The sequence below is a fragment of the Chenopodium quinoa genome, unplaced genomic scaffold (assembly GCF_001683475.1).
Source record: "Chenopodium quinoa cultivar QQ74 unplaced genomic scaffold, ASM168347v1, whole genome shotgun sequence".
Lineage (NCBI taxonomy): Eukaryota > Viridiplantae > Streptophyta > Magnoliopsida > Caryophyllales > Amaranthaceae > Chenopodium > Chenopodium quinoa.
The window spans coordinates 3,916,325-3,988,413 of record NW_018743979.1 but is presented as its reverse complement, the minus strand read 5'-3'; the positions used below and the strand labels follow the sequence as shown (position 1 = coordinate 3,988,413).

Here is a 72,089-nt window from a genome sequence, read left to right as displayed (position 1 = left end):
TAATTCATCCCCTCATATTAATTATGGATCCCCCAAGAACCCTAGAAATTAATTACTCACACATATTTAAATCTAAACTAATCAAAGCATATAAAGAAAACATGATGGAAAACGAAGCACAATAATAGCAAAGCAATTAAAATCAAAGCGAAAGACATAGTAAATAAAGAGACGAGAAATAATACCGAATGAAGGAAATATGAAATTGCACTAAAAGGGGAAAACTTGAGTTCAACAATAATCTCTCACTAAAATCTCTCTAAAAGTTTAAGAATGAAAATTGTAATCTAAAAACGTAGCTAATAAAGCTTACAAAAGGGTTTTTATACTAAACCCCAAATTAACCAAAACGACAAATCCTAAAGGACTCGGGAAAAACTCGAACCACAACTTCGATATCCCGTAGTGGCCGGAAAACCATAGAAATAACCAACAAATCGGAGAAATTCCTATAAAACAAATGCTTGAAGGATTTGCGTCTTCGTCAAGTGCAATTACTTGATATATTAGTTCATTCTTTTGGGTCGTCATTGTCTGTTGCTAGATATGATAAATGATTTTTGGGTTAGTTAAATAGTCCCAAAACCCAATAGAATGGATCCTATGAGGTCACACACAAGGGTATTGGATTGAACAACTGTGAGGCCCATTAATGGGCCTCATGAGGTTATGACAAGCCATGTGAGTAGGAAGGCTAGTGTAGATTGGATTAGATTAGAAGTTTAGGCTTCACTTGGACTCTAGTTATGTGTGGGATATATAAATAGAGTCCTTGCCTGGGTTTTGAAAGAAAGTCACAATTATCATACAGAAAATTGTGAAGCAAGGCATCCAAACTCCCTAACCCTAATCTCTCTCTCACGCACGCCCTCCTCTCTCCCCTCCTCCCTCCTATCTGTACGGTATAGACGCAACAAGGTGGTGGCCGGTGGTGGTGTGGTGGTTCGTGGCTCACTCATTCCTCTCCTCTCCGTAGAAGGTTGATTGTAGATCTCAATAACGACTAACTAGCATTAGTGGAGGTTCAATTTGTGCCCGTGGACCAAGTAGCGGAATCACGTTTAGGGTTCTAGTTCTCCTATTATTCTTGCTCAATCACATGTGGAATCACGCTTCGAAGGTATAATTATGTGTTCTTTATGTGTTGTGCATTGATCTTGGTTATTAGATGCTTATGAATATGATTCATGCAATTCCGCTTATAGTATCTAAAGTCCTACAATGCCAACTCTACAAAACACTCGAAACCATACATTAGTACTAAAAATTACCCTGAAGAGCTCAAATATGCATAAAAATGACCGTGGGACGGGGGATAAAATAGCATATAAAACACATATATCAAACTCCCCTAAGCTAAAACGTTGCTTGTCCCTAAGCATGCAAGGCAATGAATCAAACAAATAAAAACTTCACCCCAAATATATTTCAAATCCATAATACAAATCAAGGCCAATCCAACAAACATGCATCAAAATCAATCACTCAAATCCATCCAATTACCAATCTTCCCTAACAATTGTCAAGTAGAGCAAACCACAAGAGCAAATAGAATTCAAGACTAGTGCTCACACACTCAACCCTCATTTATGTGGCAAGTAAAAGATGTACTCGTTCTCTCTCCGTCCCAACCCATTTATATGTAAACAATGCCCTCCCAACTCATGCACTCTTGTGTTTGAAATACATACACTTAACCTAGCAGTCGACTCGGAATATATCAAATCATTCTTCGCATTGGTAAACAACTACTTTCACATTCCCAGCGGGGCAAAAGGTCGAAAGGTCTTTAAAGCTTGTAATGTAAGGCTTAGGTAAAGGGTAGGAAATATTTGGGAAAATGTGAGAGCAAAGCCATGCTTAAGGGAGCCACATCCTAATAATACCAAGGTCAAAAATAAGTAATGACCAATCATCTCCAACGTAACTCAACACTACAAAAATTCACCAAACAACCAAACCAATTTCTTCACAAATTTTCAACACCTACAACTTCACTCATACAAATATGATATTATAAAGCTTGAGTGAACAAACAAACTTTGAACTCTTTTTTTTTTCTTTTAAACTTGAATTTTTCTTTGAAACTTATCTTTTCTTCTTGCAACTTTTTTTTTCCTTGAGAAACCTCCAATTAGAACACTTGACATTGAAAAAAAAAATTCTTTTGCTCTTTTTTTTTCTTTTTATCTCACATTGGAAATTTTCAACTTTGAACAACAATTTCTCATTCTTATTTCCAATCCCAATATCAAAAGAACAAATTACTCCTTTTATTCACCCACATTGTGCAAATTGTGCACACTACAACTCCCTCACCTCACTAACTAATAGCTCCCGCAAGCCAAGCTTGGGACTAGTAACCAATGGGGCTTAAATCGGCTTATAATGTGGCTAAATAAACAACAAAAAGGGCACAAGCAACAACATGGGAAGCAAGAAGGGAACAAATGTATCTAATTTAATCTGAAGGCCACCTAAAAGAAGAAACGCCTTCGTCCTCCTCATTGTGCATAATAGTGAATCATATAAACATTACTAATAGTTAAAGACCAATACTCAAATTCATTGACATACCAGGAACTAACATACATTCCTTACCAAATCAACTAGTCAAGTACTATATTCACAATTAGTTGGGAAAAATTGACTCATGTTAAGATTTCAAGGTAATCAAACATCAAATCATGACCAACTAATCCACAATGTTCATCATCAATAACAAAGAGTCAAAACAATTTTCCAAACAATTTTCATCAAGGGGCACAGGTAAGGAAGCATGGTTTATCTTTTCATTGGAACATATTTTTGCATTTTTTTTAGCAATAAAATCTAACCCTAAGAAAGTAATAAAATAGAGAAGAGAGAAAGAATACCATATATACAAAACCATCTCCCCCAAGCCAAATCAAGCAATGCCCTCATTGACTTGGGAGTGTAGCTACGAGTAGCTACTCATCATCATCATCATCATCCGCCTCCATCCTAGCATAGCCACCACCACCTCCATGGCTAGAACCGACACCTCCATGACCCGAACTACCAGCAAGATAGTTAGGATCCACATTCCCACCTAACCCTCCAATAGGAATATCGGCCCCATAACCATGACTAGATGAATAGTCCACATAGGAACCATAAACATTTGAGGCGGTGTATCCTCCTTGGGGAGGTTGAAACCAACCGTGAAACATAGTTTCGGGAGGGATAGCACCTCGGCGTGCATAATCATCATACATGGGATATAAACCCCTCCCTAAGTTTCGCTCAACATACCCAACCCTCCTATCAAGTGACCCCACATGTGCATCAAGAGATTGAACCATTCCCTCTACCCTTCCTTGCCCTCTCTCGATCCTATCAATTTGGCCCCTAAAAGCCGAAAAGTCATATGGTGAATTAGGATCAATGTTATAGTCATGAGAAGAGGAGGGGATATCTTGCATGTAAGGTTGGGGGTCAAAATGAGGTGGGGTTGAGGTTGGAATTGTGGTGGATTTTGAGGAGCTTCTTGAGCTTCCCCTTCATTACCAATAACATAGGTGTAAGATGTCTTACCCCTATTAAACTTAGTCATAACGGGGTTGGGCAATTAGAAAGCTCGGTCTCTCCTACTTGGTTTTCTATGGACTATCCACCATAACTCATTTGGCCGACTCACGCTATGGGTAGGTTGAACCCAATTAAGCCCTCCTAAGTAGCTTAGGTCAATCAAGGTACTCCCATCCATCCTCCTGTGGTTATTAGGCTCTCCCAACAATTTAATCGCAATGTGGGTCACTAACCCACCATAGTAAATAGGGGTTCTCGCCCTCGGTGTTTCGGATGCCTTAGCACTACGTTGAAAATGTTGGGCCATCTTTAACGGGATGTTAAGCTTCCCACACTCGGAGTACAAATAGGAGGCTAGGAGTTCTAGTTCATCCCCCCTAACATTAAACGGCTCATGCCTCCAAAATATTGAGAGGCCTACAAATCGTTGCCAAAACTTTGGCACGGGGTGGTGGATAATAGTGGCTTTGGCATGTTGGAGGCTTTCTAAAATTTCCCCCGTAAGGGCCAAGTAAACCTCATTGTTAAAATCCCTAGGTGAAGTGGGTGGTCTATCGACTTTCAACTCAAACAATTTACCAAAATCTTTCAAAGACAACCGCACATCATTGTTTAGCAAGCGAAATTGAACATGAAAAGCATTTGATTTCGATTTTATTAAACTAAAAGTAGAAATAAATTCTACCGTTAGATAATCACAAGTGTCACAATGCATACCAAAAAAAACTAGCCATGCAAATTCATTTAAACAATTTCTCTACTTATTTATCTATTCCCATAGTAATCAAAGTAGGATGGTGAACAAAACAGGTAGCGATTACCTGCTGATTTTTTCATCTTAGCTGTTGTTCTTTGCTAGTGACCACCACCTCCTCCCATCCTTTGATTTGAAGCTCCGGGTCAACCATGGGTGTTGTTGGTTTCCTTGATTGCTCTACTCTTTGTCCTCTTGATCTCTTTAAAGCCATTAGAAAGTTGATTTTTGAGGAACTTGAGATTTTCTCTCTCTAAGGTTTCCTAAAAGAGTGAGAAAACAAAGAGAAATTAGGTGGGAAATGTAGAGGAAGGTGAGAGGATTCAAAATATGGTAAAATTTTTGAGGTTTGATGAGAAAATTGGAACAGATAGAAAGAGAAAATCTTCTCCTCCTTGCGCACCCGGTAGAGCAGCTTTGCCCTATCGCGCAAATTGCCAGCTCGATTTTTCAGTCACATTCGCGCCCGGTTAGGCGATTTCACCGATCGGGCAAAAATTTTATTTTTCTCAACTCTACTTGCGCGCCCGATCGGGCGAGCTCCGCCCGGTCGGGCCAATGCCCGGTTTGGACTTGTGATTTTATTCGACTTTTTCTCTTTAAATCTCCTTATTTCATGGCTCAAAACCTGCATTTGCACTCTCCTCACCTCTCTACAAAAAATAAAAATAAATAAAAGCTAGTCTAAAAAGCATAAAATACGGGTTGCTTCCTGCAAAGCGCTGGTTTATGAAGGTTCGCTCGACCTTTTGTACCTTAGCTCTAGGATGAGAGTGGAGTTAGGTGGATTTCATCCACCACTCCAACGGTAGCTCCTTCATGGTACACCTTCAATTGTTGACCATTGACCTTGAGATCTTCACCTTTGTCATTAAATAGCTCAACCGAACCAAATTTATTCACCTTAGTGACAGTAAAAGGACCCAACCCTCTAGACTTTAGCTTTCCTTGGAAGAGCTTGAGTCTAGAGTTAAAGAGTAGAACCTTATCTCCCGCTGCGAACTCTCTTTGTAGGATCTTCTTGTCGTGCCACTTCTTGGTCTTCTCCTAGTAAATTCGCGCATTGTCATAAGCGGACAATTTATACTCATCCAACTCATTGATTTGGAGAAGTCTTTTCTCATCCTCAACCTTAGAATCCATATTAAGCTCCTTGATTGCCCAAAAAGCTTTGTACTCCAATTCCGATCCACGGGAAGATTACATGCCTCACCGTACACTAGTCTATAAGGAGAGGTGCCAATTGGTGTTTTGAATGCGGTCCTGTATGCCCAAAGTGTATCATCTAGCTTCATGCTCCAATCCCTCCTTGACTTAACTACCACTTTTTTCTAAAATCGACTTGATTTCTCGATTAGAGACCTCAACTTGACCACTTGTTTGAGGATGGTAACTAAGTCCGGTCCTGTGGTAGACTCCATACTTCTTTAGAAGGTTGTCCAATTGTCTTTCATGGAAGTGAGAACCTCCATCACTAATGATAGCTCGCGGGACACCAAATCCTGGAAATATGGTCTTCTTGAAAAGTTTCATGACCACCTTGGCATCATTTGTTGGTGAAGCAATGGCCTCGACCCATTTAGACACATAATCAACGGCCACGAGTATGTAACAATTCCCATTGGAAGATGGGAACGGTCCCATATAGTCAATACCCCAAACATCAAAAATTTCAACTTTTGAGTATCCCAGTTTGGGGCATCTCGTGCCTCCTCGAAATATTGTCGGTCCTTTGGCAAGAATCAAAAGACATTATGAATAACCACGCATCTTTGAACATAGTAGGCCAAAAGAAGCCTGATTCATTAAGCTTGGCTACGATTTTAGAAGGGCCATGATCCCCGCCATATGGAGAGTTGTGGCAACGTTATAAGATGCCATTCACTTCCCATTCGGGGACACACTTGCGATATAATCCATCTGCACATTCACGAAACAAAAAAGGATCATCCCAAAAATAATATTTTACATTATGGAGAAACCTTTTCTTTTGTTGATAGGACATATCAGGAGGTAGTATACCGCCTACCAAATAATTGGCATAATCGGCATACCAAGGTCCCTGTGACACAATGCAAGGAGATTATTGTCAGGAAGGGAATCATCAATAGGTGTAGAATCCTTACCTCCATCATACCTACAAGTGGTATGCGACTACATTCTCGACTCCCTTTTTGTCTCTAATTTCAATGTCAAAGTCCTAGAGCGAAAGCACCCGACGAAGAAGTCTAGGCATGGTCTCTACCTTGGCAATGAGATACTTCAATGCTGCATGGTCAGTAAAAACAATAATTTTAGAACCAACCAAGTATGATCTAAATTTCTCTTAAACATAAATCATAGTAAGAAACTCCTTCTCTGTGGTGGCAAAGTTGATTTGAGCTTCATCCAAAGTTTTACTTGCATAATAAATAGCATGCAAAACTTTGTCCTTCCTTTGGCCTAGCACAACGCCTATTGCATAATCACTAGCGTCACACATGATCTTGAATGGAAGGTTCCAATCGAGAGCACATATGATAGGAGCCGAAATCAAAGCCTGCTTGATCCTGTTATAAGACTCAAGACACTCATCAGTAAAATCACATGGGGCATCCTTGAGTAAAAGCTGGGTTAGTGGTTTGGCAATTTTAGAAAAATCCTTGATGAAGCGGCGATAAAACCCCGCATGACCAAGGAAACTCCTTACTCCTTTAACATTCACCGGTGGAGGTAATTGCTCAATCACTTCTACCTTTGCTTTGTCCACCTGTATACCTTAGTCAGAAACAATGCGACCCAGTACTGCACCTTGTGTCACCATAAAGTGACACTTTTCCCAATTTAAAACCAAATTGCATTCTTCACACCTTTTCAAAATTTTAGTGAGGTTAGCTGGACAAACATCAAATGAAGATCCATACACACTAAAATCATCCATAAATACTTCCATGATAGACTCTATGAGTTCAGAAAATATGCTCATCATACAACGCTGAAAAGTAGCAAGTGCATTACTTAATCCAAAGGGCGTCCTACAATAAGCAAAAGTACCATAAAGACATGTAAATGTGGTTTTCTCTTGATCTTTACGGTGAATTGGGATTTGAAAGAATCTCGAATACCCATCCAAATAACAGAAAAATTTATGATTAGCTAACCTTTCCAACATTTGGTCAATAAAGGGAAGGGAAAAGTGATCTTTCTTAGTGGCGGTATTTAATCTACGATAATCAATGCACATCTGCCACCATGTTATAGTTCTTATGGGAATCAATTCATTTTTATCATTTTTTAATTAATGTCATCCTACCCTTTTTAGGAACTACCTGCATAGGACTTACCCACTTTGAGTTAGAGATAGGATAAATAGTGCCTGCATTAAGTAGCTTCATAACCTCCTTTTTGACAACTTCCTGCATGTTGGGATTCAACCTCCTCTGTGGTTGAATGCATGGCTTGTGATTGTCTTCTAGGTGTATCCTGTGCATACAAAAGTCAAGGCTAATACCCTTTAGATCATCAATACTGTACCCAATTTCCCTTTAGTGGGTTCGAAGAACCTCTAGAAGTTGGGAAGTTTAGGGGTCATCGAGTGCAGTACTAATGATCACGGGGTGCAGTTCCTGCTCATCAAGAAATACATATTTTAAATGCGAAGGAAGAGGTTTTAGTTTAGGTTTCTTTACCTCCGCAGAGTACGGTTCCTGAATTAAATTTTCTACTTTATCATTCTCATCAGGGCTAAGTTGCTCATTCACTAGAGCTTGCTCAATTGCATCCACCTCTCTACTCCATACGTCAGCATCTCCTACAGTAAGATCACAACATAATAGTTCCTCCAAGGGATCTTGGGTGAGAAATTGGGGCAAGCTATCATGGCATATGATATCCATAACATCAATATTACAACATTAACATCAATATTACAACATTTTTCCTCTAGCATAGGTCCTTTTTATAACTCTCCCTAAATTAAAGGTGATGTTATCATCCCCTATAGAAAGAGTGAGTTTTCCATTTTTAACATTAATTATGGCCCCTATAGTGTGAAGGAAAGGTCTTCCTAGTATAATAGGAATCTGTGTATTTTCCTCCATGTCAAGAACAACAAAGTTAATAGGAATAAAAAATTTACCAACTCTGACGGGGACATCCTCTAAAACACCTAAGGGGTATATAACAGAATGATCGGCCATTTGTAGAGTTATATTGGTTACTTTTAAATCTCCCATAAAGCCTGGAACACACAGATGAAGACATGACACTAACACTAGCACCCAAATCACACAATGCTTTATTAATGAAAAGATTACCAATATGACAAGGTATATAAAAACTACCAGGGTCCTTTAACTTGGGTGGAGACTTATTTTGTAGTAATGCACCATATTCTTCAGTAAAAGCTACGATCTCTACCTCATTAAAGGGTCTCTTCCTAGTCAAAATATCTTTCATGAATTTAGCATATGCAAGAATCGGTGTAATTAAATCAGTGAAAGGAACTGTTACCTGTAAATTCTTAATAATCTCTAGGAACTTACCAAACTTCTTATCCAACTTATTCTTTAGATGTCTATTTGGGAATGGAAGTTGGATAGCGGGGCTCTACATATCTCCACTCTTGTCTTGAGTTTTACCCTGCAAAGATTTATCAGAAGAGTTAGTTTTATCCCGAGGCCCTGCAAGGCTAGTAACAACATCATTTGATATAACGGAATCAGGATTAGCAATTTTTTTTATAACAAGTTCATCATCTTTGGGCATAGAAAGCCCATCATAATGTGAACCACTTCTCAAGGTAATTGCATTTGCATGATCTGTAGGTTGTACTAGCTGCGACGGTGATAGGCGTGTCGCGTACTGAGCGCGGGGAAATTATGTCGTTGACTAACCTCCTCACGGCCAAACAAAATTTATTATAATCCTAAACTAACCCCTAAACAAGTCTAGTGGTAAGTTCGGAGTCGAACCACAAGGAACGGTAATGTTGGATTGTTCTCGATCTAATGCTTAAGCTACGCCGAAGTCGGTTTATGGATAGTGGACACTACAACTACACTAACACACATATAAAGATCAAGATATTACAAAGTCTACTAGGGGCAAAGATCCTCTTTGAACAATTAACAAGTTAATGGGAATCGATTTGATAATCAATCATGCAAAGAAAGAATTAAAATGGGAATTAATTACCATCAAGAGATATCTCTCAAATTCCTAGCCTGGATCCCTCATTGACTAGGTGCATAGAAGAAATTTACCCAAAATGCAATCAAATATATAAATTCTAATTCACAATCCCTTGTCAAACTAGAACTAACATGCAATTAAGTTTGCTATCTTGGGAGATCAATCCAATCTAAAACAAACAACATGCCATCATCAATTCAATCAATTTAATCACACAATTATCATCAAATTTATCTCAAATAACTCAATTAACCATAACAAAGCTTCACTCAACACCTAGTAGAAGGAAATCTACTCAAACATGATTAACAAAGCAATTAATAAAGCATAAAGAGAGAAGAGAGTAAGAAATGCTCATTGATATAAAATGGAGATCTTCAAATCATCAAATTCCTCCTTTAATTATCCAAAATCCATGAAAACCATTGTTTCTCTCACTTTCTCTCTCCAAAATTTGAGAGTTTCTCTCTCTAAAAACCTAAAACTAACCTAAAACTACTGAAAATATGAATTCTCTCCTCTAAAATGAGCAAAAAATCTATTTATACCCCTTACTAAATTGCCTAGGAAGCTCCGCAAAAAGTCGAGCAGCGTGCAGAGGAGCGGGCGCTCCAATTTCGTGCACGGGCGCTCCTAGCTGCAGCAAAATATGGCAGAATCGTTCCAGAAAGTTTAGAGCAGGCGCTCCTCATAGGATGCGCGCCCGTTCCTATCGGACTGGGCAAACCGCTCAGCTTCAAATGAGCATATCTCCCACGTTTTACGACGGAATTGGGCATATGACCTGTCTTTGGAAAGCTCTCAAGCTTTCATCTCCAATTGGAATTGCCCCAAAATGTTTTGTAGATCAAAAGATATAGGCGTTTGAAGTTCGATCATTGAAAATCAAGTGCACATTTCTTCATTACTTGTTCTTTTATGTTTTATATTTCTTCAATCTTGAGCAATGAACTTATCCAAGTGTTCCTAAACATAAGAATAAACCAATAAAGTTTAATCTAATGCCATAAGCAACTAAAATATGCAAGAAAAGCCAAAATTGAGCAATAACGACATTTCACACGCAATCATGACAAATGTAATAAAATGTTATTAAAACCAAGTAAAAAGATATAAAAACTATGAAAAAATAACTAGAAAACTCTTAAAAATAGCGACATAAATGACACTTATCACGTACCTAACAAAATATAACCTAACTGACCACTACTATGTAGCAGGGCAAGCAAGGGTCGAGTCCCAAGAGACTAAGGTTCAAAAATAATTAAATAGACTCAAATTCCTACTAAGCAAGAATCAATAATGATCGATTAACTAAGAAACTAATGTATGGAAAATTCGAAAATAAACTAAAGAATATGAAGAAATCAAGTAATTAAAACATCCAAGATCAAGTATCACCACAATTACGAATGATGCAATTATATTTCTACCCCTAACATACAATTCCAATTGAACGGGGAAAAGTAAACCCTAATAAATACCAAGGACCTCTCTCGAGTATCAATGGCTTCCCTAACATACAATCAAGCCTATTCTCATGGTATCATGCATATTAGAGACATTAAACACATTACTCTCACTTCCCAATTATCAAACCCAACTACTCTCGTGTTGAATATCAAACCCTAAATTGATCTACTCAAATCCGTTTAAACCCAACTCTCGCTGTGATAGAAACAATGGAATAATCACAATACTAAGATTACGTCTAATCTAGCATTGGCATAATCACAATCAATTTAGCATAGCAATTGCAAAAGTCATTAGAGAATTTAAAGATTTAATTCATGCATCAATCATAATTGGGCTACTCTAGATCTTAGAATAGGGAATCTACTCACTCATAATTAAATAAACAATAACAATAATAATTGAAGAAAACATAATTAAGAAACAAGAGATTAAAAGAAAATACCGAATCTTGAATTAGATTGAAGGTGGAAAGTATAAATCTTGAATCTTGAATTACAAAAGTAAAGAAAATAAAATAGAGAGAACTAGTTCTTAATAATGTGAATTAGAGAATAAAATAAAACTTAATTCATAATAAAACACTACTTAGTGTATATATAGGCCTAGGAAGATAAAAAGATAAACATCTTTTCTTGGCGCACAAGGACTCCAGGAGGCACGGACGTGCCTCTATGCGTGCATAAACTGCTGTGGCTACTGACTTCAAGGCACAGACGTGCCTGGTGCTGGGCACGGACGTGCCTGCTCTGCTGCGCGTATCACTCATCTTAAATCAGTCATAACTTCATATCCGGAGCTCCGTTTGAGGCGTGTAATATATCGTTGGAAAGATCTTCAAGTCTACTTTCCAATGAAATTTGAATCACTCCATTATCATTTGTATATCAAAAGTTATGAATATAATAGTGAACAGGTGTCATATTTTTCAAGTATTTCATCAACGTTTTGCTTCATTTTCACTCAAGTTCGTCTCGAACACATGTTTTGATATTCTTATGAAATATGTTTTCATACTCCATGATTATTATACTCAAGATTATCCAACCATACTCCATTTGCATATAAATCACCTGAAATTCATCAAAACACACAAACGAAGAGTAGTAGAGCACAACTTAAGCAAATAATGCAAATATGCACCAAAGATCTCTAATTTTGTAATCAAATGAGCTTAGATACCCACCTAAAACATGTGAAAAATAAGACCTATCAAATTCCCCCAATATAAACCTTTGCTTGTCCCTAAGCAAAGCAATGAATAAATAAATCAAAACTTCACCCCCAAATACAATTTAAATCAATAAATATGATTCAAGGTAAATCCGATAAACATGCATCAAAGTCAACCAATCAAATCCACCCAAATACCAATCTTCACTAACAATTGTCAAATAGAGAAAACCACAAGAGCATATAGAATTCCAGACTAGTGCTCACACACTCAACTCTCATTTATGTGGCGAGTAGAAATTGTACTCGATCGCTCTCCAACCACCCCTTTATATGTGAACAATGCCCTCCCAACTCACGCACTCGTGTGTTTTAGAAAACAAGCACTCAACCTAATAGTCGACTCGAAATATATCAAATCATTCTTTGCATTGATAAACAACTAATTTCACATTCATAAAACTCTATTCACAAAGGTCAGAAGGTCTTCAAAGCTTGTAACGTAAGGCTAGGGTAAAGGGTAGGAAATATTTGGGAAAATGTGAGAGTAAAGCCATGCTAAAGGGAGCCAAATCCTAATAAATAAAACCAAGGTCAAAATTAAATAATGACCAAATCATCTCCAACACAACTCAACCCTACCAAAAATTCACCAAACCTCCAATTATAATAAAAATTCCCAACACTTACAATTTCACTCATATATTCAAAATATAGCACTATAAAACTAGAGTGAACAAACGAACTTTGAACTCTTTTTTTTTTCTTTTCAATTTGAATTATTCCCTTTTTTTTTCTTTCTATTGAGCAACCTTCATTAGAACACTTGAATATTGAAACAATTTTTTTTTTAATTGCTCTTTTTTTTCTTTTTATCTCACATTGGAAATTTTCAGCTTTGAACAATAATTTTTCAATTCTTTTTTCCAATCCACAAAAAATTAGAACAAATAAATAACTTCTCAAATTCACCCAAAATTGTGCAAATTATGTGCACACTACAAACTCCCTCACCTCACTCACTAATAGCTCCCCCAAGCCAAGCTTGGAACTAGTAACCAATGGGGAAAATTAGGCTTGTAATGTGGCTAAATAAACAATAAAAGGGCACAAGCAACAACATGGGTAGCAAGAAGGGAACAAATGTATCTAATAATTCTGAAGGCTACCTAAAAGAATAAATGCCTTCATCCTCCTCAATGTGCATAATAATGAGTCGTATAAACATTACTAAGAGTTATAAAGCAATACTCAACTTCATTGACATTCCAGGAACTAACACACATTCCTAACCAAATCAACTAGTCAAGCACTATATTCACAGGTAGTTGGACAAAATTGACGCATGTTAAGATTTCATAGCAATCAAACATCAAATCATGATCAACTAACCCACAATATTTATCATCAATAACCAAGAATAAAAACAATTTCGAAAAATTTTCACCAAGGGGCACAGGGAAGCATGATTCATAATTCATTGGAACGTATTTTTGGAATTTTTTTTTTTAAAGCACTAAATCTTACTACTAGTCTAAACACACCAAATGAAAAAAAAGAAAAAGAAATATATATATATATATATATATGTAAATAAAAGAAAGAGGGTGAAAGGTATACCATGCGTACACGAGAACCTCCCCCCAAGCTAAATCAGACAATGTCCTCATTGTCTTAAAGGGAAGCTAGTAGTCAAGGTGACTACTCCTCATCATCATCACCAAAATAATGTCACCAAAGCCTCGAGGATTGCAATGTATCTCTTTGGAACAAATTTGAGCAAGAATGAAACAAAGTGTTAGTGGGAAAAAGATAAAAATTGAGTCATGTGCACTATTTTGATCATAACTTTTGATGTATAATTGATAATTCAGTGATTCTAATTGGGTTGTAAATTAGACTTGAAGATATTTCCAACGATAGGTCACACGCAAAAATCCAATAAGTAACGAGAAAGTTATTGCCTGTCGAAGTTGAGCAGTTTTGTTGATCCGTACACGCGCCCGATCGGGCGAGCTCTGCCTGAGCGAACCCGATTACAATCTAGCTTTCTTCTCCTTTTAAATCAGCCTTCTTAGATCAAAACCTACACAAATATAAACTCCCACTAGCATAAGATACACTCTCCTTACCTCTCTAAGAACCAAAAAATAAAACGAAAACACACAAAAATTAGAAAAGACTAAAATAAAAAATAAATAAAATACGGGTTGCCTCCCGCAAAGCCCTAGTTTATTAAGGTCCCGCTCGACCGTACTCCATCCCTCCTCAATCGGAAGAATTCAACGCCTTGAGTAACTTATCAAACGCTCCTGCAAACATTTCATTAAGCACTAGATAGGGCTTAATTGCAAGCACACTTATCTTTACATAGAGAAAATTGGGAGCACACAAAGAAAACTCAAGGTAATAGGAAAAATCAAAAGAAAAAGATGAAAATACACCATAACCTTCTACTTCCTCCGATAAAAATTTAGAATTAATAGAACGAACATGGAGGTAGTCTTGTTCTTTATCATCACCCAATAACGACCCTATTATTTTACGCTCACGAATAAGTTCATTTGCAAAAGAAAAAGAATTTTCGACCATTGGTTCTACAACCATTGACTTTTCAACCAAAGGTTCTACAACTAATGATTCTTCTCCTATTGGAACCAATGATACCTCAACCACTGATTCTATAGCCAATGACTCTTTAACCATCGGTTTTTCAACCAATGATTCTTCCTCCGACATATTATACAAATTATGATAATATTCATCATGAATCCTCCAATAAATTTCATTTAAAACAAACCGTTTTTCTGAATAATCATATATGAATGGAAAGATTCTAAAATCATCCGACGCTCGAACAAAATGCTCACTATAGGGGCAATCAGGATTTTCATGATAAAGATAGTAACAAGAACAATTGCCAGATGTAAGACGTGAGAATAAATCATCCATCTCCAAGGCATGTATATCTTCAACCCATAAGAGAAAAGGAAGTTAATAATAGCTGAAGCAACAAACCAAAAGGTTAGCAAAAACGAATCACAAATAACTAGATGAAACCGTTAGTCCCCGGCAACGGTGCCAAAATTTGATAGGCGTGTCGCGTACCTAACAAAATATAACCTAACTGACCACTACTATGTAGCAGGGCAAGCAAGGGTCGAATCCCAAGAGACTAAGGTTCAAAAATAATTAAATAGACTCAAATTCCTACTAAGCAAGAATCAATAATGATCGATTAACTAAGAAACTAATGTATGGAAAATTCGAAAATAAACTAAAGAATATGAAGAAATCAAGTAATTAAAACATCCAAGATCAAGTATCACCACAATTACGAATGATGCAATTATATTTCTACCCCTAACATACAATTCCAATTGAACGGGGAAAAGTAAACCCTAATAAATACCAAGGACCTCTCTCGAGTATCAATGGCTTCCCTAACATACAATCAAGCCTATTCTCATGGTATCATGCATATTAGAGACATTAAACACATTACTCTCACTTCCCAATTATCAAACCCAACTACTCTCGTGTTGAATATCAAACCCTAAATTGATCTACTCAAATCCGTTTAAACCCAACTCTCGTTGTGATAGAAATAATGGAATAATCACAATACTAAGATTACGTCTAATCTAGCATTGGCATAATCACAATCAATTTAGCATAGCAATTGCAAAATTCATTAGAGAATTTAAATATTTAATTCATGCATCAATCATAATTGGGCTACTCTAGATCTTAGAATAGGGAATCTACTCACTCATAATTAAATAAACAATAACAATAATAATTGAAGAAAACATAATTAAGAAACAAAATATTAAAAGAAAATACCGAATCTTGAATTAAATTGAAGGTGGAAAGTATAAATCTTGAATCTTGAATTACAAAAGTAAAGAAAATAAAATAGAGAGAACTAGTTCTTAATAATGTGAATTAGAGAATAAAATAAAACTTAATTCATAATAAAACACTACTTAGTGTATATATAGGCCTAGGAAGATAAAAAGATAAACATCTTTTCTTGGCGCACAAGGACTCCAGGAGGCACGGACGTGCCTCTATGCGTGCATAAACTGCTGTGGCTACTGACTTCCAGGCACAGACGTGCCTGGTGCTGGGCACGGACGTGCCTGCTCTGCTGCGCGTATCACACATCTTAAATTAGTCATAACTTCATATCCAGAGCTCCATTTGAGGCGTGTAATATATCGTTGGAAAGGTCTTCAAGTCTACTTTCCAATAAAATTTGAATCACTCTATTATCATTTGTATATCAAAAGTTGTGAACATAATAGTGAATAGGTGTCATATTTGTCAAGTATTTCATCAACGTTTTGCTTCATTTTCACTCAAGTTCGTCTCGAACACATGTTTTGATATTTTTAAGCAATATGTTTTCATACTCCATGATTATTATACTCAAGATTATACAACCATACTCCATTTGCATATAAATCACCTGAAATTCATTAAAACACACAAACAAAGAGTAGTAGAGCACAACTTAAGCAAATAATGCAAATATGCACCAAAGATCTCTAATTTTGTAATCAAATGATCCTAGATACCCACCTAAAACATGTGCAAAATAAGACCTATCAGACGGTAAGGATCTAGGTTGGCGATTTTGTAGAGTAGAGGAAAGTTGCACAATTTGAGTATCTATCATTTTATTATGTGCTAACATTGAATCAATTTGCGCATCCCTACTTTGCATCTGCTTCTGCATACTAGCCAACATAGTTTTAATTTCTATTAGGGTAGGATCAGTAGGTGGAGGTGGAGTTTGTTGTTGGGTTCTCTAGTTGGGTTTTGATAATATTTCTGTTGTGGTTGTTGTAGGGCTATTTGTTGTGGAGGTGGAGGATTTAGCACATTGGTGAAAGGAATGGTGTCCTTCCAATAAGTGTATTATTCCGATAGAAGGTTCGGAATTATTAGAAAGCTAACTCTTAAGTGAGATCAAGTGATCGGAATGCCTAGGTGGAGGCCGCTTCCGATAAGTAATATTAATGCGTAATTAATATTACGGCTTAATCTTGACTGAACCCTTGGGTCGCACCCCAATCGAATAACCGATCCGAGACGACGAATCAATCCGAAGGATTAGATGAGTCATTAGAGTATTACGAACAAAGACGTCAGATATCGAGCTTAGAGCGTCGAAACCGAGCGTCACAAGTCAAGTCAAATTTAGAATTCGACGAGACGTAGAATCAAGCAAGCGACAAGTACGAGCCAAGCCGTAGCATCGCATTGGCCTAGCCATGCGAGTGCTAGGCTAGGCGAGGTCCCAAACCGCATGCGTGCTAGCGTGCAAAGCATTTCCCAGCACTCGCACATCACACAACACAAGCATTACAAGCTGCGTGCCATGCGTGTGTGTGTTGTGGCTATGCGTGCATGGCTGTGCGTGCTTACTAGCATAATAGCACCAGCCATCGCAGCATGCTCGGCATTGCACAGCACAGCTCGCAGCATCGCAAGCTATGCGTGCGTGTGCTGTGGCTGTGCATGCTTGCTAGCATAGCAGCACCAAGCAGCAGCAGCTAGGCCTCGCACATCGCTAGCACACGCAACGCAGCAGCAGCCCGTATTGCGTGGCTTGCGTGCTGCGCCATTGCGTGTGCGGGCTGGGCTGCTAGCACGGCCAAGGTGCCATGCGCCAGCTAGGTAGCCTTGGCAGCCAGCTGTGCGTGGCCAGCCCAGTCAAAGTGGGGACCATTATCTTGGTGGCCTTGCTTAGGGAGCAAGTAGTGTTTTGCCCCCCCCCCCCTTGGCGGTCCTCACCTACCCTTGCTCACCATGTGCCACTTGGAGCTTGTTGATTGTTTTTCATTTTAATTTGTTTTTGATTAAAATAAATTGAGGAAAAATGCAATTCTCCCACATTAATGGGAAAAGGGAGATTAAGGCTCCCTTCCCTATAAATATCCAAGTTTTGGGTTTGGGAAAAAGCACTTGAGTTGAATTCAATAAGGCATCTCCCTATTGTGAGAAAACCTTTAAGTTCGTAATACTCTAGTTTTTCTTTGGTCAAGTCCCGACTAACCTTCGGGATAAAGACCGCTCGGGTCGGGTCGAGGGTGCGAGCCGTCGGAGGCCTACGCACTTGCGAGGCTAGAGCTTTCAAGTAAGAGCTCGTGAGCGAGTGAAGCACGCGTCGAGGGTAAGAATGTATTTTCTCTTTCTCTCTCTTTGTTGTTTAATTATGTGATTGCATGTTTAGTTACCTTAATTAGTGTGCGGGTCTTGGGCGGGTTTAATTCCGCGTAGTGTTGGACGTTACGACACCCAATAATTGGTACTCCGATAGGAAAGGTTTGGGCAGTTTCGGAGACCAGGATTATAAGTGTTGGAGTATGGGTTATTCTGTCTGTAGGCTTGGAAGGCGTTAACTTGCTCCACGGGACTCCTACAATCTTGTGCCCAATGACCTACAATTCCACAATTTTCACAAAAAGCATCAGTGATAGTATTATTAACAGCGAAAACATTAGCTACGGAAGCAGGAATAGCAATACTAATATTATCTAATTTCTGACAAATAAATGTTAATTGAGCTTGCACAAAGGATACAAAATCAACATTATGTTTCCCTTTGTTTGCAAAACCTCTAGGATTCCCATGTTGGGAATTATAAATTGACATCTCTTCAATAATTGTTCCTGCAACATCTTCTTGAAGATTCATAAATATTCCGTTAGCTGCAGAGACTAGGATTGATCTGGATGAATTTCCAAGCCTGTTGTAAAAGGCTTGGATTATCTGCCACTGTAAAATCCCATGATGGGGACATTCTCTCTGCAAATCCTGAAATCTTTCCCAAGCTTCATATAAAGATTCATCAGCTTCATGGGCAAAATTTTAGATCTAACTTCGTAATAATGCAGTCTTCTCTGCAGGGTAATATTTATTATAGAAATTCAAAGCAAGTGAATTCTAGTTGGTAATAGGAAGAGCAATTTTATTCAATCCATTATACCACAATTTGGCTAGGCCACATAAAGAAAAGGGAAAAAAATCTCCTTGATTTGCTCCTGAGTGACCCCAGCTTATCTAATGGTATTGCAATATTGACAAAAATCCAAAATATAATGATTTGGATCTTCATTCTTAGTCCCGCCAAATTGCTTCCTTTCGATCATAGTAATAAACTGGGGTTTAATCTCGAATTGTACTCCCTCGAGATTGGGTGGAGGAGCAAGATGTGGAAAATTTGTCAGGGACGGCTGCGAATAATCGCTGAGCTTGCGAGGCGGAGGTGGTGGCGGATTCGCCATCTCTGATTCTTATTCTGAAGAAACTTCTGTGTCACTAGAATCAAATGGGGGTTCCAAAGGTGTATTACCCTTGAAAATAGCTTGTACTTTCCTGAAAAGATTCTTCTGTCTATGAAAAGAACGTTCGATTTCAGGGTCGAATGGAATGTAAGCTGATCTAGAACTCCTGGGCATAAACACAAAACTAAACAAACAAATATGAGAAACTGTCCCAAAGAACTTGCGTTCTATGAGACAAAAGAAAAATAATCTAGACTACAAAAACAATTAGAAATAAAAATAAAACCGTTTCCCTAGCAACGACGCCAAATTTTGACAGGCTAAAGTCGTATAACCTAATCAAAAGTAATTCCTAAAACCACTAACTAAAATAGATAGGGAAATAGGGTCAAATCCACAAGGAAACAACGTTATTCTATTCCTAATTAATTAATATAATCTAAATTATCAAGAAACAAATAGGTTTTGAATGAATTAATCTAAGGTAGGGTCACAGGCTCACCAATAATTAATACTCCGGGATAAAACATAACAATCAACGATTAATATTGCAAACATAACATGATTAACAAGCTCTTGCAATTTATTAATCAACATAGATCCAACAGGCTTTCGCAATTTACTAGATATAAGTTCCTATTGAAAATAGCCTTTAATATCAAATTAACATCTACTCGATTCATCAATTCAATATTTCTATACTTTTACAATCAAATCACATCTGCTCGATTCATAATCCAATTTTAAAAAAAAATTAAAACAGTTCAATAAGAAATTATCATGCAACATCAATAATCAACCAAAATAATTCATCCCTTCATATTAATTATGGATCCCTCAAGAACCCTAGAAATTAACTACTCACACATATTTAAATCTAAACTAATCAAATCATATAAGGAAAACATGATTGAAACACAAAGCACAAAAATAGCAAAGCAATAGAGATCAAAGCGATAAACAAAACAATAAAAGAGACAAGAAATAATACCGAATGAAGGAAATATGAAATTGCACCAAAAGGGGAAAACTTGAGTTCAACAATAATCTCTCACTAAAATCTCTCAAAAAGTTTAAGAATAACGTAGCTAATAAAGCTTTCAAAAGGGTTTTTATACTAAACCCCCAAATTAACCAAAACGACAAATCATAAAGGACTCCGGAAAAACTCGCGCCCGATCCGAAAAAACTTGCACCTGATCGGGCGAAGGGCCGCCCGATCGGGCCCGCCTTTTTTCCTCTCTCTGCCTTGTTGAGCATCCGCCCAATCGAGCCTGGTCTTTATCTAGGTTTTGGGCTTCAATTACTTGTGGTCCAATTCCTCTTCCTTGGTCCATTACTTGGACCAATTCCACGAACCAGGCCCTTAGTCACCGAAATAATCGGTCTTGGGCTACAAACAACGGTCATGAGTGTGACCACAACTTCGATATCCCGTAGTGGCCGAAAAACCATAGAAATCACCAACAAATCAGGGAAATTCCCTACAAAACAAATGCCAACTCTACAAAACACTCGAAACCACACATTACTATTAAAAATAGCCCCGAGAGCTCAAATATGCATAAAAATGACCGTGAGACGAGGGATAAAATAGCATATAAAACACATATATTACTTACAAGGGTCACAATAATGCAATTTTATTATGTCCTTGTACCCTAAGTTGTCATTTATCTTTCTCATTCCATCAGCAATAAAAAAAAAAAAAAAAAAGAAAAAACCCTAACTAACTCCCTAACATATTCTAAATCTAGTTTTTGTTTCCACTTCCCACCATATAGTTTAATTTGGACAAAACTTAGAAAGGGGTTTCTAGGAATTTGTTAAAGGTTTTAAGAGGTTTTAGTAATCAAATATGCTAAAAGAAAATAAACACAATATCCAAATAAAACGAATTAAGAGCAATAAAATAATGAAATTATAATATGGATTATAAATCAAAGAACAAAGACCAAAGTAAAAGAGACATTTCTGAGTACCGACGAAGTAATATAAGAGATTCTAGTATTAAAGTATAGTAAATTGTATTAGACAATGTATGAATGATTTCTATTACAAAGAGCTAACTATTTATAATAACTTGTAAAATCTAGTAAAGGTAATTATTGAAGGATCTTTAATGTTTTGGCAATGTTGATAATATTGATTGGCATCTTCATCTTTTAGAAAATGTTGACTTAGTTGATTGATATTTCCTTGATTCGCTCCTTCAATCATGGGACATAATTGTACTTGTTGCAAAGCATTCATTACGCGTCATCAAATGGTCCGAGCTTTGAAGGGAAGTTGCCTTTCTCAAAAAGGCTCAGAAAGGCGGACGACTTACTCAAAAAGGTGCAGTTAAGTCCGTACTGTCCGTACTCAGTTGGGACCACTACGCGAATAATATTTCATCAATCAAGGGCTTTGTTTCCTGATTTAGCTTTAATTGATTGATTCCATAGTCTTGATTGATTTCATAAGATCTTTAATTGATTGTTGACTTCTTGATTGGATCAATCAAATCCTTGATTGATGAGCTATGATTCCATTGATATCTTTAACCATGCATATTTTCCTTATTATGTATAAGTGAAGTCAAATATTGTATTCTATGAGAGTGAGGGATAGCTCAAGTGGTTAGAGCTTCCCTCCCGATTCCATGAGATCCTGGTATCGATTCTCACCCCCGCCCTTGTGGCTCTCTAAACACCAAAAAATAAATGTATTCTATAATTGATCATTTGATTAATCTTTTCCTAATTTGTAGGTTGCTAGAATCCGCTCCCAACACATATTGCACAATAATTGTCATAAGAATGACATCCATTATCTACAGTACAAATACATCAGAAAATACCATATACATGATTATTTACAATGCTCTAACAATCCAAGTGCACAAAAATATAAAATTATACCCAAACAAATAACAGAATTCAATTACACAAAAATACAACCATCTAACCTAGGACAAAATTCAAGCAATTTAGGAGTAAGTACCACATTATATACCCAAACAAATAAATAATTAACAAAGAATTGTAAGATCTTTTATACATAATTTAGATTTTTAATTTTTGACCAAAATTACACAACTTTAAATCATAATTACGAATTCAACCAACACTTAGGCCCTGTTCAGTTCACCTTAAAAAAAAATATTCAGTAAAAATAATTTCAATTTAATAAAAATAAGTTCATTTTAGTTAAAATAATTTCAGTTTAGTAAAAATAATTTCAATTTAGTAAAAATAAGTTTAGTTCAGTAAAAATAATTTCAATTTAGTAAATTTAATTTCAATTCAGTAAAAATAATTTCAATTCAGTAAAAATCAGTAACTCTATAGAAGAAATATAATTGAGAATCAGTAAAAAATAATTTCAGTTCAGCAAAATTAATTTCAGTTCAGCAAAAATAATTTTAGTTCAATAAAATTAGTTTTAGTTCAGCAAAAATAAGGTGAAGTGAATGGGGCCTAACAGAAAATGCACTACAACAATTAACTAAGTATAAGTCAAAAGTTCAACCAACAATTAACAATTAACCCTAAATCTTAACTTTGTCTGTATACAAATTATGAAAAAAAAAAAACAAAAAACAAAAAGAAGTTATCTCATATCCTTACCATAGCAAAATGCTTCAAGAATTTTCGATGAAAAAGGTTTTTTAAATTAGCTTTGCTCTAAAATCTTGAGCGTGAAAGATGGAGGAATAAGTTCTGTTTAGGTGTTCGTGGGTAAAGGAACAAAGAAAAAAGAAAGAAATAGTTAATAGGAGTATAACTACGTCCTCATGTAATGTGGCAAAAAGATGAAGGGTGTAGGTTTTTTCTTCCCCTTTTTGATTACCTGATTTAAAAAAATTATATAAAAAAAATCATTAGTTAATGAGAAGGATCCAACTGTTATTATATATTTTTAATAGAGAAGGATCCAACTTGTTTAACTACGAGTTTAACTTTTTGGGAGAGGATTAATTAATTTGGTAGGGAAAAAAAAAGTCAGACCCCAAAAACTAAGTAAAATTAAGTTAAAAGTTGGACCCATTTGTGGTCTTAACTTATCAAAAAATATAAAAATAAAGTTTAAAATTTGAATGATAAATGTACGTGAAATACTTTCAAGAAAACAATACCTCCATATTTAAGAATTCATAAAGCCCAAAAGCTTAATAAATATAATTAATAAATTGGTTTAAAATTTTAGGGTATTACATTATAAACTAATTGATTTTGCAACAAATCACATAAAATAGTGTTTATGGGAAGAGAAAAGTCATAAATGCGTTTTTGGTAGTTGATATACACACTTATATTTAATTTGAAAAATCATCTTTCTAATCTTTGAATTTGGATTTTGTTGGAAAGATACAAAAAATTGAAAAGAATAAAAAATGATGTCATAAGCAATTTGGTGGGAAATTTCTTAAAGAAAAATTAATTTGTATAAAGATAATGTCAGCGGTTTTTTACTTTAGTAATAGTTATAAATTTTCACTAATTACAACTTAGATTACTGAATGTTTGTAACCATCAGTTTTTAAACATTCCCACTAAAATAGGTGCGAAAACGTGATACGCTTGATAATGATGACACATTGATTAATTGACTAACATAAATCCTGTCCAATTTTACTGAACGCGTTTTGATATTGTTAACTCTCCATATTCAGTATCTATAACTTGTGATAAATTTCTCTAATAGATAAACAAAGTATCAAATACAATAAATATAATCTCTAATAATTGCATCTCTATGTATCTATACACTATTATGAATACACAAGTGTATGAATACAATATGTAACTTGAGGAACTTAAAAATTGCATAGTTATTCTTACAAGTCAAAAATTGATGAAAATTTATCATCTCATGTGCAATTAATAAGTATTACATGAATCAATCACGGGAATAATAAGTTCAATAAATTAGGTAGCCATAAATAATGCGTTACTAAACTAAATATGATATGTGGATCAACAAATCCCGTGCATTAACGCTTGTACCTTTTATATTTTGGAAAGTTTAAGCAAAATAAGCATCACCAAACAAGATAAAATGACATCTATGCCTGAGGTGGTTTCTTACGGATAGAAACTTGGATTTTCTCGTGAAACAAATGAAATAAAACATTATTCCTATTTAATATATCCAGTGCATTAACGTGTGTAACTTTCGGAAAATTTTAAGCAAAAAATGCATCACCAATTCACCAAACAAGACAAAAAGGGAAAACTGAGGAGTAAGGAGTTGAATTAGCAGGGAAGAGAGAGAGAAAGATGAGCAATCATGGCGATGGAGCTGGTGGTATGACGTTATTAGTATATGTAGAGAATCTAGTGATAATAGTAAGCTTAGTTATATTTGCTGGTCTGATGGCTGGTCTGACCCTCGGTCTCATGTCTCTCGCTCTTGTTGACCTTGAAGTCCTCATCAAGGCTGGCCGTCCTCAGGATCGTATCCACGCTGGTCCCCACTTTCTCTCTCTTTCTTTCTTGAATTCATCATATTTCATTGTTATTGTTGTTGTTGCTGATTTTGCTGTTGTTTATTTTATGCTAAATTCAACCTTGTTTTTGGGTTTTTCTTGTTGGGGTTATTTGGATTGGATTTAGCAATACTTACCCTCTTCATCGAGTTTTACTTGTTGCGTTACTAGTTCAAATTATATTATTGATGCCAGGGTTTTTCGAGGAATTAATTATTTTCCAGATAACAGTACTTTTATTTATTTAAACAAATGATCAAACAGTTTTTCAATTTTTGGGGTTTATTTTTGGTGGGTTTATTTGAATTGGGAAACATGATGATTAATATATTGTGTTATGTTCCTAGAGGAATTAATTATCCTTTTCGGGACAATACTTTATTTGTTTATTAGTTGAATGATCAAACATATTTGACTGCTGATGCTGAATTTTGAATTGGTACCAAATTTTATATAGTTTGCTACTGTATGTATGTGGATTATGGAGTAAACTATTTTATCAAGAAAGATGGGATTTTTTCAGAGGATTTTTTTTTGGGTTTTATATGATTTGACAGGAAAGTTTTCCTTTACTCTGATTGAAAAGGTTCAATTTGGTACCATGCTCTATTTATGGAAAATAATTGGTCATTTTTATTAGATGATTAATCATTGGAATGTTTTGAAATTGGACTGTCCCCTTATTCTTACAAAGCGAGTCTTAACCAGAACAATATATTTGACATGATTGGTATAAGAAAGGAGGGCTTATTGGATGGTTGAGTGATGGATGGTTGTTTTTTTTTGCTATCATCCCACTGACTTGTTATGACCCATCTTTCTTTGGCAGCGAAAATATTTCCAGTGGTAAAGAATCAGCATCTCCTGCTCTGTACTCTTCTTATTGGGAACTCTTTGGCAATGGAGGTATGAGACAATAATTTGAACCAGTGTTGATTCTAGCCTCTAGCTATCTAGCTTTGATTATATCGACTTGTGTTTTACTAATTTTTGCAGGCTCTTCCCATATTTTTGGATAAACTTGTCCCCCCATGGGCTGCAATTGTGATATCAGTAACTCTGATTCTTATGTTTGGTGAGGTGAGAGATTTTTCTCAATTTTTATACTTCGTATAAAAAACCTTTGGTTTGCATACAATGCTTTATTGTTTTTATTTGCCTCTTTCCTTGTAGATATTGCCACAGGCAGTTTGCACACGCTATGGGCTAGTGGTTGGAGCTACATTGGCACCCTTTGTTCGTGTATTACTTTGGTTATTTTTCCCCATTTCTTATCCAATTAGTAAGGTAAGATTCTGTTTGGAAAAACTAATGCATATGATGAGGGCAAGTATGATTTGTAGGTTTTTAATTTGAGTACATTCGCAATACGGCTTTAAATTGTCTACAACAATGCCTGCTAGTGAATGATTGTTGTACCTTTAGATTACTTTAACTAGATCTTTGGATCACACGAAGGGTAAACAAGAGCGAAGTACTCGACAAGCATGTGTTAGGCTCTTTTGTACTTAGCTTATCTAAATAAGTTATAACAAAATTAAGTGTAGCAAAAATAAGTTTAGCTAAAAATAAGGAAAGAAATTTTTTATTTATTTATTTTTTTGATTTTTTGCTACTTTTTAACCATTTTTTCCAGCAAAAGCAGAAAAGAATGTAGCCTTAGTATGCACAAGGTAGATCAGGTGGATTCTAACACTTAAGAAAAGGGATCATCTTGTAATTTGAGATCTAGTCAATTGGTCAAGGGAAAAAGGGTTGGGGGGTTTGAGTTTGTTTGTAGGGAATGTGGTGTCCAAGAATGTCCATGTACTTGTTGAACTTTGCTGCCTACAGTCCTGGAAAAATTTATCTGTAACTGTCTTTACAGGTCGACATTTGTTTTGGAATCTTCATTTTCTATGGAAATTTATATGTAAGGTAATTGGGTGATGTGTCTTGCCTATAAAGATTTGAAGATTTTATGTTTACTTTGGTCATCTTGATCAAAGAATTTGGCTTGCTCAATCATCAGGTCACATTTTGTTTTTTTGCTTTTAAGTCTTTTTGAAAAAACTTAAGATCATTGAATGTTTGGAAGCTAAAGGTTCCAATAAAATTCAAGGCTTTCATTCTCAAAACAAGATGTAGGCGTAATTATTTGCTTCTGTAGTAGTCTACAAGAGCCATATCTCCTAGTTTATGTAACACTCTTTTTTTGGTTGTTGGTTTAGTAATAAAAATATTAATTAGAAAGATACAAAGGGGGTTTCACCCATATACAAAAAGAGACCTAAGGAAAGAAAAAAAAAATCATTCTCTTAAGCCTTTCTGAAGCAGTGTTTGTGATCACGTTTTATGTATATGCAGAATCTGATGCTTATCTCTTCATTTGCTGCAAGATAGCTGATACTTTTTGGAAGTGATAAGCATCAGATGAAGCATTAAAAGGAGAATTCTGGTTCTGCTCTGCCTTTATGATCGGCCACAAGCAAGATGGGTTGGTTTCTTGAGACCATTGAAAGGTGCTTTAGAAATATGTTTTTTCTGACAGTAATTTGAGTGCTTTTGGCTGAAGTGATGACTTTATCTTTCATGATTAAGTATTTAAGTTAGTTTGGTGAAGGTGTTATGGACTTTTGGGATCATTTGGTGTTTTAGCCTCTGTGTCATGTGGCATTGTGTGCTTCTCCTACAAATTTACTTTCAGATTTCCTTTGTTCTTTTTCTATGTACGATAGCTTTCCCTCTGTTTCAGCTTCTTTAATTTTTTGTTCTTTAATTTTTTTTATGAAATAAATTTCTTATCTAAGTGTAAACATCTTTCGTGAACACAAGCCTTTTATTAGACTACTAATAACTGCTCTAGATAAGCTATGAAAGTGGCATTGGCATTGCCGAATTTAGATCATAATGTCCTTCCCTAATTAATAAAATTACTTTTCATCCTTAGCTAGAGTTCCATAATTGAGGATGAACCGTAAGTTATAAATCTTGTCTGAATCAGCAGGCACTCTTTTCTTATATTAATATTATCTTCCCTCTTGAAATTAGGTTCTAGACTGGATGTTGGGCAAGGGACAGACTGCACTCTTACGAAGAGCTGAGCTTAAAACTTTTGTTAATTTTCATGGGAATGAGGTATACTTGTTCGAACTCCCTTGCAAAAGAGTCATCTCTGATTTACCTCTTGTCCCCAATTTTGGTGGAACTTGATGACATTTTGCTAACAGTTGGCCTTACATTGCTCTAAATGTTTGTTAAATAGGCTGGGAAAGGTGGGGATTTAACACATGATGAGACTACTATCATAACAGGTGCACTTGAAATGACTGAGAAGACTGCAAAGGATGCCATGACCTTGATATCGAAGGCATTTTCCCTTGATCTGGATGCAACTCTTAATTTGTGGGTCTATTGCTGATTTTGAGTCTTAGATAGTGGCTCACACAGTCTTCATTTCTCTAATATCATTTTTCCTCTGCAGGGAAACACTTAATGCTATTATGGCAATGGGACACAGTAGAGTTCCTGTTTATTATCAAAACCCATTGAACATAATCGGATTAGTCCTGGTATTTCCTTTTCTATATCATGTTATGCTTCACCTAGAGTTGCAACTTATGTAAATATCAATTCCATTTTTTCTAGATTGCTTATTTGTTGACAAGTTCTCATTATTATCTGTACTTTGGTTGCTTGCATAGTATCTGTCACATATCACCTGCATTAGATGTTTCAAAATTGAAAGATGGCTTTTGATTTTCTTGTAATGAGAAGACTACTCTGCATACTCTCATATGTTATAAAAAGTAAATATTAGATCATTATCCTAGATCCTATGGGTATTGTTCTTTGTGGGTGTTAGTTTATAAATTTTAGGTATCATATATGGGTTTGGAATCAACTAAATTCAAGCCTATCGCTCAATTCACTACTATACAAAAAACTGAAACCAGTGGAGCTCACTCTCTACACCCACTAGGTACGGGGTTTCCATTCTCGAGGGGGGAGGTGGGGTTCATCCAAACCCCCACCTCTGAATCAAAGTTTTTTATTTAACCTTATAATTAATGGAACTGTAATATACTGGATGTTCAAACCCCAACAAGCAAATTCCATAGCCTGCTCTCCTCCATTGCTATATCGTTGTCACTTGTCAGACTTTCTTCTTGCACAATCACATGCTGATGCCACCACCACAGAAACCAAAACAGCTGCCACTATCTTCTGAAAGCCTACTAATGGTGATAATATAGGAGTATCTAGCAGGTCTTCTTTCCTTGGTTATGTTTTAACAATTAGAAGAACTTGTGGACTGGTGTTGGAGCTTGCTGGTGGCTGTCTTGATCGGTTGATACAGTGGCCTTAGCTTGACGTGAGAAAAAAGAGGATAGGAAGGTAGAAGGGTTGCCAGAGTCTAGACTACATAACTTTTTAAATCTGATTTTTTATTTGTTTGTTTGTATGTTTGTTTGTTTGTTTTTTTTTTTTTTTAATTTAATTTTTTAATTTATATCTGTGATGGGCTCCAGGAAAAAGAGAGTTTTTATATACATTTTTCAAAATCTTTTATCCTATTGCAAAATGGTGGATTTGAACCTAACACTAGGTATTAAGTGTAGATTTTCTGGAATGAAATATCTCAAATCCATGGGTTTGATGTTAAAATCCACAATGACACCTAGTGCTGAACCAAACAGGGCCTGATAGATTTAGATCAAGTTGATACTGGCATATTTTTTTTCCTTATTACACATTCTCGCTTTCTGTTTTTTTTTTTTTTTTTTGTATTTATTCTTAAATGTTCCCTAAGACCTCTAACAGTCGTTACCCATTTGTAGCAGTGGGACTAGGAATATCTAACTTTTGGAAAGTAGTATGATCTGCGACAATGCTGTGATAATTATGCGACTGCTCTTCAATCAATTAAGTTATTGTGTTTAAGGAATTTCTTTCTTCTACTCCCTACATTCTTAATTGTTTGCTCCATTTCCTTTTCTTGGAGTCGAAGTTCATCAACTTTGATTGTAAATTCCCATTGATATATATGAACAAAATATAGTTATGTGGAATCTCTTAGGTTTGTTTGAATATATTTTTTCAAAATATCGGTTTTGTAAACTTTTACTAGCACACCATCAAAGTTTTTAATAGTCGAACATGTTCTTGACCGTCAAATGGACCTAACGTGACAAATTCAATATTTATTACTAACACATTATAATGGACCGAACACAGTATTCCTCTCAAACTTAATAATGAATGCGACAAATTCCCTGTCGGAGACATCTCCCGGGTTATACATAGTCCTCCTTTTACCTTACTTATGTGGCACTCTTTGGCAGAATATCCATTAAAGTTGTATCTTTAAGATACATATGCATTCTTTTTCCTAAAGTTTGCTTTAGGTAATTTTGATATGCAATCTTAATGGACAAATAGGGCATTCCCTTTGATATGGCATGCTATATGGTTTTAGTCTTATGATTCTATGAATAAATTATCTGAAGTGATGGATGTTCAATGGGTCTTTTCACCTTCTACTTTGGAACATATCATGTTTTCTTGTTTATGTTTTGAAAGTAATAAAGGAGTTTCCTTGTGGGATCAACCTGCCTAGCTGCACTTTGGGCTTAAACCAAAGTGCTAGGGTTAACAGCAGCATATGTATTGGATAAAGTGATTTAGCTTGCTTTGTTTTGTTGCCACTCTATAGGGATTTCTCTTAGGCATTTCCTTACATGATGTAAAGTGTGGTAGCCTGATTGGTAAGTCTTTTTCTTCAATGTAATTGTTTGGCTATGACAATTTTTTTCCCTCTGATAGATTTTACTCCTTAGCTAAGAATAATTAATATAGTAATGCCTAATCTTAGACTCTTTCACTAAGAATGCATATGCTCTTATAGTTTTTCTGTTTCAAGTGGTCTAAGAAAGGGAGGTTGGGAATAGTTATTGTGAGCTTCCTCGTCAGGAATGTTGATGGTATTCTTTCTTCATGTTGTCCTTTTGACTGATTTCCATATATAACTTACAAAAGGGTCTCTTGTGAGTTAGTGTACATCCCAAAGATAGGTATCATTGTTAACTGAACCATGGCTTCAAAGCTGTTTTCCTATTGTATAGGATACAATGTCTGTGGGTTATTCTTTGATGCAAGAACATTTTTGGGACAGAAATTTTGTGAATTGTGAGATTGTCAATTTCCTTAGCTAAACTCAACCGTTGAGCATTATTGGCTAATTATCATGTGTCCAATATGATGTTGGGGCGTTAGACTATATATTGATCATTGAAGTAAGGAGCCTAAAGTGTTGTTGCGATCATGGTATTATAAATTGGCTGCACTATATTAGTTTTTTAACATACTATGACGGAGATGTTAGGTTGCAAGCTTGCAACAGCCACAAACTATCCACATTGCCTGCAAAAGTGGTTCTGTTACCATTACAAAATCGCAACCGCATCTGAGTGGAGTGATTGCACTTTGTAGAGGGTTCTGGTAGTAAAGTCCTTGTTTTTCAAGCTGTATAGGTGCCTTTAATCTGGGATCCTTTTTAGCAGAATTCTGTCTCACACTGGCATGATGTGATTGATGCATGTTGCAGGTGTCCTTCCTGGTTTTTTGCTCATATGGAAGTGCTTTTTGTATTCTTAGAACGATACATCTGTATGTATGCAATTTTCTTTGTGTTGCCTTTATATGTTTCATTTTTCTGTCATCTGTACAGGTTAAAAATCTTTTAGGTGTTGACCCTGATGAAGGAGTGCCTCTAAGAAAGATGACCATTAGAAAAATTCCCAGGTAATAGGACTTTCTTGATATATTTTTTTCTTTCTTTCTGTAAAGGTATGTGAATTCAACCATTTGACCGAGTCTCCTAAAAGAAAATACTATCCAAAAGGTTAGATTATGTTAAACTTGATATTATAGTACCCAGTTGGCAAATATCAGTTGTTTACTAGTCACTATATTAGGTTGTTCGGAATAGCAAATAACTTTAGAAGGGCGCCCTAATCAAATGTTTAGAATCCATTTTGAGAAGATGGACAAGGTTATCATCATGGTGTTGCTGTTGGTGGTGGTGGTGGGGTTTTTTTTTTTTTTTTTTTTTTTTTTTTTTTTTTGGTGAATTGCATATCTAGTATGAGAGTTTCATCATCATTAGTTCTTACAAATTAATTATGAGTAATTGCCTTAACATATGTTGCATAATATCTAGCAAGGCTGCATGCTTGGGTGTTTCTGAATTGTTAGAGACACAATGAACTTTTACTGAATAGAGCTTCTGAGAGGAGGTTTTTTTTGCAATACAGTGCTACTTCATAAGGTTTATCTAGGAACTGTTCTGCTTTTCATGCTTGTGCCAATTTTAAAGAATAAAGCTTGCTAATTTAGTTTGAGCTCTATAATAAGCATATAGTTGACTTCTTAGTACTTACTGCTTGAGCTGGAAGATATCCTTCAGAACCAAGTACTGGTATGACCAATATTGGCCACCTAATGCAACTTTCACCAAAAAGGTTGGGAGGTTAGGAAAGCAAAAAGTATATTTTAACCATAAGCAGGAACTGAAAGCTAAAAAGTAGAGTGGAGCAAAAAAAATGCATTTCCTACTTACTAACATACTTACATAAATACATACTTAAAGTGTTTTATCTATCTACAGTCTGTTGGTGTTCTGCTTGTTTCATTAGAGGTGTTTGCCAGAGGACTCTTGTTATCTAAAAGTTCCTGAGTTAAACTGTCATTTTTTTTAATGATGATGATGACGATGACGAAGCTGTTTCCATTTCTGCAAAATGAAAGAAAAATGACAGGTTTTCAAAAATATTGGAGGTAGAAAAATGATTAAACACGTTTACAAATCTTTGTTGGAAATACGAATCTTTGGTGCCCATGTACTGTGTTTTTGGTTATGTTACAAATTATTATGTTGGACATGATGTTTCAACATAGATAATTAATATGGACATTTGACACGTCATTTTGGCCCAAAAAAATGCAAGCTTTTTATAAATTGTCTTACACTTGGACAGGAAAGTATAAGTTAAAATGGGTGTAGACCAAGTGATGTTATGTACACTCTATGTTCTTACTTTGATTATTGTTTTTCTTTTACCCCTTTCTTTAGAATCTCCTTTTCCTTTTCCTTAAAACAACTTACATTCCTTTTTTTATTTGGTGTCTAATTGATTCACATATGTCCAATGTCTTAATTTGTAGTCACTTATCTTGCTTTTTTTGGTACTACAGGGTTCCTGAAAGCATGCCACTGTATGACATCCTGAACCAGTTTCAGAAGGGCCACAGTCACATTGCCGTTGTTTACAAGGATTTAAATCAGACAAATGGAAAGCCTCTGGATGGTAAGTTCAGGAGCATTGACTATGTAATAAAGGGGATTGAATGAGAAATGCTGGGAAGGGTACTAGTGTGTGTGTGTGTGTGTGTTTTTTTTTTTTTTTTTTTTTTTTTTTTTTTTTTTCCTTTTTTAATTTTAAAATACCACAAAAGCTTATGTTAATGAAGAACCCCAAAGTTCTTATCCACGAGCTCACTGTTTAGCTGGTGATTTCTCATACATCCCCAAGTTTGATAAAAGCATAAATCTGTGCTACAGTGAAGCTACGGCAATATACTTTTGCTCAGGTTGATCATATTTAGCTTTGGTCATGAACTCTCCTTAATCTACCAGTTACCACTATAAAGTAATTTACTCATTGACATGAAATGTGGTCCAACTACAACCATTGATATGAACTTGTCTACATATAAAATTAACATAAACCTGGTCACTAAATACATTCAGTGACACAATCTTGATAATTATATAGCAAACATTGTCAATTGGAATGGGTTTTTTAGTGACAAAGTTTACACCAATGTGTCTATGTTGACCAGTTTATGCCACTGAGTGTAAAACCAGACCAGATTAGATCAGAATATATTAATTTCAGATCAGATTAGGTGAAGTGAACATATCTTTAGTGGCTAAATTAAGGTTATTTATATGTACAGACAAGTTCTTGTCAATGGCTGTATTCAGACCCTAGTTCATGTTAATTGATGATAATAATATAAATACGATCTCATTGAATGCATTACAATTAATTTGAAACGAAATAAATAAATTTTTCAAAGTTTGGATATTCTCATGCCGGGGACCCTCATGTTATATTGCAAAAAATTTTGAATTAGAGTTGATGAGCCTCTGAAGTCTTAATATTCAATATTACTACAACTGTGTTCTTTTTTATATTTAAATTAATTTTTAAACCAAAGTTAATTAGCCAATTAAAACAAATATTGATGCAACTACTACTAATTGACCTGATATTAATTTATTTTAACTTGTTAGCTGTAAAACTAACGTTTTAAAATTCTTTTTCCTGAAATAAGCTGTTTTGAATTGAAGAGATCAAAGTCTAAAATCTTGTGATAATTCTGGTAATTCTCAGAGCATGATAGTTCAGGTAGTGATGTAGTCCAGCCAAAGGCGACAGATGTGTATGCACTTACTAATGATGGTGGAGTTCAGAAAGTGCAAAAAATTCCTGTTACTACAACCCTCAAACGACATAAAGGTTGCTCCTTCTGTATTTTGGATGTTGAGAACGTGCCTATTCCAGAATTTCCTCCTAATCAAGTTGTGGTTGGTGTGATTTCCATGGAAGATGTAATTGAAGAACTGCTCAAGGTATGTAGTAATTCTTATACATGATTTGTGTCATTAAGGCATACCTTTGTGAGCTACATGATCTAGTAATAACTTAGAATCACTTATGGGCTTATGGCACACACGGTCTGCTTTAGTAAAGGAATCCAATGGCAGAAAGAAGATTTTATCTGTTGATTTTTACAGTGTTATATGATCCTGTTGCTTTATTGATTTGTATGCACTCTAAAAATCCAGGCTTTATGTAAACCAAGCTCTAGTATGGAATCAACTTTCTTTCCTAAGACTAACATCTTTTTTTACTTTAGAATGGAGGCAGAAATGAGTTAGGGAAATCCTCTGGAAGAACATGGCATAGATTAAATTATCCCTGATAGGCCAAACCATTAAGTTAGTGCACTAAGGCTATCATGAGCAATATATAATCAATTGGGTCAGCTAATTTGTTCGTTGACTATCTCTAGGGCCTAAGGTATGAGGAAGGTATATTTAACATAATAGTGATAAATTTAATAAAGAGAGCTAGAAATGGAAGAAAATTTTGCAATTGAACATGCTGAGGGAGGCTGAAATGAAAATTCCTACATATATCATAATCTCAAGATTGAATCTGAGCAACTAGATTGACTTAGGTCCATTGAAAGGATCTTTAACATGAAGGCAATGAAATTTATTCAGGAGTTAAGCTCCTATTATCGTATAAAACTGAAGCAAATAAAGAACTAAATATATCCAATATTAAGTTATGGGAAAACATTAAGTAGTATTTACAAAAGTATTTTCTTCATAATGACTTTGTTCAAAATCTCTGCATTAAAGTCCTAGCATAATGCAGGGAACAATTGAGCTTAAGGTGTATGTAATAGTCAGAACCAGTTGTGCTAGATGTGTGGTATTTCAAAGAAGCCGGAGCAAAGAATAGATCATTTCTTTGGGGGTCTTGAATCTCTTGACCCTAAGATTGGCCGATTGATGTTCTCTTAAAGTCTTAATTCTATGGATGCATTGAATAGACCAGTCTTTTTGATTCAGCTAATAATTTTGTAGCTCCCTTCAAGCATCTTTATCTGTCAGCCCCAATTGTTCTTATTTGCTTCTATTCCCGTTTCTAATTTAATCTCTCATTGCTTTACTACAGGAGGAAATTTTGGATGAAACTGATGAATATGTAAACATCCACAATCGGTATATCATAACATTACCTTACTTCTACATGAACTTGTTATTCTTTGTTTTTTCTGCAATAAACACTACATAGCTAACTGGAAGATTACAATTTTGGCTCTTTTCAGTTTTACACTTATCTCAATTTATTGTAACTTATTTTGTACAATAAACGAAATAATGTAAGAACCAAAGGGCATATACGCATATAAGTTGATTAGGAGTCCTAAAATTGAACAACATCAACAACAAAGCCTTAGTCCTGAAATGCCTATAAAATTGAACATCTCAAAGAAAATTGAGGCATGCCAGTTGTGTTGAATCAGATCATTGGTGTCAAGGATCAATGTGTGTTTTTTTCTCCCTGCAATAACAGGATCAAAGTCAACATGAATGCATCGCATGAGCAGCTTCCTGGCATAAGTTCTGAACAACCTTCTTGAGATACCTCATCTACTACTTGCGCACAACAGTAGTGACTGGCTTAAATAGGACCGCGATGAGTAAAGCTTCTGAGGCGGATGTGTTCAGGGAAAGATAATACTGTAAATTAGTGAGATGTATCAGGTGATTGAATTTCTTTTTGTCGCTGCATGTTTATATGAAAATGGTGCTCCAAAATTTACCGAAGAGAATGTAATGCAAGTATGAATGGTAATCTCTGATTGTAGATACGCTCTTCTTTGAACAATTGTACTAGAACTTGTATTTTTATGATATATAATTTGTATCGTAAAAGACAGAAACACATGTATATTTGGAAGATTATATTAATTGATCATCTAATGATTTTTTAGATGATTTCAATGTGTAAAGCTTCCATCTTCCTTTCTTTTTTTTCCCAAGTGTGGTTCAATCAATACTTGCTCAAGACCCAGTGTTACTGAATTAGGACACCCTAAAAATATAACCACGTCTCTATTTAAGGTTATTTGCACCAATTTTATTATTCATATGTTTCAAGTTACTTGCGAATTTTAACCGGTTGTCAATTAATTGATAAGTTTCTCTTTAAACTATCCCAATTTGAAACAATATGAGTAGCTCCTCTTTTGTGTTCTCACTTAACGTTGCTACACTAATTGAGCGGACAAAAATGTAAGAGGGTATAATTTTTCTCCAATATCCATTTTCTGTCAACCACTAAGGCATGACCGCTTAAGCCTTGAGCAATTTTCGCAACTCGGAAAGTAAAGAACACAAAACAAGGTGTTTCTAGTTTTTTTTTTTTTTGGCCTCTTAAGCAATTTTCGCAACTCGGAAAGTAAAGAACGCAAAACAAGGTATTTCTAGTTTTTTTTTTGCCTACTTCGACCTTAAATTTGATTCTAATTTGCGGCTCAAAAACTAAAGCACATAAACCGAGACATTTTCCTTTGTTTAGTTAAGGGTTAATAGGTTAGTTAGGGCCTTAGGGGGTATGACTAGCGGAGAAATGATCATTAGTAATTAAGGGTATTTAGTAAATTATTTAAAAACGTAGTGGTATTTGGTGAATTCAAAAGCAACGAGTATTTAGTGAACTTGTCAAAAAATCAAGAGTATCTGATGAATTTTTGCCGCTCGAAAACTAAAGCACGCAAGCCGAGTCATTTCCCTTTGTTTAGTTAAGGATGAATAGGTTAGTTAAAGACTAACAGAGAAATGATCATTAGTCATTAACGGTATTTAATGAATTATTTAAAAAAACTCAGATGTTTGGTAAATTTTAAAAACGAGGGTATTTAACGAATTATAAAAAACTCAGAGATATTTGGTGAAAAAACCAGAAGAAAAAAAATTACATGCATAACCCTCATTTTGCACGGAAATTATACCACCATTTATTTGATTTTTGATTACCCATCTCGATTTTTGTTTCATTCCTCAATTACCCCTTGTACTCAATCAATGCCATTCATTTTATTTTATTTTTCGGGTTTTGTTTCTCATTTTCACCTATTTTCTTAATTCTCGTGAAAAATACCATTTAAAACAAAAAAAAAATAAAAAAGAAAAAAAAATAATGACAGAGGGATAATGAAAATCACTATTGGACAAAATGATCAATTTTCCCCACCCAAGCATAAAACTGAACAATAAAAAACCCCCTTCATTTGTTCCATTTTCCCTCTTTTGGAGCATATAATAACACTCCTAAATAACAAGTAGAAAGCTTTACACTGAAGCCAATTACTTTGTGGTAGTCGTGGACTCTGCTCAAAACGTTCCATATACATGAACCAAATTGATTTAAAAGATTTCAAACTAGTGTGTGGTTCCCTTTTGATCTTATCCCCACCTACAATGAGCAAAGTACACCCATCCACCTCTAACCTTAAGGATAAAAATACAAATGGTTTTAAGTAAGTACATTTCTCCTGTTATCTTAAAAAAACATCTGTGGCTTAGAACCATGGCCACTGAAAACGATGGATTTTCCGAAGCCCCACCATTCTGGTCAGAGCTAAAGCTTCCGAGCTTGCTCTCCGTCAATAGAGTTCAGAAACTTCATGCAGCCATTGAGAGTGACTGGAATCCCCTACAACGTACAGCATGCCAAACTGCAGCTGGAAGGGCCTTGTGGAAGCATGTGACAAATGACATGCTAGCAGAATTACTTGCAGGAGAGAGTCAGCTTACAAGCTTTTATGAGAAGATACGGAAAGACTGCCTCAACCAAGCCCGTGAAGTCTCTGGCGTGATCCTTGCAGTTCGAACCCTCTGGTTTGATTCAAAACTTGAAGCTGCAGTTAGTTTTTTCAACAATGATGTGTTGCAGGTTGTTCTCCTTGGTGCAGGTCAGTCACTTGTATGCTTTATTCACATTTGTGCAAACTTTATACATGGAAATATTCATTGTAGATAATAAAATACCAGAAACAATTTGCTGTCATGTCCTGCAGTTACTTGCAATAAAGCTATTTTGCATTAAATAATGATATATGACACATTTGCAACTCCATTAGGAAGAAAATGTAATCCAATTAATGGATCACCAAGTTATAAATATAAGCAGGCTTAACAGTTGTAAAATTCAAAAAGATTATGGACAATCAAATTTTAAAACTATATTTTTGGCCTAGGATTACATACATCAAATTCACCAGTTGTAAAATGTGATGCATGCTATCAAAGCCATATCTTCTGTTGCTTTCAAGCTTCCCTTTTCTTAAAAGGGGGACCGGGGGAGGGGTGGTGGGCGAAAGAGGGGAATATGAGCACAGGCGGATTCCAAAGATGGTCCAACCCAACAGATCTAAGCCATAGCTGCCACCCACCTATATTCGTTTGATCATGTAGAATGGTAGATCATACAAATGAAACAATTACTCCATTGGCAATCAAATTATCAAAAAAATCAGATAAAGTTATTCTCGAAATTCATAGAAGACAAAGACGTAAAGACCCAATGATAAGGATATTACACACCAAATGATAGCATTTTATAACCACTTAACCCTCTTTGAACCAAATGAGCATTGTTTGACGAGTCAGATAGTTAATATCCTCCAATACTATACCTATCACAATCAACCTGTCAGAGAAAACATCACTTAAGGCTTCGTTGTTTGGGAGCTGATAAATGCAAATCATAGGAAGATTGGTCCTTCAATGCAGTAGTATGATTTCCCCACAATGAAGCTACATCTTACCTGCAAGAATCCAATGTTGTTCTATTATATAAAACTATTTTATGATTTCTTTGAATTCTTTCAACATCAAAATTCATTGATTCTAGATAATTTTTTGCAGGTATGGACACAAGAGCATATCGGCTAGATTGCTTGATGAATAGCCACGTCTTTGAGGTAGATTTTCCTCAAGTCCTGCAAGTGAAGGCATCTCTTCTACAGGAAGCAATGGTACCCAAGGAAGACCAGCAAGAAATGGAAATGAAAGCTAAGATGCTAACCAGAGTGGAAGCTGACATCACAGGGCATGATTGGCTGGAAAAGCTTCAAAATTCAGGATTTGAGCCGGAGAAGAATACTGTGTGGATTCTTGAAGGAATTCTCTACTATCTGTCCAATTGTGATGCTATCGACGTGCTAAAGACCATAGCTTCCCACAGTACTCTTACTACTACTGTGTTACTGGCAGATTTCATGAACAAACAATCAACCATGCTTTCAAAGTCTACTTTTCAATTCCACTGTGATTGGCCAGATGAACTCCTACCTTCTTTAGGATTTTCAGATGTAAAGCTATCACAAATTGGTGATCCAGACGCCCATTTTGGGCTTCTGAATGATCCATTGAATATGTTTGATAAACTCCGCACCATACCAAGGTCAGTCGAAGTAAACCCAGAGGATGGAACACCATGCTGTCGCCTGTATCTAGTACAAGCTTCTAAATTTCCAATTAGAACAGCTAATTGATCATATTGTAAACTGATACATAAACTGATAAGTCTCTATGTCTTCACATATGGTGAGAGAAGTTCGAAAAGAATCTAAAGAAGCCACATGGATAAATATATTAATTAGAACATTTACAAACAAAGCACATGATCAAAAGATAGATATTGGTACCTCGATGGACTAAAATCGGCCAAAGCATGACATATGCAAAAGAATCAAACAGATTCCAGGTGATCCTAATGTTTGCTGTCCTGTCAGATTTCTTTGTTTTTTTTGGGCAAGTAATAAAGGGTTTTATAATAAAGCACAAACTCACCAAGAGGTCAGCACAACAACACTCTTATACAAAAAGAGAGCTAAGGATTCCTCATTTAAGCATAAGTCACAAGCTAAAACTTGACACTAAACAAAAACATCACAACTTGGAATTTGAAACCTTTAAGAGGGGGAGCAAAATTTTGTTGGTCCCTTTTCTTTCCAAGTGCAGCAATAAATATACAATGGAATCACATTTGAAATTGCAGCAAACCAACCTTATTTTTGTTCTGTTCAAGACAACAAGCACATATTTTACCTAAAGTTAAACGCAGCTTAATCCAAACAAGGCTAATGATAAATGACAAAGAGAATGGACCCATGGTCAGGCAAAAAAAAAAAAAAAAAAAAAAAAAACAAAACAAAACAAAACAAAAACAATAACAAAAATAAAAACAAGAACAAAATGATGATCTAACGGTGAAATTTGTAACAACTAGCTATAAAAAAGTTCCTTCGCATTAGAATGACCTCAGTTTCATCACAAGCAACAAAGGGCATCTTGGAAAACAATTATAACTGAACTTATTGATGCTGCCAGCCCATTATGAATTACTGAAAGGAAAATGAAGAACCCATATGATCTTAACATTTTAGACACAAGTAATGTAGTCCTCCTCTAATTCTAAACCCACATCCCTATACAAAGAACCAAAGAAAAAAAAAAAAAAGGCTTTTAAAGTATGACTTCATATTATATATCCGTACTTGGTCCAGTCTTTGGGGTCAAAAGTTAAAAATGATTTATCAATCAAAATTTCAAAATAACATAAACGAGTCAAATACATCAAGATTAAAAAATGCATATCTCCCAAAAATGCATTATAACAATGAGGGACAGAAAAATACAGATTTAGGGCAGCTAGTATGACCAACATGGGCATGATTAATCAAGTAAGGCTACAAAATCAAAGCTCACAGCTGCAAGAATGCAAATTCATCTTCAGATAGACTCGAGAGTGACCCTGATTTGATCACTTGTCCAAAACTATTGGATGTCAATTCACAGTTTCAGAATTACCCATCAACATTTACCAGTAATTCAGTAAAACAAATTCAAGCTTTTTTTTCTCTATTGCAATTTAGGAAAAAGGAACCAACATGGTAACGACTCTGTAAAGAGCAGGTGCATATATTTGTATCAATAGTGAAGGGGGCAAACTATATTTGACAAGATATTAAGGTTTAAGCTTTAAAAAGATTGGGTCACTCCCAGAGTAAAGTCTACTGTTTCACATCCATTAACTTCTAAATACATACAAGATTCTCTACGACGAAAAAACCCATGGTTATCCAGTTGGAAGTCAAACGTCAATGCATCCTTTGATACCTTGTTCAAAATTGTTGAGAGACGACAACGAGTCCATGACAGCATTTGCAACCTTTTGTCTGCTTTACATAACAACAAACAAAAGTCTGCAGGTAATTTCTCAAATTATCCAAGTTAACACATAATATTAAGTAAATTCTACTCACTCCAAACCTTTGCACATGTCTTTAAAAAAAGGGGTGTATTGGATGAATAGGGTGAACGAGCTTATGAAATCAAGTAGAACAAAGCTACTGTTTGTAAACAAAGATGACAATTATTTTGGAATTACTTAAGATGGCAAGGCATTTAATGACATGATAAATTTACCAATAAGAATATAGAACTTGTACCAGGTGTAAATGTATTTTAGTTATAAGTTCTTTACTGAGTGGTATAGTGGATGTCACATAATTTGTACCTCAAAGATAAGAATCATGGAATAAAAGTAACAAGGAACCATTAATATTAGCCCTAACCAGCAATAACCACCGAAAAAGTAGGATAAACATTAACCAGTTAAAGTATCTCATAAAATTTACTACTGCCATCTTTAATAGGTTTAAATAAAAACCTACAATCTTGTATGATTTTAAATAATTATTCAACTTCCTTTTAAAGTAAGGTCACATTCTTCTATACCTTTCAATTACTACAAATATCTCTATATGCTTAACTCATTCAGACATGAGATGTTAATCTGGGAATTAAACATACTTTTTCGGGACTTATATTGTTCCCACTAAACTAAAAATGGAAAAGAGCCACATACCTATCTGAGACAAGTTGAAAATCTGCTTCCTTGGCCACACCATTCAGAAAGGTGAATGATCTACCCCCCAAAAAATAAACAAATCAGTTAATAAATGTGTAAAAATGCAATATATAAGAAGATCAATCACACACTCAAACAACACAAACAAGAGAATTCCAATATTTCAAGTTAGTAACGTAAGAAGATGATCCAAATCAAAAATTGTAAGGGCAACTGGAAATGGATAAGAATACGAACTATCAGAGTTTTCCTTATGTACCAAACATGCTGAAGCGACACCAATTCAGCAGCAAGTATTTTCAAGAATGCCAACAAAAGTAGTAAGTAATCATAGCCAATATATATCTAAATTTCGCTTGACTTTACTTGATTAAAGATTGAAATTAAACAATTTAAGGCCTTTAGAGAAATGCCGTTTTCAAGGGTTCCAGCCTTCTAGGTTACCTGTCGTTTTTCCTTAGACTACTCCAACGTCTGTTTGTGATTGTTTATGGTGGGAATGGCTGTTTGTGGGAGGAGAGGAGGAAAAGTGAAGAAGTGGGAGTAATGGTTGCTTTCTTCTAGGGAGGAAGGGAGAAAGACTGTATTTCAAACATGGGGCAATGATCCAAAAGGGAAGAAGAATTAAGGATAAAGACAAGGGGAAAGGAAGAGAGAATGAAGGGCATGGTCTGTGATTATTTGACGATAGGACAACAGAGTTGGTGAAGCTCAATTCCTTCATATATATTAAGGCCAAAGACAACTTTGAAGAGTTTAAGGGCTTTATGCACGTTTTGATGTGGATTAAGAGGCTGAGTGACTTGAAAACAGATTTCAATTGAAAACCCATGCATCAAAACTTCAAAAGATTCAGTTTGGATTATGTAGAAGGGAAGGAGGGAGACAAGGGTGAGAAGAGGAAGATGGAAGAAAAAGAATTGTGAGGACAATATGACTATGATGATACTCAAATTGTTGCCAAATTCATAGCATTATGTTATATAAACTTCCGTTTTCTGATTCAGCCATGAAATAACACATTATGTACCTAGTATTATTCAGAAAACCTTCTAGAGGCGCCGTGGTTTCCACTTTATCAATTTTCTTATGCATGAGTTATATTTTCCCTTGTCGACCTGTACCCATTACTTTGAGTTGGCCACCAGCTTTATAATACCCTTAAGGAACCTATCACATCCTACGCTTCAATATCAAAAACTCTTAATACTGAAAAACGACAACACAAGTCCTTAAATTTGTGAGTATACTGGAGGCTACAAGGTGGCCACATTAGCTAGTACCTATGATATAGAAATCTTCATTTTCTAATTCATCTAAGGTATCACTCGTTACATCACTACACAGCAACAGCAGGAGAGACCCTTCTATAGAGGCTGCATCTGCTTCCTCTGAGAATGAAGTGAAGCAATATCAACGGTATCTTTGAAATATCACAATGACAATTGTCCCAACTCAAACATTTCCCCCTTCCTTAACATTTTCCTAACAAATTCCCATTGTCTAGGCCTAAGAAGGGGGGGAATTAGAAAGACGGAGAAAGAAAGCATTACACTTATTTTCCGAAAATAGAGAAAAAAGACCCAAGGCTCCAAAGTCTAACTATTTTGTTAAATATTGTCAATTTGTTACACTTTCCCCAACATAAATTGCATGACTTTATAAGAAATAATTTACATCGAGATGGGAGCAAAAACTAATAGAAACACAATATTTCTCCCTTCAACTAACCAATAACAATAAATACAAAGTCTAATAACACCTGCAATATCTTATAATTAAATGATGTTTAACGACTATCTTGCTTCATATGATTAGATTGCATATATTGACTTCTGATGTATATAACTTTATGCATTTAAATTAATGTAAGAATTTTGTTTAAAAAATACACTGAGGATGTAATTAAAGAATCAGGCCACAGATTTGAGCTCCCATATAGCACTTAACAATATTAGAAACAAACAGATTTCAAATTTTGCTACTAATAATTGGTGTCATGCTTCATCTACCTTATAAGATCACTTAGTCTGGCTTCAGCTTCCAATTTGGCAGAGTCACCATCGTCAAGTAATGATGATGCATTAGTCACAACTAATTTAAACGTGCAAACCTATCACCAACAAAAACAGGAGGTTACAAGCTACAGACAGAAAGTCAAACAAAAAACATTCTCTAGACAAATTTTATACAGTCACCGACAAGATCATATAAGTAAAACAATTAAAAAAAAAGGTGGATTTTGATAATATCAGGATTACACCTCCAACATTCGCCTCATATATCGATGCATGTTTACATTTTACAAACCATGAACCAATACAATTACTTTCTCATATTTCATTTGAAGATCTGCCTTTTCTAAGCTCATCACTAAATGAACAAGTACATTCACAAATTCAAATAAATACTTCATTTCCAAAACAAGGTCTTAAACTAGATTTTGCAAATTATTAAGAATTTTAATTTTATTGGAGCCATGTATGAAAGAAAAACTTCCACGCAAAATAAGACAGAGATACCTTGCATTTTCAAAATAAGTCCATGATACTTGGAAGGCAACAGATCTTTCTTAAGAAAGATATTGGCTCAAAAAGGGTAAACAAAATTGGGACTGTTGAAAGATTGAAAGCTAGATTAGTAGCTATTGGGTGTCAACAAGTCAAAAGGGTAAGATGTAAAAGACACCTTCTTGCTTGTTGCAAGCAATTGTTAGAATTGCCATTGCCCTTTTTATAAGTTCACATTTTACCAGTAAGTGTACATGAGAAAGCTACTAGAAACATTATATGCCTATGAGAATTCTATAATTTGCAGCAGGAAAGCATGTGTGGTGATGTAAGATTTTCTACACTACATCGTCCGCCATAAATCAATAGATTAGTGTTAGGGTAAAATTTTGATAGTGATTCACTAATATGATCCACCAAGGTTTCATTTTTATTTCTAAGTCAAGATGTTATAACTATTTTGAAATGAAGGAAGTAATTGAAATTTAGGAGATAACTATTTTTGAAGCCATGACTGATTTGTGAAACTCCATAGAATTAGACGATAAACAAATGTGATCTACGTATTAAGATTTTTAAGAAGTTAATAACTAGTAAATCTAACACGAAATATACAACTTGCTACATAATACTTGACCTTTACAACAATCTATAATTCTTTTTGGTTTTAACTACTATTGCTAGTGAGAATTATGAGAGGAGGGTTTTTGAAAGTGTTTGCATGAAATCTAAGAGGATCATATTGGTGGAGCATTTCCAAAATATTACCCAATAAATGATTTGTGGTGATGGATGAAGTGTGTACAAAAATCTATATCACCACACATGCTCTCTCACTGCAAATTCTAAGAAGTCTCATCAGCATATAACATTTCTAGTAGCTTTCTTGTGCACATGCTAGTAAAACGAAGAAACTTCAGCACAAAATGCCCCAAGTTTGCCAACATATGTTATTCCAAATGATTTCTTAAGAAATCATGATAATGCAAGATAATACTCAAAGATTCTAGAATTGTTTATCGACATGGTATAATAAAGTATGGGCTTGTATAGTTTGGGTCACACTAACTATAATATACATGAAATTCCTCCTGGATATAACTAAGTGAAGTCATATGAAATATGCAAGTTGAAAAGATCATTATATGGTCTAAAACAGGCTTCTAGACAATTGAATTAGAGCTTTGTAAATTTAAGCTAGGGTTGGGTATTACTCGATCTACTCAAGATCAGATTTTCTAAAAAGAGACTTTGATGGAGAATTCTTGGTGGTATTGATTTATGTGGATGAACTGTTATTGACCGGCAGAAGTCAATAACACATTTAAGCAAAAACTTGATATAGCCTTCACCCTTAAAGAACAAGGATACTTGAAACACTTAAACTTTAGAGTATTAAGAACTACGGAGGGTACAATAACTCAGAAGACATATGTAAATCATATTGTTTCATCTTATGCTGACCCTCCATTGGTTTTTAAAATCAGCAGCAGATCTTTAAGTGCTTACTACATATTTTAGAAGATAGATTGGTGTCAAGAAAGACTAAAAAGTAGAAGGCTGTCAGCAAATCATCTGGCATGTCCAGTAATGCAAGATATTTAGTCTGCTTAACAGAAAATTTAAAAGATCGCAGATTCTTCCCCCCCCCCCCCCCCCTCCTTCTTCCTGCAGTCACGCAATGTGATAAAAACCAGCAGAATACAGCTCTATCCTGTCTTCCACAAGGACAATGCATATCATAAAATGACTACCATTACCCTCGAGAACACGTAGATGCAGGGTTATGTCTTTAGTTAAATGCAAAAGGCTGATCTATTCACCAAGGTTCTTCCTACAACTTAGCATTACTATTAATCTTCCAAGCTTGGACTTACTTCCTAACTTACACAACAAGATTGAGGGAGGTGTATGAGAGTTGATTACTATCTATTAGATTAACAAAACTCATCTCAAGCTCTTCTTTCTCTCTACTACTTTTGAGAGCTTATCTTTACTACAGAGTACATTAATAACATCATCTGGGACGAATACAACATCTATAGTCCAAGTGAAGGGGTTCAGAACTTCGGATTCCCATTGCCATTACAACAACCGGCAAAAATTGATCAACAAATCATTAAACGACGACAATGAATAAATTATAAGAGGAATCAGACCTCAACACCAGTTTTAGCTTGAAATGCTACCAAAGAATTCCTATCCTCAGCAACACAATCCCTAGCAGCAGATTTTAACATCCCTTGAATTTCCTCCAAATCCTTCTGCTCATAATTGACATCCTTCGCCACTATTTATTACAAAAAATAGATAATTGTATAAATAAAGGGCATAAATTCAAATTTTAAAATATGGCATTTGGCATTTTGGCTGCTTTAACCAAAAAAAAAAAAAAAAAAAAAAAAAAAAATCTACATACTTAGCAATTGATAAGTATAGCGAAGAATTTCTTGGGAAGCATCAATTGGGGCTAAAAGATACTTAATCGACTTCTTTTTCTGCTCTCTCAACCAATCTTTTGGTCCAGCTGCAAATATTTTGACAAACAAGATCAAAATTTAGGGATTTTCAGATAAAAACAATCAATTTCAGTTCAAATTAAGATGAAAAAATACAATTGAAAGGTAGAAATGAAGAAAATTAAGAATACTTACAAATGCCAAGGTTGAATGCAACTGCAGGAGGAGGTGATGCGAGAAGAAAAGGGGTGATTGAGAGGAGAAGAGAGGTTTGTCGTCGAGAAATGGCGGCATTCGTCGGATTATTGGAGAGAGAATTTGGGAGTTTTGGATTTGGAGGGAATTTTGGGGAAGATGATGAAGTTGAGGTTGAGCAGAGTGTTACTGTCATCATTTTCGCGCCTGGTGCTGGTGAAGGAGCATGAATGACTGATAGGCTGATAGTATCAATATCATGATGATGCATGGGCCCCGTTTTCTCACCTTAATCTTGTCTGATTTTAATACTTTCTCCGTTTATTAGTTGACACGTTTTTATCGGGATACAATTTTAGCAATTAATATCTCTAATTATCGACACTGTAAAATATTATAAAAAGTGATTTTTAATTTTATTTACATTGAGACATTTCAAATAAGATCCAACATGATGATTATGTTTCTCCGTAATTATAAATCGCAAAAACTAGTCAAAATATAGTTTGTAAATAGTACAAAAGTAAAACCGTGTCAACTTACAAAAACGGAGGAAGTACGATCTGAATTTTTCTAACATGGTTTTCTCGCCCGAATCGTTCATGCTTAGCCAACAGAATGGTTTGGACGTTTGAGAGATCATGTTGGCGCAAAGGACCTTGACCCTCGTCAGGTTGTGGCGTATCACTCAAGTTACTGGTTCGAACTGGACCTTCTCCGGCAATACGCTCGATGTGGTAGCATTTTTTTTTTTTTTTTATTGTCTTTCTCTTTTTTTCGAGGAATGTATCAGACAAATGTTATCTAGGTAGGTGAATGGATTGACGAAACTTTGACTGCATCAATATATTTTATATTATAAAACAAGCGCATCAATGTGAAACTAACAAATGGCGTATATGATCTGGATGTCTTGTATATTTTATATACACTTCATAGTATTTTATATGTAAAACAAATCTTAGCATGTTTGTTTGCATAAATTTTTTGGTTAGCTATTATTAAATAAATCATATACTCGTAGATTCAAAAGCAATTATTTTTGTTGATATTATTAATTCTAATATTTTTTACGGTTTTTCTAACGGTGCTCATGGGTAGAGCTGTTAAAAGTTGACTTGACCAGAAAAATTTACCCGAATCCAATTATTAACCGGCCTGTTTAAACTTGAAAAAAAGGTGACCCGAATCCGATATGACCCGACTTGAAATCAACCCTGGACCCGAGTTAACCTGAGTATTTGAGACCCGAACCCGAACATGAACCGACCTGGAAATGACCCGACCTGAATATAACCCGTAAATTATTGACCTGAACCGAGATTGACCCAAACCCGTTTTAACCCGTCAAAAGCCGAATTTAACCCGACCTGTTACTAACCCGACCCGAATTTAACCCGACCTATTACTAACCCGACTCGAATGTAACCCGACCTATTACTAGAACTGTTAAAAGTTGACTGAACTGAAAAATTTACCGGAACCCGTGACTCGATTGATATGACCCGACCTGAAACTAACCCTAGCTAAACCTGAGTTAACGCGAGTATTTGAGACCCGAATCCGAACATTATATGACGTATTTTCCAAACTTATCTTCTAAAATCTAAACTAAACTATCTTATTGGATTAATATGAACTTATTATATATATCTTATCTAAACTTATTTGAACTTATTAACTTAAATAAAACTAGTCTGAAATTGTTTCCTAAACTGAGTGGAACTAATGAAAAATAGATTAGAATAGGGTCTGAACATATCTTATCGAAATTAATATGAACTTTTTATAATTTATCTTAAATTTACATAATCACAATTAGTTCGAATTTGAACTTATATGAAATTATTTATCCTAAAATAAGCGAAAAAATGTAATAAATGAAGAAATTGATAATGATTAAACATAAACGTCAATATATGAACTGTTAATAAACCGACTCGAAAAATATACCCGAACCTGATATGACCCAACCTGAAATCAACCCGAGACCCAAATTAACCCAAATTTGAAACCCAAACCCGAACATGACCCGACTTGGAAATGACCCAACTTGATTATAACCCGCAAATAATTGACTTGAACCGAACCCGACTCGAACCTGAGAATGACCCTAACTCATTTTTACCCGAATTAAACCCGACCTATTGTTCAGCCGACCCGAATGTAACCCGACCTATTATTGACCCGACTTAAACCCGATAAGATGTATGACCCGACATGACCCGACTTAAACATGACCCAACCGAAACCCGACCCGCATAGGTTACGATATTAACCCGAGCTGACTCGACCCGAGTTGACCTGACCCAGACTAACCCGACTCAAATCCAACCCGTTTATTCAAATTGACACCTCTACTCATGGACACACATTAAGAAAACAGATTCCCTATAAATATTTGATGAATAGAAATATTTATATGCTTAAAAAAGGTAGGTTAATCAAATCATTTGGAAAATAAGAAAACCTTCATTATATCCTCTATTACAAGATTTACCACATTTTTTCCTGATATTTTATTTAATATATATTAGTCAATTTCCTAATACAACAAGTAGAAAGAAAAAAATTTAATTTGATATGACATTGTATACCATTAAGCTTTTGAATACTCTGCTAGGCATGGTTAAGAATGGTGGCAATTTGATATGACATGGTATACTATCAAATTTCTTCAAGTCATTGGTTTAGCCATGGATGTTACCAACTGAGGTTCACAAACAACGTTTGGCATTTAAGTATGATGGAACATGAATTTGAGGGAAACAGAGAACACATTTTGCAATTGGATGCATTTCTTTTGTTATCATAATGATAGTATATTTGCAGTGGCGGAGCCAAGATTTGTAATTCGGGGGACAAATTTCAGATGTTTAATAAATCGACAAAAATTTTAAGAAAAAAAAAATTGATTATATAAATTGTTTAATACTTCCTCCGTTTTTATTTAGTTGCACGTTCAATTTAAGCACACATATTAAGTAGAAGAGAGTGAATGAAAAAAAATGATAAAGCAAGTGGAGTACACTAGAAATTCAAGGTATAAATTAAAACTTACCCAAAAAGGAAACGTGTCAATTAAAAATAAACTTCCTTAAAAGGAATACATGTCAACTAAAAAACGGAGGTAAGTATATATTTGAAATCGTAAATGAGATATGACAATTTTGTATTCTTATATGGAAAAAGAGGAGTTGTTAAAAGTTTCATTGCATATTAAGAAAATTAACAACCAAAAAAAATAAATTTTTGCTGGTAAACCCTAATTTTAAGTTATGTAATTCCTAATAATCGATAAATACGATCTATCAAATAATAAGTATTTAACAAAATGATAATAGATATAAAGGGATTTGGGTTACATTTGAAAAAAATAAACACAACTTTCTTTGACTAATGAAATTATTACAATGTATTGTAAAAGTAAAATTTGAAACTTATTCCAAACTATTAATAAATAAAAAAAAAAAAAAAAAGCAGGCACACATAATTATAGAGATAAAAAAAAATAAAAAAAAATTACAGAGATATGTATTCATTACAAATAGTTGAAAACACAATAGTAATCACTATCAACAAGGTGGTACTTGATTAAATAGTTAAATGAGAGTAATTAAAGGTTTGAATACTTATAATGTTTTGTATATATAAATTATATACTATAAAATTAAATCCAAAAACAAGTTAAAAAAAGGGGCAAAATAAAAAACAAGAAAAGAAGTTAAATGGGAGCCCTTTGTGTAAAATATAAACTGAAATTAAAATAAAGTCCAAAAACTGGAAAAAGAAGAAAAAAATTAAACAACAAAATGTATGGATAAGGAATTAAACTTGGGAACAAAGAGAGAAGCAAGCCTTATTAAAGCCCAACAGCAATCGGATCATATATTTATCTTCCTTATCCTTACCTTATAAAAACTATAAGATAACTCTTAGGAATAGTGTGCTACCAACTATACCCTCAAAAATGTGTACAAAAATATGTACAAAAATGTGTATTTACACTTTTACCCTCATTAATATGTTTACCATCATTAATATATTAAATGTTTTTTTTATTAAACATATTATCAATTAATTCAAAGTTTTATTTTATAAAAACTTGTAATTTTTTTTTTTTTTTTTGAAATGCTTTGTACTATGTTATTATTATTATTATTTAAAAAGAGAAAAAACGATATATTGTTTATTACCAAGAGACTGTTTACTTTTACACCTTCATGGTTGCTCTTCTTATTTACAATCTTGTCGTCCTTTAACAACAACTATAATATGATTTATTAGCTTTTGAAATGTACATTGTTTGATGGCACATAAACAACGTCATGGAATTGTGAATGTGATTCATATTAAATAGTGATATTTAAGCAGATGTTATTAAGAGGTATAAAGAACTTTGAAATCCTAAAATCAAAGGAAATCAATGATAGAATAAAAAAAGAAAAAAAAAGCTGGTGTTAATTGATTAGGGGATTTCTATCCACCAATCACCGTCTGACAAGTGGACCAACCAGGTTCCGCCACGTGTCCTTCACGAAGGCCAATAGGAGCCTGCCACGTGTCAATCACAGATACGTCCTCTACGGACCAATCGAGGCACGCCACGTGTCCACCCATGCCAAATGGGAAAAACCGGCCAACAAGGCCCAATCCTGTCTAGAGGCCCGGTCAGCCCTAGGTTTACCCTAAACCTAGAGAGTGGCACGCTTCTCAATACTATAAATACTTAATTAATCCTCACTAATTAAGCGATCAAGAATTCAAGAAAAGATCAAGCAATTGAGAGGCAATTGATCAAGCAATTAATCTCACCCGAAGAACAGAGAAGAACAGAAACATTACGGAACACTAATAACCGGCTAATCTCGCTAACAAAGCAGATTACCAACATTAAACACTCTCACCTAGAGAGGTCTTATTACTTTAATTTCCGTATTAATTACTCCTTAATCAGGTACTAACTTGACCGTTGGAGGCGGAGCTCTCAGGAGTCTCCGTTATTTTGCAGGTACAGGCGTCCGGTTCCAGTCTCGGAATTGTAACTCTCCCGCAGGACATCACAAAACCCCGAAACATTAATTATGAGAGAGAAAATGAAGGAATTTAAGAGGAAAAATATAACCAAGTGGTTATTGCTTTAGTATTAGATATACTAAAGCAATAGCCACTTCGTATATATATATATATATATATATAGAGAGAGAGAGAGAGAGAGAGAGAGAGAGAATCAAGATCATGTGAGACCCAAGTCCTATAATATTCCTAGGAACTCATCGTGACCGTTGATCGCTCTCAATCCAACGGCTCATGCTTCACCCGCCTTTTCAATTTCATTAAGGGTATTTTTGTAATTCGGCAGTTAAATGACCTCCCTTGTTTTTCCAGGCGGCGCTTCATTTTCTCTCTCTCTTCTTCCGCATTTTCTCTATCTACCTTCGAATTCTCTCAAAGGTGATTTTTTGCGATCTACACTCTTTGCTTGCGCTCATTGATTTGTCAAATTCTTCGATTTTGATCTTCAATTACTTCGTATTCTTCAATTTTTGTCATTCATTGAGGTAATTTTCTTGTGTTTCTGATTTTATTTTTATTTTAGTTGTTTATTTTGATGTCATTGTTCATTTCATTACGATTTTCGCGATTTAGGGTTTTTTATTGTAATTTTTATCAATTAGTTTATTTTTACTTATTAATTGTTCTCTGATTTATTCTTTACGATTTAGTGTTTGATTTAGGGCTTTCTTTTTACAATTTAGGGTTTTTTTCTATTTCCGATTTAGGGCTTTTACACTTACTTACCCAATTCATGGTAGTGGTTATGTATAGAGTAGTTATATGGCTGGCTGGTCTTAATCAAGTAGTAGAACTTGTTGTGATTTTAAATTTACTTTTTGCATTAAGTCATTTACTTTTCATTATTAATTTTGCTTAATCCTTATAACTTCATTTTTTTTAGTTTGTTTAACTTTTTGAGCTTTTTTATTTACTTTTAGTATACCTCTAATAGTTTTTATTAGTATACTTTAATAAAATGGTTTACTTTTTGTTATTGTTTATTTACTTTTTTTCTTTGATTCATTTACTTTTCAGGAAGATGACTGAAAGTGTAGAGCATTGTTCAGGTGCTGTCACTGATGAAGATATGGATGTAAGAATTTTCGAAACACCCACTCAGCCTGTGCTTCCTAGGATATATTATCATTCTAGAGGTGATAAAGAGTATATCCCAGGTTGTTCTTTGGAAAACAAACCTATTCTTGAAATGAAATTTGATAGTCTTGGAGATGGTATTACCTTTTATTACAAATATGCTAATGAGTGTGGATTTAAAGTCCGTTCTAGTACTACTAAAGTAGATAAGAATAAGGTTGGTTCTAGTAATGGTAAAGGAGTTACTGTAATTAAATATTTATTATGTAGCAAAGAAGGGTATGTGACAAATAACAAGAAAGTTGGTAAACAAGTTGAAGGTGCATGTTTAAGGAAAAAGACTGTGAAGAGAGTTGGATGTCCAGCTAAGATTAAATTTAGGTTTTATAATGGTGGGTTGTATATGGTTTACTCTTTTTATGAGTCTCATTCTCACCCTTTTTCTACACCTATTACTAGGCATGTTACTAAATATGAAGTTGGTTTAAATTTTGTTCATAAGTTTATTTTTTGACAACTCAAAGTTAAATATAGGGGCTATTATGTCTTATAGGATCATGAAATAATTTTGTGGTGGGTTTAAAAATGTAAGGGGCAATAAAAATGACTTCAAAATTTTTTCTCAGGACTTAAAAGTTTATATCTCTAATGTTGATGGTGCAATGTTTGTTCAAAACCTTGAACAAAAAGTGAAAAGCAGTAAAGGGGGTTATTAATTTGATTACTGTGTTGATGAAAGCAGGCACTTGACACGTGTTTTTTGGGATGATGCTATTGGTAGAAGAGATTATCAATTTTTTGGGGACTCTTTATCTTTTGATTCTACCTATAATACAATTAAATACTCATTGGTTTTTTGCCCTTTTACTAGAGTTGATAATCATAAGAGATGTGTTACATTTTCTGCTGCTTTATTATCTATAGAAGATGTAGAATCTTTTGTGTTTTGGGGTTTTCTGATGTCCTGCGGGAGAGTTACAATTCCGAGACTGGAACCGGACGCCTGTACCTGCAAAACAAACGGATGCTCCGGATGATTGGAGATCCGCCTCCGACGGTCAAGTTAGTACTTGATTAAGGAGTAATTAATGCGAAAAATAAAAGTGATTGGGTCTCTCTAGGTGAGATTATTAAATGTGCGTAATCCCCTTTAATGAGGATTAAGGGAGGTATTTATAACCTTGGGAAACGTGTTAATCCTAGGTTTAGGTCAACCTAGGGCTGATTGGGCTTCCCTTGGAAGTTGGGCCTAGGTGGCCGGTTTCTCCATTAGGCATGGAGGATGCCACGTGTCATGACATAATAGGTCCAGGGTGGACAAATAGGCGTGTGCCACGTGGCAAACCCTGACAGTTCCAACTGGTGGACACTTGGCAGGACCTGATTGGCCCACGTGGCGCATTCCGATTGGTGGGAGCAAAATCCCCTAATCATTTGCCCCTCACAGGTGGCACGTGACTGGTCACGTGTTACCTGTGACAGGTGTCGCACCGTGACAGGCGACGGCCTGCTACAGGCGTCACTCGGCGAAAGGCCGAGAGATTCTCCCGCCCAAATTTTGAATTTTGGAAGTGACCCTTCGCCTTTTCGCTTTGCTTATATAAGGGTGTGTTGACTTCAGTCATTTTCACACTTGAGAATTTTTTATAGAGAACATTCGGACCCCTGAACTTGCTCTGACATTTCAGACTCTTTCTGCCTACAGCCTGCTCTGACAAGCCGACTGCACAGGATTTTCAGAACTCCATCAACTTCACTCGTTCAGGTAACCGTCGGTTCTCTTACTCTTAATTTTCTCTTTATTTTATTCTTTTTTGAAATGGCACCACGGAAGCACACGACACGACCTAGGTTAGTGATCAGCCGGTCACCGGGGACGGCTGAATCTAGGACTAGGAGTGCCGCCTGCCCTTTTCCGGACCCATCTTTTCCCTTTATACAAATTCCGACTGTCTCTGTGTCTATGCAGAACATGATGGCCAGAACAAAAAGAACTGCTAGGATTTCGAACTCAGACGGCTCCTCCCACAGGGTGCCGATTAGTGAAACATCTGACCAGGCGCCAGATGTGGAAGTGAACCAAAGCGGCTTGAAAGCCGACAGTTCTGAGGGAGGAGTCAAAGTGACCCCTTCCAGTTTTACAGTTGACAAGTCTACATTCTCTCCTGCTCCTTTTGAAGGAGAGGAGGCGGGCCCCTCTGGGAGAAGGGAGGAGTCGTCCTCTTCGGACTCGTCAGAGGACGAATCCGAGTCTAGCTCTTCTGGTCATACTTCTCTGGACACAGAAGAGAAAATCAGCCGCCTACAAGAGGCGAGGCTTTCTCACGCAGTTGAGAAGGGGGACAATTGGGCGGAGCCATCCGCCTCTTACCGAGAGCAAAATACCCCCTACTATTGCACTGTCCCACGGGGCCGGATCACGGCCATGCAAGAGAAAGTGGGGAGCTTTATTGCGAACCACACAATGGGCCCCGACTTTTTAGTTTTCGTGCCGGATCTAGAAGACACAGTCGTCTGGCCGGCTGGTACTAGTTATGATGGCGCCTGCTTTGGCTGCTACGAGGCGGCCATCAAGGCTGGGCTGCGCTTCCCACTACATCCGGCTGTTCAGCGGATCTTGGATGGGTATGAGTTGGGGTTATGGCAGTTAGCCCCGAACTCCTGGGTCAACGTACTCGGCTATGTGGCCGGGTGCGAACTGCACGGGGTGGAGCCAAACTTCGAGGCTTTCGCCCACATGAACTACCTCAGCCGGACCCCTAAGGCAGGCGGTACCGGCTGGTATCAATTGACGAGCCACAGAGGCTACCTCATGACAAGAGGTAAAGCAAACAAGTGGAAGGACTGGCGAAGCACCTTCCTTATCATTGAGAGTTCAGACACAGAGCTGAGCAAGCGCTTCAACAGGTGGAACAGGAATCCGCCTCTTCTTGCAGGCGGCCGCAGCATGCCGCCTGTTCCCCCCAAATCTAAGAAAGAGATCCTGGATAAAGGACTCTTTAAAGTAGAGTCGAGGGTCGACTCTACTTTAGGGGTACGAGAGCAAGTACCCCTGCACTGCGTCCCGAGCTTCAAATGGTTCTACGACGAGTACTTTTTGGCCGCTTGTGGCCTCAGCAGTCGGTGCTCAAGAGGTAGCCGGCCTGTCGAATACTCTGTTTTTCCATGCATTACTGTTATGACTTTATTAACTTTGCTATTTGTTCTTGCAGCGGACGCCATGAGCAAAATTACCGCCTCCAAGACTGCGGCAGCCATGTTGCGAGCCTCCATCATGCAACAATCCTCAACCGACTCCCCCAACAAGGGGGCGCCCTTGGTGAGCTTCGAACCTTTCACTCTCTTTTTGGAGTTGGGTTTATGCATATACTGACCGAGTGTTTTTTTTTTTTTTTTTTTTTTTTTTTTTTTTTTTTTTTTTTCAGACGGGCACTCCAAGAGCCTCTTCTTCCCAACAGCCGGACTCCAAGACCCGGAGGACGACTGTTGCGAGCTCTCCTGGTACTGCCAGGAAACATGCGGCGGCTGAGAAACAGCCGTCCACTCCTTCTAAAACTCCAATCGGGCCGCCTAGAAGTATGAAGCTGTCCTTATGATTTTAGACTTGCTCCCTTCTTTACTAGGTCTAACCCGTTTGTTTATGCTTGATGCAGCCGGCCCTCAAGAGCCAGACTTGGTCGAAGTGGCCAAGTCTATGATCAAAGCCGTCCCTCCGGCTGAGAGGGAGGCGATTAGGGGTGTCGGCACCCTTTACCTTGACGGGATTGCAGGGGTCCTTGCTGAGGTATACTTAGCATATTTTTGGTTATTTAAATTCCAGGACGCCTGTTTTTTGTTTGAAAACTGACGCCTGTTCCCTTTTACTTAGGCCCTGCTCCGAGTGAACGACCTTCGCAAGCCGCTTGACAGGAAGAACAAAGAGGTAAAGGCAGCAACAGCTATGGCCGCCTCTGACTGTGATAAGGCAATGTTTCAAATTGCCCAAAATGAGGTTTTGACAATTGATATTCTTTATTATCAGGCGCAGGCTACTTCTGCTATCCGGGCTCAGTTAGAGGCGGCCCAGAAGAAAAATAGTGAGCTGGAGGCGACCATCAACAATCTCAAGGCCGAGCTGAGACCTCTTCGCCAAAAAATGTCCTCATACGACACCTTGGAGAAATCCTTGGCACACGTTAAGGAGCGCTTGGTGACCCAGGAGAAGAGCCTTACTCAGGAGCTCTCGGAAAAGGCCGAGCAAGAAAAGAAGGAGCTGGTCCGAGAGATGATGGAAGACTCCGCTCAGATCCAGCGCCTGACCTGGGGCCGCCTCTTCCCCAATGCCGACTTTTCCTCCTGGGAAAAGACGTACCGCCAGTGTTCTGATAGATATAATCAAGAGATCCTGGCGGCTGCTGAGGACGAGGCGTTGGAGGAGGAGGAGCCGGTAGTGGCGCTCGTGCCACTAGGGGTGGATGCATCGAAGAAGGATGCAGCTAAAGCCGAGTCCAGCAAAAAGAGTGCTGACCAGGCGGCGGCTGCTACTATTGAAGATCTGCCCCCTTCTTAAGCTTTTATGTCTTCTTTTCACGGCCTGCGTGCCGTTTGTTTCTATTTACCCGGCCAAGGGGCCGGGGTTTTGAATATTTTGCCGGTCTTAATGACCGACTTCTTTTTGTATATTTTACCCGGCCAAGGGGCCGGGGGTATGTTTATTTATGCCAAAAATGTTTTGTTTCAAATTTGTTTCGATTTTGCTAAGTATCGAAACTTTGATATCCAATTGCATACTATACCGACTGTTTTGCATGGCCGATAGTTGCGGACAGGTACGAGGTAGTTAGTCATGCCACCTATGCCCCTGGACGACTGGTTGTCTTGTTTCCAGGCTAAGCGATCAGTCGGCCACTTTAAAGACTGGATCTCCTTCAACCAAGTAGGAAGGTGGTTTCCTACCTGCCTTGTTTGTTTTTTTTTTTTTTAAGCTAGAGACTCTAGTCGGTCCAGGCCGACTGTTCCCTGCCACATTTAATCTAGTGTGAACAGGCGCTGTATGAACACCTTTTTAGTTTCATACTAAATTTTTAAGGAGTGACCAAGTAAACATAATTGTTACCTAGTCGCCGAGTGACTGAGTAGTAGAGGTTTCAAGCGGTGGGTACCGGTTGTTCCCCTTTATTCGCCAATGTTTTTTGGCTATTAACTCATAAGATACCGACTGTTCTTATCCCAAGTAGTTCAGTCGGTTTGGTTGACACGGACGGTTACTGCGAACACTTGTTTGACCTGATTAGTCAGTTAAGTGAGAGGTATCCTTGTCTGGGAAACGGCTACGTGGTTGTCTTGGTTAGACAGTCGTATAGGTGCCGTGTAATGATTTTATAGAACAATGTTCCACCCAAAAGGGAGCTGCTCTCTGCGACGAATTTCATCCGGATGGATGCCGTCGGACGCCTGCTATAATGTTGGGACAGGTCGAATTAAACTTATATTTGGATCAGTTGGCTTGGCGCCTGGTCTGATCATTTCAGCTATGAGTCTTTGATAGTTCTTGGTGAACTGTGTTATGGGAGAGTAGCCAGTTGTGTGGAACAAGCGGCGTGCCCCTCTTAAGTAAAAATGAAAATTGAGCATGGAGAGTAGCCGACTGTTTGTCAGTAGGCATGCCCCTCTTAGTACAAAATTGAATGAAACAACAATTTTTTATTAAGTAGCCCTCGACTATTTACATCATTCAAAAGAAATATTTCTTAAGATTATCTACATTCCAGGTTCGAGGCAACGGTTGGCCGTCTGGTGTTTCCAGACGGTAGGTACCGTCCCTGACCTCTTCATAGATTCGGTAGAGTCCTTCCCAGTTGGGAGTTAATTTGCCAAACTCATTAGCCCTACCAACTGCTTCCATTTTTCTAAGTACAAAATCCCCCACTTTGAGTGGACGCCTGTGTACTTTTTTATTGTATGATCTGGTCATTCACAGGCGGTAAATTTCATGCCGCAAGACAACATTGCCCCTCTTTTCTGGGAGTGAGTCTAATGCCAGGCGCATGGCTTCCTAGTTTGCCTCTTCGTCATATAGCATTACTCGAAGAGTCGACTCGTAGTGTTCAATTGGAAGAACAGCTTCCGCACCATAAGTTAGGAGGAATGAAGTTTCTCCAGTCGCCCCTTTTTCAGTCGTCCTAATGTCCCAGAGAACATGTGGTAATTCATCCGCCCATAGGCCGCCTGCTCGTTCAATCTTTTTCTTGAGACCGTCTGAGATGATTTTATTAAAGGCTTCTACCTGGCCGTTTGCTTGTGGACGACCGATTGATGCAAAGTGGTGTGCAATTCCTTAGTCACCCAACCAGTTTTTGAGAACAGGCGTCTCAAATTGGGGACCATTATAAAAAACCATAGACATGGGAACCCCGAACCGAGTGATGACATTTTTCCAGATGAATGAGATTACATCCTTCGTCTTGATTCCCTTTACAGCCTCCGCCTCCACCCATTTAGTGAAGTAGTCGACTGCAACAAGTATGTACCTCATTCCGCCTGTAGCAGGCGTATAGGGACCCAGAATATCCATGCCCCACTTAGCAAACGGTAGTGGGCTATGAATGGTAGTGAGGTCAGTAGCCGGTCGGTGAATTAGTTTGCCAAACCTTTGGCACTTGTCACATTTTTTCACCATCTCCATTGCATCTGCTTCTAAAGTAGGCCAAAAGTAGCCCTGCCGCCTTGTCCGTTGAGCAAGCGACCTACCGCCTATATGGGAAGCGCAGTAACCAGAGTGAAGATCGTCTAGTATCTCTCGTCCCTTTTCTGGAGTAACACACTTTAAGTAGGGTTGAAGGTACCCTCTTTTGTGAAGTTCTCCCTTTATCATTTCAAAACTGGTTGCCCGTTTTTTCAGTGCTGCCGCCTGGTGATGATCATCCGGCAGGGTACCGTCTGTCAAATATGCCCTGATTGGATCCATCCAGGTTGAGCTTCTGTCTAGGATTCCAATAGGGTCTTCCTCGATGCTTCTCTTCTCCATTACTTCCCAAAAAACAGTTCGAGGAGTATCACAAGAGGCGGATGATGCTAATTTTGAAAGTGCATCCGCCTGGTTGTTTTCTGATCTTGGCACTTGAGTCAGATGAAAATCTTCAAGGGATCCGACTGCCTGTCGTACCGCCTGTAAATACTTGATCAAGGCAGCAGTTGGCCGTCTGGTGTTTCCAGACGGTAGGTACCGTCCCTGACCTCTTCATAGATTCGGTAGGGTCCTTCCCAGTTGGGAGTTAATTTGCCAGACTCATTAGCCCTACCGACTGCTTCCATTTTTCTTAGTACAAAGTCCCCCACTTTTAGTGGACGCCTATGTACTTTTTTGTTGTATGATCTGGTCATTCTCAGGCGGTAAATTTCATGGCGCACGACATCATTGCCCCTCCTTTCTAGGAGTGAGTCCAATGCCAGACGCATGGATTCCCAGTTCGCCTCTTCGTCGTATAACATTACTCGAAGAGTCGGCTCGTATTGTTCAATTGGAAGAACAGCTTCCGCACCATAGGTTAGGAGGAATGGAGTCTCTCCAGTCGCCGCTTTTTCAGTCGTCCTAATGGCCCAGAGAACATGTGGTAGTTCTACTGCCCATAGGCCGCCTGCTCGCTCAATCTTTTTCTTGAGTCCGTCTGAGATGATTTTATTAAAGGCTTCTACTTGGCCGTTTGCTTGTGGACGACCGACTGATGCAAAGTAATGTGAGATACCTTGGTCACCCAACCAGCTTTTGAGAACAGGCGTCTCAAATTGGGGACCATTATCAAAAACCATAGACATGGGAACCCCGAACCGAGTGATGATATTTTTCCAGACAAATGAAATCACATCCTTCGACTTGATTCCCTTGACAACCTCCGCCTCTACCCATTTAGTGAAGTAGTCGACTGCCACAAGTATGTACTTCCTACCGCCTGTACCAGGTGTATAAGGACCCAGAATATCCATGCCCCACTTAGCAAACGGTAGTGGGCTTTGAATGGTAGTGAGGTCGGTAGCCGGACGGTGAATTAGCTTGCCAAACTTTTGGCACTTGTCACATTTTTTCACCATCTCCATTGCATCTGCTTCAAGAGTAGGCCAAAAGTAACCCTACCGCCTTGCCCGTTGAGCAAGCGACCTGCCGCCTACATGGGAAGAGCAGTAGCCAGAGTGGAGATCTTCTAAGATCTCTCGTCCTTTTTCTGGAGTAACACACTTCAAGAAGGGTTGAAGATACCCTCTTTTGTGAAGTTCTCCCTTTATCATTTCAAAACTGGCTGCTCGCTTTTTCAGTACTGCCGCCCGGTGATGATCATCCGGCAAGGTGCCGTCTGTCAGATACGCCCTGATTGGATCCATCCAGGTTGAAATTCTGTCTAAGATTCTAATAGGGTCTTCCTCAACGCTTCTTTTCTCCATCACCTCCCAGAAAACAGTTCGTGGAGTATCACAGGAGGCCGAGGATGCTAATTTTGAAAGAGCATCCGCCTGGTTGTTTTCTGATCTCGGCACTTGAGTCAAATGAAAATCTTCAAGGGATCCGACTGCTTGTCGTACCGCCTGTAAATACTTGATCATTGTCAGTTGGGTCGCTTCGTATTTGCCATTGTACTGACTCACTATCAATTGTGAATCAGAACAGGCGTTTATCTTTCTTGCCCCTTCCGCCTTGCACATGCGGATTCCGGCTAGTAAAGCTTCATATTCTACCTCATTGTTTGAGGCCTGAAAACTGAAACGTAGAGCATACTCATACCTGTCGCCCTCCGGCGACTGACATATGACGCCTGCTCCACAACCATTTGAAGTAGAGCTTCCGTCCACATATACCTTCCAGACTTGGTCTGGAGCTTGAGAGTCAGGGGGGCGAGTCATCTCAACAATAAAATCAGCAAAGGCTTGCCCCTTCACTGCTTTTCTAGGCTCGAATGTAACTTCGAGGCTCTGAATTTCTATGGCCCATTTGATCATCCGGCCTAACGACTCCATGGTGGTCAGTGGCCGCTTGATAGGTTGATCTGTATACACGACGACTGCATGTGCCAAAAAGTAGGGCTTCAATTTTTTAACAGCCATGAAGAGTGCGAGACCAAATTTCTCCACTAAGGGATACCTCAACTCAGCATTTTTTAGTACATGACTGACAAAGTAAACCAGGAGCTGGCAGCCGTCTCTTTCAGCAAGAAGAACCGCGCTTACAGCATGATCAGAGACGGCCAGGTACATGTAAAGTACTTCTTTGGGCAAAGGACTGACCAGCCTCGGCAAGGAATGCAAATGAACCTTCAATTTTTGGAAGGCCGCCTCAGCATCCGGCCCCCATTCAAACCTTGCCTTTTTCTTAATGGTCTGGAAGAAGTATAAGCATTTGTCGCCTGATCGGCTTAAAAATCTTCCCAAGGCCACCAGACAACCTGTTAATTTCTGAACCTCTCGGACGGTGCGAGGCGACTGCATGTCAATGACCGCTTGCACCTTCTCAGGGTTCGCCTCTATTCCTCTCTGATTGATAAGGAATCCGAGAAATTTCCCAAACTCAACTCCAAATACACATTTCTTGGGATTAAGCATGACATGGTGCCGCCTGAGTGTGGCGAAAGTTTCTCGGAGGTCCGACAGATGATCTATCTGAAGCTTAGACTTAACAATCATATCATCAATGTATGCCTCGACGTTCCTCCCAATTTGGTCAAAGAACACAGTGTTTATCATTCGCTGGAAGGTGGCCGGTGCATTCTTCAGACCAAACGGCATGACCGTGTAACAGTATAACCCTTGATCAGTGACGAAGGCCGTCTTCCCCTGATCTTTCTTCCATAAAGGAATTTGGTGGAACCTAGAGTAGGCGTCCATAAAACTCATCAGAGCATGGCCGGCTGTTGAGTCGACCATATTATCAATTTTAGGCAGAGGGTAACTGTCTTTGGGGCACGCCTTGTTTAGGTCCGTGTAGTCCACACACATTTGCCAAGTACCATTCGGCTTTTTAACAAGCACTACATTTGCAACCCAGTCTGGGAAGTAACATTGCCGAATGAACCCTGCATCCAGTAATTTCTTAACTTCGACGGCTGCCGCCTGACTTCTTTCTTTGCCATGGTTCCGCTTTTTCTGCCTTACCGGCTTCTTTTTTGGATCCACGACCAGTTTATGTACCGCCAGGTCAGGACTGATGCCTGGCATTTCATGGACTTCGAATGCAAAGATGTCTTTGTATTCTTTCAAAAGTTGGTGAAAGTCATCACCCAGAATTCTCAAAGCAGTCGTCCCAACCCTGACTGTTCGGTCAGGGCGCGAGTCGTCTAGGATCAGGTCCGTATGCTCACCAGCCGGCTGAGGGCGGAATTCATCTGACCGCTCCTCTGCCAATGACTGCTATTTTCTCTCTTTTCTTGCGGCCCCCATCTGGGCAGCCTTTCTCTTCTTGCCGCCTGCTTCTTGAACAAGCGCACTCTCCTTGACATTGTCAAGGTCTGTTTTTCCACCACCTGACCCAGCGACCATGACAGTGGGCTTGATATCTGAGAGATAGCACTCTCGGGCCATCTTCTGATCTCCCCGTAGGAAGGCGACTGTTTCATCATCCCTCTCAAACTTGAGCAACATAAGAGACGGGATTATAACAGCCTTGGAATTATTCAGGGTTGGTCGTCCCAGAATCATGTTGTAGGCCGAGAGTTCCTCAACTACCAAGAACTGGACCACCATGTGTCGACCTTCCCCTTTTTCACCCAGGCGGATGGGTAAATCCACTCGTCCCACTGGGTGGACGACTCCTCCAAACCCTACTAGAGGGTGGGATACCGGATGTATGCATTCAGTCTGATATTTGAGCTTTGACAAACATTTTGTACTGATAAGATCTGAGGAGCTGCCGGTATCTATGAGGATTCGGCCAACCCTCTGGTTGGCCACTTTACATTCAATAACAATAGGGTCGTCATGCGGCCCTCTTACCCCTCCTAAATCTTCTTCAGTGATTACAATTTCAAGAAATGAATATTTGGAGGACCGTTCTTGGTGAACGGTATTGACGTCTAGCCGCCTGATATTGTCTTTGTTGCCCCTAATAGTGGGGCCGCCTCCTGAGAAACCGCCTGCAATGGTGTAGACGACTGCATCATCTGTATCAGAGTTGTCGGCCTGTTGATTCTCTTTGACCGACTGCTTTTTCGAGGAAGCGTTCCCCTTGGATTTCTTGATATAAGAGTCAAGATCGCCTTGCTCAGCCAGGCGGTCCAGATATCGCATGAGACTGATGCATTCGTTGGTTTCATGACCAACATCTTCATGATAATCACAGAATTTTCCTTGGTTCCGACTGCTCGCAGAACCCTTCATGGGGGCCGGCTTCTCAATTGAGATCCGTCCCTTGATTTCCTTTAGGATAGCTTGGCTATCCTTGTTAAACGCATACTTCGGGGAGTATGGTTTGAATTCTTTCCTCTTTTCTGGGCTGGCTGTTTAGAGGAATCAGCCGCCCAGACCTCTTTTCTCTTTTTCTCATCTTTGTTGGACGACTGTTTCTGTCGTCCTTTTTTGTCGAAGCTCTTCCCGTCCGACTGTTTTCCCGTACTACAAAGATCAGTCGCCTGTATATAGGCTTCTGCTTCAATCACAGCTTCTTGAAGAGTCGCCACCCTCTTTCGAACCAGATCAAACTTAAAGGTCGACCCGTCTTTGAGGCCTCTGAAAAAGTCAGTATAGGCCACCGCATCCGGTAGCCCTTGAATCTGTATTCTCATCAGGTTAAACCGCCTGATGTAAGAACGAAGCCCCTCCTTCTCACCCTGCTGAATTGTCCCTAAATCAAGGGTTGTTTTCTTCGCAGGTATGTTCATGGCAAAGTTGGAGGTGAATAAGTAAGCAAGCGTCCTGAAGTTATTCACACAACCAGTCGGCAGGTTGCCGAACCGTTGTTGTGCGATTCCTTTAAGAGTCGCTGGAAAACACTTGCACCAAGTGGGATCATCCAAACCTTGAAGGTACATCAGGTTGGTGAATGCCATCAAATGGTCTTCTAGGTTAGTAGTGCCGTCACAGGCGCCTACTAACCCATTTTTCACTTTGGCCGGCTGAGCGGCTTCAGTAATTTCCTTGGAGAAGGTCGACGGTTGTTCCCCAAGTCTAAGCAACCGTAGCTGCCAGTCCATAGTTTGGACATTTTTTGCCGCATGTTCTCCAAACAGAGGTGGCTGCAAGAAATATTGTTGTTGTGGTACAAATGGTAAGTTTGGTACCGCCTGGTCACTATGAAAACTAAACTGACGGGAGGTACCGCCTGTCTGACTCTCATGATGTGACTGAGTATACCTCATAGAATTATTGCGTAGACTGTCTTGAAAATCCGAAGTAGAGGCCGATTCTGACAGTCGGTCATTCTTCTTCTGCTCTAGCAATAGCCGAGCGTCTGTGTATGTTTTCTTCGACCCATCCGCCTGAATATGACGAACGGGTTTCCTCTTTCCTGGAGAAGGAAAGAGATACTTTGTGAAATCAAGGACAGGCGGCTCCCACTTCCTAGAGTTAGGATGAGGGGTCGCCTCTCGCCCTTGAACAGGCTTCCTCTTCCCTGAAGAGGAAGGTTTCTTAGCCGACTGCTCCTTGACCAGAGCAGGCGTCTTTTTATTGATCAGCTCCTGAATCTCTCCCTTGAAGCCCCTCATGAAGGTTATGAGTTCGGTCCTTGTAATGGGAGCAGATCCGTCAGCCGGCTGCTGGTGAGCAGACGGTGCGCCGACTGGATCACTGAGTCCAGTTTGAGGATCTTCCCGTTCTCTCCTTTCGGTATGACGGGTGCGTAGGGCCCTTAGGGTCCCGTCTGAAGCTGTATGAGCTTCAACTTCAAACTCTTCTTCAGTATCATGGTCCGACTGAACTTGAGGGTCGTCCAAGGGACGCCTCTCTTCAGGAGTCGGTACAGACGTGGATGCCATCTCAAAAGTACTCTCCCCACAGACGGCGCCAAGATGTTTCGGGGTTTTCTTATGTCCTGCGGGAGAGTTACAATTTCGAGACTGGAACCGGACGCCCGTACCTGCAAAACAAACGGATGCTCCGGATGATTGGAGATCCGTCTCCAACGATCAAGTTAGTACTTGATTAAAGAGTAATTAATGCGGAAATGTAATTTAGTCTCTCTAGGTGAGAGTGTTAAATGTGCGTAAAAAATCCCCCTTAATGAGGATTAATGGGCATATTTATATTCCTTGGGATACGTGCCAATACTAGGTTTAGGTTAAACCTAAGGCTGACTGGGCTTCCCAAAGATTGGGCCTTGTTGGCTGATTTATCCTTTTGGCAAGAATGGACATGTGTCGTGTCGCAATTGGTCCACGGAGGACGAATATATGGTTGACACGTGGCAGGCTCCTATTGGCCCATGTGGCGGACACATGGCGGTACCTGACTGGTCCACTTATCAGATGGTGATTGGTGGATAAAAATCCCCTAATCAACTACTACTGTAGCTTATCCTTCAAATTTGAAATAGGTGTAGCTATTTATATCATTTTTCCTTAATTACTGTACTACTAGTCTAATAGAGTATTAGTAGGGTGGACGTGAAGGTTGTGAACAAAACTGCTCGTGATCTTTTCGGGTCACTTCAGGGTTCAGGTATGTTTCGATCAATTAATTCAAGTTAAATTCAGGTTGGGTCACTTCGAGTATCTGTTCACTTCGGGTATCGGGTCAACTTCAGGGCGGGTAACTTCGAGTCGGGTGAACTTCGGGTTTCGGGTCAAGGTTTGGTCAATTCCACTTCGGGTCAGGTATGGGTCTGGTCGGGTTGATTTCGGGTTTTGGGTCAATTCCGGGTCATGGGTCGCGTCATTGGAGTCTAGTCATCGGGTCTGGGTCAGGATTGCCAAGTCTAATTGACATGCTTCTAAAGTATGAAAACTTGAAGAGTTTTTTTTTATTTTTATTTTAAGTTTTTTTCACATTTTTCTAAATTTAATCCATTTGTAATCCGAAATTTGAACTTATTTATTGAATCTTTAATTAATATATATATATTCATTCCATTAAATTTTACGATTTCGAACTAATGAAGGCATAAATATGAGAATCATTGTTCTATTGGATTAGGCTGAAGGAAGCAGCACTGTGCTATTGGATTCAGTTGAAGAAAAGGATGAGCTCGCGAGTATGACACCAAAGCAAGTTTATTAGAGAAGGAATAATTAAGTGCATTGTATTTGAGGAGGGAATCAAATCTGTTATTGAATTATCTACTTTTTGTTATAATGTAAGGCTATATAAGCCACTTTATGGTGTAAGATACGTTTTCATGCTTAATGAAATCAAACCCTTCCTTCTCTCTCTTAGTTCTCTTTTTTCTTTCTCTGTGATTATTAAAGTTTATAACATTGGTTAATACTCTCGAGAATTCCTTTTTTAATTGGATTTTTTTTTTTTTTTTTTGGTGCGTAAATCAATTGGGTTCTTATCCATTGATTTGGGTTGAGCTAAGGTTAGTTTGTATTAGTGAGGTTGTATCATTGTGATAGGCGTGTCGGCACCTAACAAAAATAATAACTAACTAGACCTCCTAATTACTTATTAGGGTAAGTCAGGGTTGATCCCACGAAGAGAAGGTTGTTTAACAATCAACTTTTTTACCAATGATTAAACTAAATAAGAGATAGAATGATAGATTAAATAACTACAACTACTCAAATATCAAATACGAATCAAATAATAATAAAAACATCTAGAGTTAAGTATCACCACTAGCATAATCAATACAAGACAAATTGCTACCCCAACCAATTAATTATATATATGTTCACAAGGAAAGATACGCCCTATAAAATACCAAAGATCTCTCCCGAGTTGTCTATGACTTCCCTAATTAACAATCATACATACTTCCAGGAATCATGCAAATTAAAGACATTAAGTCCGGCACCCTAACTTCCTAACAATACATTCTACCTACTTCAGTGGACGATTTTATACCCTTAATTAATCTATTCAAATCCGTCAAAACCCAACTCCCGTTGCGATCAAGACAATAGAATAATAAAAATACCAATCATCCCTAATCTAGTATTGGCATAAGCACAATTAATTAAGTATGACCAATATAAACAATTGATTAAGAATTTAAAAGAAAAGATCAAGCATCAATCATGGCTAGGGTTCAACCAAACCCTAGAATTAATATGCTAAGAAAACATCATTAATAAAATAAATAAAGCAAATAAGAATAAATCCATAACAAAAAAAGTACAGCCAATGTTAGACTTAGTACCTGGAACATCAAATGTCTCTAAGGCACCATATAGGATGGCACCTACAGAGATGAGTGAGTTAAAGGACAACTATAAGATTTGTTGGAGAAGGGGTACATACGACCAAGTGCATCACCATGGGGAGCTCCTGTATTGTTTGTGAAAAAGAAAGATGGTAGCATGAGGCTATGCAACGATTATAGGGAGTTGAACAAAGTAACCATAAAGAACAAATACCTTTTTTCTAGGATAGATGACTTGTTTGACCAGTTGAAGGGTGCAGCAGTATTTTCTAAGATTGATTTGAGGTCTTGATATCATCAACTACGAATTGCAGAAGAGGACATTCTGAAAGTGGCATTTAGGACGAGATATGAACACTATGAGTTTACAGTAATGCCTTTTGGGTTTACAAATGCACCTACAATTTTTATGGACTTGATGAATAGAGTGTTTCAACCTTTCCTAGTCCAATTCGTTGTAGTGTTTATTGATGACATTTTTGTTTATTCAAAGAATAAGGAGGACCATGCAGAGCATTTGAGATCAGTGTTAGCTACTTTAAGGACTAACCAGTTGTATGCCAAATTCTCGAAGTGTGAGTTTTGGTTAGAAAAGGTAGCATTTTTAGGACATTTTATATCTAAGGAGAAGTGAAAGTAGACCCTGCAAAGATTGAAGCTGTGAAGGGGTGGCCTACACCCAAGAATGTGTCGGATATTCGAAGCTTCTTAGGCCTAGCTTGATATTATAGGCGGTTTGTGAAAGAATTTTCAAAGATAGTTAGACCTATGATTTCGTTGATGAAGAAGGAATCTAAGTTCATTTGGAGTGATAATTGTGACGAAGCGTTTCAAGCCTTGAAGAAGAGTTTGACAACAACGCTAGTGTTAACCTCACTAGATAGAAGTGGTTCTTATGATGTGTATAGTGATGCATCTAAGAATGGACTTGGATGTGTTTTGATGTAGTATGGGAAGGTTATTGCTTATGCATCGAGACAGTTGAAAAAACATGAAGTTAACTATCCTACTCATGATCTATAGCTTGCAGCAATAGTGTTTGCGTTGAAAATATGGACACATTATTTGTATGGAGTGAAATGTAAGATATAGACAGACCATAAGAGTTTGAAGTACCTTTTCACGCAATCAAAATTGAACATGAGACAACGTAGGTGGTTAGAATTCTTCAATGACTATGACTTAGATATCCAATACCACGAGGGTAAAGCGAATGTAGTCGCAGATGCTTTGAGTTGTAAAGAAACTCATGGGGTGAATGCTTTGGTAGTGGCAGACGAGCTTTGTAGAGAAATGAGTAAGTTGAACCTCGAGGTAGTACCACATGGAACGTTGGAAGAAATGCTTAATAATTTGAGTACCCAACCAACGATATTTGATGAGATTAAGGACAATCAAGTAGCGGATGAGAAATTAGATCGCATAAGGGAGAAGATCAAGCAAGGGAAGGCGACTGATTTCAAAATCCATGATGATGGGAGTATACGATTCAAGGGGAGGTGGTGTGTACCACAAAAGTGTGAGGAATTAAAGAAAAGTTGATGGAAGAAGGGCACAATACACCCTATTCAATACATCAAGGAGGAGACAAGCTTTATAAGGATTTGAAAAAGGTTTATTGGTGGCCTATGATGAAGTTAGAAGTGGCAAAGTTCGTGGCCAAATGTCTAACCTATGAAGAAGTTAAGATAGAGAATAAGAGACCACAGGGAACAGTGCAACCACTCGAGATCCCAGCATGGAAATGGGATTGCATCTTGATGGATTTTGTCACTAGATTACCTAAGTCTAAGAATGGTAACGATACCATCTTGGTTATGGTGGATAGACTTACCAAATTGGCAGTGTTTATACCAATGAAAGAGACTTGGAAAATGGAACAACTTGCAAATTCTTACATCGAAAATGTTGTGAGACTACATGGAGTTCCTAATGATATCGTTTCTGATAGGGATTCTAGGTTTCTTTTGAAATTCTGGAAAAGTGTTTAGGAGAAGTTTGGTACGACATTGAAGATGAGTACAACATTCCACCCTACAACGGATGGACAATCTGAGAGAACTATCCAAACCTTGGAAGATATGTTAAGATCATGTGTGTTAGATTACCAAGGAGGATGGGAAGATAGCTTGGACTTGGTAGAATTCTCTTACAACAATAGTTACCATGTAAGCAATGGCATGGCACTATTTGAGGCCTTGTATGGAAGGAAGTGTAGAAGTCCATTGTGTTGGAGTGACATTAGCGAGACAATAATTCTAGGTCCTCAATTAATAGAAGAAACTACGAAACAAGTAAGAGAAATCAAAGCTAAGATTCAAGTTGCTCAAGATAGACAAAAGAGTTACACGGATTTAAAGCGTAGAGAAGAGGAATTTCAAGCTAGTGATAAGGTATTGCTTAAGGTTTCACCAATGTAAGGGGTTATGAGATTTGGAAATAAAGGAAAATTGAGTCCAAAGTACAATGGACCATATGAGATTTTGCAAAGGATAGGTAAAGATGCTTATAGGTTGGCATTGCTTATGGACCTCAGCAAGGTACATGATATGTTTCACGTTTCTCAGTTGAGAAGGTACATCCCAGACAAGTCACATGTCCTACAATAACCTTAAACCATAGAACGAGACCAAATCCTAACCTATGATGAAAGACCTGTAAAGATTCTTGATAGTAAAGTGCGTAGTACGCGCAAGAACGATGTCAAGATTGTAAAAGTTTTGTGGTCGAATCAAGAAACTGAGGAAGCGACATGGGAAGCTGAGAATGAAATGAGAAAGAAGTACCCAGAATTGTTTAAGGTTAGTTAAGTTATGGGGTTGTAACTCGTCTTCGTTTAGGGGGTAGAATGCGGTAGAATTTCGTGCTATTAACCTTCATTTCAAGCATTTTTGTACATTTTTAGTATATTTTGCACAATTTTTATACAAAGTTTAGAAAGAAAGAGAACAAGGTTACAAAAGGTACAACCGTATAAGAAATATTTTACTAAGTGGGTGAAAAAGTGTAATTTTAAACAAGTTTTGAACAAAGTTTTATTATTTTTGTACT

The 72,089-nt window shown here is 37.4% G+C and overlaps 3 protein-coding genes and 1 long non-coding RNA gene across 4 annotated transcripts; 2 read left to right on the top strand and 2 right to left on the bottom strand.

Moving 5' to 3' along the window:
* Positions 1–24,478: 24,478 nt before the first annotated feature.
* LOC110690039 (DUF21 domain-containing protein At1g47330-like) lies at positions 24,479–36,471 on the top strand. Its single transcript, XM_021866864.1, has 12 exons — positions 24,479–24,876; positions 25,725–25,801; positions 25,892–25,975; positions 26,069–26,182; positions 27,926–28,012; positions 28,140–28,279; positions 28,359–28,446; positions 31,605–31,678; positions 33,131–33,243; positions 34,336–34,574; positions 35,692–35,738; positions 36,094–36,471. Exons 1-12 carry the CDS (start codon positions 24,687–24,689, stop codon positions 36,158–36,160), a joined length of 1,320 nt encoding a protein of 439 aa, XP_021722556.1. The 5' UTR covers positions 24,479–24,686; the 3' UTR covers positions 36,161–36,471.
* Positions 36,472–37,463: 992 nt separating this feature from the next.
* On the top strand, positions 37,464–40,154 carry LOC110690036 (putative S-adenosyl-L-methionine-dependent methyltransferase Mflv_0743). Its single transcript, XM_021866861.1, has 2 exons — positions 37,464–38,497; positions 39,453–40,154. Exons 1-2 carry the CDS (start codon positions 38,053–38,055, stop codon positions 40,079–40,081), a joined length of 1,074 nt encoding a protein of 357 aa, XP_021722553.1. The 5' UTR covers positions 37,464–38,052; the 3' UTR covers positions 40,082–40,154.
* LOC110690038 lies at positions 39,018–39,716 on the bottom strand. Its single transcript, XR_002504986.1, has 2 exons — positions 39,613–39,716; positions 39,018–39,352 (listed from the first exon to the last, which is right to left on the bottom strand). It is a non-coding gene; the product is annotated as an uncharacterized LOC110690038 (long non-coding RNA).
* A 1,270-nt stretch (positions 40,155–41,424) lies between the features above and the next one.
* On the bottom strand, positions 41,425–48,026 carry LOC110690037. The gene is made up of 6 exons (XM_021866862.1): positions 47,627–48,026; positions 47,392–47,499; positions 47,132–47,262; positions 44,475–44,575; positions 42,460–42,519; positions 41,425–41,767 (listed from the first exon to the last, which is right to left on the bottom strand). Exons 1-6 carry the CDS (start codon positions 47,895–47,897, stop codon positions 41,683–41,685), a joined length of 756 nt encoding a protein of 251 aa, XP_021722554.1. The 5' UTR covers positions 47,898–48,026; the 3' UTR covers positions 41,425–41,682.
* Positions 48,027–72,089: the final 24,063 nt, after the last annotated feature.

Coding starts and splice junctions, on each gene's coding strand:
- LOC110690036 (XM_021866861.1), top strand. CDS start 38,053: ATGGTTTTAAGTAAGTACATTTCTCCTGTTATCTTAAAAAAACATCTG. Junction 38,498..39,452: donor GGTTGTTCTCCTTGGTGCAG/GTCAGTCACTTG, acceptor AATTTTTTGCAG/GTATGGACACAAGAGCATAT.
- LOC110690039 (XM_021866864.1), top strand. CDS start 24,687: ATGAGCAATCATGGCGATGGAGCTGGTGGTATGACGTTATTAGTATAT. Junction 28,013..28,139: donor TTAATTTTCATGGGAATGAG/GTATACTTGTTC, acceptor TTTGTTAAATAG/GCTGGGAAAGGTGGGGATTT. Junction 35,739..36,093: donor TATGTAAACATCCACAATCG/GTATATCATAAC, acceptor CTGCAATAACAG/GATCAAAGTCAACATGAATG.
- LOC110690037 (XM_021866862.1), bottom strand. CDS start 47,897: ATGCATCATCATGATATTGATACTATCAGCCTATCAGTCATTCATGCT. Junction 44,576..47,131: donor AAGCTAAAACTGGTGTTGAG/GTCTGATTCCTC, acceptor TGTTGGTGATAG/GTTTGCACGTTTAAATTAGT. Junction 41,768..42,459: donor TTTCAACTTGTCTCAGATAG/GTATGTGGCTCT, acceptor TATGTAAAGCAG/ACAAAAGGTTGCAAATGCTG.